Here is a 72,089-nt window from a genome sequence, read left to right as displayed (position 1 = left end):
CAACACTGATGGAATAAATGTTGAGGCAAGACATAGACTATTTATACATAGTACATCTCCTTTGTTGAAAATTGGAAACTTTTAGATTAATAGAGAACAAAGAATCATGATTTGTATTATTTCATTTATGCTGATTTCATTCATTCTTTTCACAAATAGCTTCTATGTGTTAACCACTAAACTAGGCACTGGGTATCCAGAGGTAAGCAAAAGAAGACAGTTCTTATTTTCCTGTAACTTAGGGTACTTAGAAGGACAAAGAGATCACTGAATTGATAAGTGCTGATAAAATGCAAAGTGCTGTGAAGGAAATGAAGATGCTGTTATGGCACCCTTGGCAGAACAAAAGGGTTTAGATAAAAGATGCGGGAATACCTTCCTAAGCAATGATGAATCCTAAAGAGAAAGAAGTAGCTAGCTACACTCAACCAGGGAAAAAAAATCCAGGCAGAGAGACCAGCAGGAGAGATTTAACTGAAAGAAAGAACTGAAAATATGTGTTGGTTCTAGAATATGTACACTGTGTGGCTGATAACTTCAGCACAATGCCTGGAATGTGCTAGATTCTCAACCCTTGTTGACTGACTGACTGACTGAATGAATGAATGAATGAATGAATTCTAAAAAGACTGATTAGTTAACAAAGCTGTTGGGCAGGAAAATGACATAGTCAGATTAATACTTTAGGAAAAGCAGTTCTGCAGCCATCACCATTTAAGATAATTTTGCAATAGCACAAGATTAGAAAGACTGAGAATATATCTAGGACAGTGTTTGTGAGAGACCAGGAGTGAAATGGTTGGGATGGTAATGACAAATAACTTGATATTCCTACCAATGAAAGGCTAGCTCGGCCATGGTGATAGTGGTAGATCATGGAGCTCCTATGTGTGTTACTTCAGGCCCTAAATTTTATCTTGTGGAAAACAGAAAGGTTTTGAAGAGTTTTTAAGCAGGGGTGTAACTGGTTGCAGTTGCATTTTAGATAGGGCATTCTGTGACAGTATGGAAGATAAATTTGAAAGCTCCTCAGATGAAAGGGGGGTTGAAGGTTATTGTAACATTCCTGTGAGAAATAATGAATAAATTAGATTAGTGGGAAGTAAGCAAATGTAGAAGGCTATTGTAATATTCCAGGTGAGAGAAACAATGAGTAAATGAAAGAAAGCCGTATATGAGACAGAAAGAGCATTGACTCAAACTACTTTGGAAGCAGAATACTTATTTTATTTTATTTTTGCGATGGTGTCTCACTCTGTTGCCCAGGCTGGAGTGCAGTGGTGTGATCTCGGCTCACTGCATCCTCTGCCTCCCAGGTTCAAGCAATTCTCCTGCCTCAGCCTCCTGAGTAGCTGGGATTACAGGCACCTGCCATCATGCCTGGCTAATTTTTTTATTTTTAGTAGAGACGGGGTTTCACCATGTGGGCCAGGTTGGTCTTCAACTCCTGACCTCAGGTGATCCACCTGCCTCAGCCTCCCAAAGTGCTGGGATTACAGGCATGAGCCACCGTGCCTGGCAGAATATTCATTTTAGTGCTTAATTGGGTGTGCAGGGAGGAAGGAGTAGGAGGAGTTCAGGGTGATTCACAAGTGTTTGACTGCAGTGATTGTGCAAGAAAACTAGGAGGAAGACCTGGTCAGGATAGGAAAAGGTCATGGGAGTGAGAGTGAGACGTAAAGTCTGAGGATCCTGTGGTACATCCAAGCGAAGATGCTCATTAAGCATTTGGATATTCAAGTTTATATCCCAGATGTGAGGGCAAAGCTACAAAGATAGGTGAATGGATAGAGAGATAGATACATAGATAGGTAAATACCTAGATATAGAGGATAGATACTTACATATAATGGATGATAGATAGAGTCATCTTAATATGAGAGTTGCTTAAACAGTGTGAATCACCCAGAAAGACCTGTTGAATGGAAGAGCAATGGGTAAGAACAGAACCTGGAGAAGAAATAGCTTGAGAGGGCAGGGTTAAAGGCCCATGTATGATAGTAAGAAGGAACGAGAAAAGAAATCAGAAGATGACCAGGGGAGACATTTTTTATGATAAACAAGAAAGTTAAGAACTTTTATTAAAAAAAAAAGATGAACAATACCATCAAATGCTACAAAGTGGTCAAGTAAGATGAGGGTTGAAGACAATCCAGACATATTTGCAAGAATAAGGACTGAACATTGTGGAGATTATGGCCAGAGTAGGATACTGGAATTGAAGATTTTGAATAGAAATTAGTTTACTTGGTGACCAAGTCTCAGGTGAAAATATGACAATATGTGTGACTGAGGCAGAGGGGCAGTCAAGATCCTTAGAGATGAGGAAATCAGGGGACTGTGCAGGTCAGGATTTCAGACAGGACATCCACGTGACCACTGAGGTCATCGATATGTTGGCAGGATACGAGGTACAAAAAAAGACGATTTTCCCCATCCTTTATGTTTGAGAAGTGAGTAGGAGACCAACTGAGGAATTTATACTAAAGACAATGAGGTTTTACACAGAGAAAAAGAAGTGATTGAGTTTTCTTAAATCAAGTATAGTCTAAAGATGCCTCCTTGCATATTTTAAGTTTGGCCTAAAGATTTCTCTGTACATCGTGGACTATAACCTAAATGGAGTTGTATACAGACTGTACTCTACTCCTGTGCCAATCACCAAGTTTTGGCCAAAGGTGCCCAACCATTCAAACCATGTCCAAATAAGGCAAATGCTGAGCTGTAACCAACCTGGCTGTTTCTGTACCTCACTTTCATTTTCTGTGCATCACTTTTCTTTTTCTGTCCATAAATCTTCCACCACCTGGCGGCACTGGAGTCTCTGACCCTACTGTGGCTCAGGAGGCTGCCTGATCTGTGACTCATTCTTTGCTCAGTTAAACTCTCTTAAATTTAATTTGGCTAAAGTTTTTCTATTTACAATTTTGATGCAAGAACTGGGATATAAGAGATTATTGACTCCACTTTATAATCTCAAAGTTCATGAGGCCCTCATGATATATGAGTTCAGGATTGTACTGAAAAGGAAAAATGAAAAATTGGTCATAAATAGGAGGCACAGAACAACATAGGTTGAGATCAGAGAGAAGTCAAATGGTTTACATTTCAGGACAGCAAGAATTAGTGAGGACAAAAAATTAAACCATGGTCCCCACCCTCATGGAATGTATACTATTGTGGATAGATGTATCAAAGACTCGATACATGTAAGGTAAGATGCATGCCACATAAGGGGTAGGAAGGAAGTGAACACAGGATGAGAAAGCAGGTTATAGGAGGGGTTGGTCTGCTTAGCGAGGAGAGGCTTCCTGAGAAGCAATAATTATGCTGGATTCTGAAGGAGCTGGTGGTCTGGGGAGAGGGCACGCAAAGGGGAGTGGGGGGACTGGGGTAAGAGGACAGTGTGTGCAAAAGGACAGTGTGGTAGGAGGACCAGGAGCATCCCATGTCGGGTGGGGTGCACAGCACAGTGAGCATGTGCCATGGAGAGAAAAGCTGGAGCTAATCATGTCAGGCCTTAGCAGCTTCCAGGAAGGGTGGTCTTTATTTAAGGGCATGTTTTGTCCCTGTGACAAGAATCCCCAAACTATCCCTCTAAGGCAGATGGGGAGACCCAAACACATCCTATTTGTTCTGACTGACAAATCAGTTGGTGAGCACGGAGAAAAAAATTTACCCTTTGCTCCAGTGAAGGCTGTTGTCATGCTCACAGTTGACATTTACTTCTTCAAAAGGATTATAACATCTTGGAGATCTTACACAGTTGGTTCTTGGTATCCACAGGTCCCACATTGGTGGATTCAGTCAACCACAAATCTAAAATATTTTTTAAAAGCAATAAATAATTAATAAAAAAAAGAAATAAAATACAATACAATATAACCACTATTTACATAGCATTTACATTGGATTAGGTATTACAAATAATCTAGAGATGATTTAAAGAATATGGAAGGATATGCATAGGTTATGTGAAAATACTACACCATTTTATTTAAGGGATGTGAGCATCCAAGGATTTTAGCATTTGCTGGAGTAGTCCAGGAACCATTCTCTGCTCTGTCAATATCAACTGTACTTGTGAACAAAGTAGGCAGGTTAAAGTGTCACGTGAGCCCATCCTCCCCCATGCTGCTTCCTGTCTCTCTCCCCTCCATAGGTAAAACAACCTCTTTTGCTAGGACAGTGGTGGAGGGAGAAATGAATTAGAAGATGACAGAGATGTAAGATGCCTTTTGATAGAACAGTTTCAAGAATATTGTGTGCATAAAAATCAAATTGCTGTAGGTAAACAAGGAAGTAAAAGTATTTAGCTAGATAGCTATTTCAAAAAATGTCAAGAGAATGAGAGGGAGAGAGATGAAAATGAACCCTGAAGAGAAATGAGGTTAAAGGAAACATACTTGTTCACATTGCCTTTTGCAACAACTCTTTGAAGAAAAAAGTTCAAACATTCACAAAAGTAGAAACAATAGTAAAATGAACCATGTAATTTACTCAGACTAAACAATGATCAACAATCACATTGCTACTTTTGCAACATTTTTCTTTTCTCCTGCTCTTTGTGAAACTCCCTTTGCAAAATTACGACAGGTAGAGAAATTTGACATGGCTGACTCCATCTTGCTTCTTGCTTCACAGGCTGGCTGTTGTCACTCCTTCCTGGATGTATGCCAAGCTAACTTTGGGGAAGTTTTAGTTTACAGTTTAAATGATAATAGGCCTTCCCAAAAACTAAACTACCTTTGTAAAACTAATGAAAGGTCACAAAGTTATGAGGATGAGAGGATCCTGAACTCTACTACAATGTAGGCACAGTTAAATAATCACCAGTCATAATTCTGGAGGTCCCAAACTTGTGTCTTCCCCAATAACTCCTTCAGATAGTATCACTACTGTAGAACCTAAGACTGGCTTTTTGAGATGTCTTCTCAGGTTTTTGCATTTCTGACAACCAAATGGCTCCATTGGGACTCACCAACTGGTCCTGTGGCCCAACCCAGGAACCAACTCAGCACAATTGAACAGCTTCAACTCCCTATGATTTCATCTCCTACCCAACCAATTCCTGGCTCCCTACCCACCAAACTATCTTTGAAAAATCTCTAACCTCTGAGCCTTTGGCAAGATTGATTTGAGTAATAATTCCATCTCCCACAAGGTATGGTCAGGCTCCTGTCCATTAAACTCCTTCTTTACTGCAATGCCATGGTCTTTGTGAATTGATCTCATTTGTGCAGCAGGCAGGAAGAACCCACCAGGAAATTACACCTTTTCCCTAAGTATTTTATGGCAAATCCCAGACATCATGAAATTTAATGTAGTCTTCCTATTCTTACCTATGCTTCACTAAAAATGTATTTTTTCTTTTATGAATATAAAGCTATTGTTATATACAACCAAATTACCAATAATTCCTTGTCACAACCGATACTCAATTCATATTCAAAATTCTTTCATTGTCTCAAAAAATATCCTTCACAATGAGCTTATTGGAATCAAGATTCAAACATGTTCTAAGTATTATATTGGATTGCTATGTCTTTTTTAAGTCTTCTGCCATCTAAAGTAGCCCCTCTTTGTTACTTTTTTTTTTCATGCTTTGGATTACCTGATAAAACCAGTCAGTTTTTCTACCTCCATATTTTTTATAAATAAAAGTTAGCTTTAAATCCACCCTTCATGGGTGGATTTCATTGGTTTGTTTTTAGTGATGAGGAGGGCTTAAATATGTCAGACAGAGTGAAATTAAAAAGTTGAAGATAGAAGGGGAGGCAAAATGATTTTTAGTGCAAAATGATGAAGAGGTGGAACATAAAAGTTAACTTTGGACTGAAATCAAAATTTTCTTTTTCGGAAACAAGAGACAGAGGTAAAAATGAATAAATACATTGGTAAATTTTGAAATGGTAACAGATGTGATAGTCAAAATATTGATTAATAAGCATAATAGTGATAGTCAAAAATCAGCTTGGAAATGAATTGAATTATACAAATCAAGTCTAATGCAGACTGGTCGTGGTTATGAAACAGCGTGCTGGCAACTTCACAGCATCCAGCTAGTTCCAGGAGATTTGGGAGGCCTGCCAGTTCCTACACACAAGTCCCTTGTAGACTAAAAGACGTAGAACATTCCTCTTGTGGGCCCCTCTCGCCTCTCCACACCAGAATGCCTGCCATGTTTGACATGGACATCAATCATATGAAACAGATTGTTGCAAACAAACCATGTATGTAAGGGTATTGGTTCACATCAGGTACATATCCGCTCTCAGTGATGAGAAGGAACATTGATATTTGTGCCTAATGGCCTTTATTTTCTCACTGAAGTATCCAGTAAAGTTACTGGATAAAAGGGAAAGTTAGGGTATGGTGAGAATTTTTACAGGTAGATATTTGGGGTAACTGTAGTAGTGAATGAGAAAGTACGTTAGCCAAGGATGAAGTAAAGAGTTTCTGTCAAAATCAAGGACTCAGAGGGAATAATTCAGTTCTGGGTCCTGAAGGTACTTGGTTGACCGGTTATAGAGACAAAGCAAGTGGAGTTATTAACATTGGTGAAAAGATATCCAGGAATCAACAAAAACAATATGACTTGCATATATACAAATCTTACTGGTGTTGTTTTTTTAAATTAGTAACTGAGGAGAAAAGACAAAGCAAAAATGGTTAAATATTAACAAGTGTTAGGGCCTGGCACAGTGGCTCACGCTTGTCATTCTAGCACTTTGGGAGGCAGAGGCAGGTGGATCGCTCCATCACTCCAGCTCAGGAGTTTCAGACCAGCTTGGGCAACATGGCAAAACCCTGTCTCTACAAAAAATACAAAAATTAGCCAGATGTGGTGGCACATGCTTGTAGTCCCAGCTTGTAGACTAAAAGACTACTCAGGAGGCTGAGGCGGGAGGATCACTTGAGCCCAGGAGGCAGAAGGTGCTCTGAGCTGAGATTCTATCACTGCATTCCAGGCTGAGTGACAGAGCGAGACCCTGTCTAAACAAAACAAAACAAAACAAAATGAAGAAAACCAATTGTTAGTAGAAGATGGTGAGAATATGGGTATTTATTATATTTTGGATACTTTTCTGTTTTCACTATTTATAAAACCTTTAAATAATTGACAGATGAAAGCTAGATTACTAGACATATAAAGTTGAACTAAAAATCAACTTTAATGAAAATTATTATGAATATATACTTCTGTTTTTTAAATCAGATATGCATAATAAAAATATAAATAATTAAAGAAAGAAGTTAGAGAAAAAGGAAAAAACAGTAGCCAAAGCACCATAATATCAGCACCCCGGTTTATGTATTTCTATTCTCAGTTCTCAAATGGATTTTCATTTGGGGAGGGGCACACAGCAGAGCACAAGTTTGTGTAAGTTTTTATTTTAAGAATATATAATTACAATGTCCATATTATTGTATAAATTTTGTAGCAATTTTTCCTACAGTTTTGTCACAATTTTTAACTATTTTTATAGAAATATTTAACCATTTTTAGTTAAATATTATACTTAACTATTACCCTAGTGAGGTTGCTTTTAGATTTGTACTCTTATAAATAATGATGAATGAATATATTTTTTGTTGTTTATTTTCTGAAAATACAGATTTTTTTGGATATTTATGAGTCAAAGGATATGAAAATTACTAAGGTCCTTCATAATAGGTTTAAAGTCTTGCTCCACAAAGCCCAATTGATTTCTAAGAGGATTTACATTTCTACCAGCAAGATATGAGACTGTCTATTTCACCATACCCAATTCAGCATTAGATAGCACTTACTAATATCTCATGGATAGCTAATTTTCTAGATGAAAATTTACATTTTAATAATTATGATGTCTAACATTTACAAAGTACTGCTCTAAAAGTACAGTTAAGTACTTTACAAACATTCATAAGATATGCCTTGCTACTGTCTGGATCTTACAGAGAATTAAAGTATCCAGTCAGCCAGCCAATGTCTATAAATGAAAGAAACTCCTGCTAAGTGCCAGACACTGTTCTGGGTGCTGGAAATACAAGGATCTTACACAGCACAGGTTAGAGAAACAACATAAGCAAAACATATAAATAAGTACAATAATTTCAAATAACAGTAGATGCTTTGCAGAAAATAAAATAGAATGATATATAAGAAAGTAATGGAAGTAGGGCATTGGGGGAACTATTTTTACTAGGATAGTAAAGGAAAATCTTAATAAAATGACATCATTTCAGTTGAGACCTCAAATGAGAGGGAATAGCTGTTTGAAAATCTCAGGGAAAATCATTCCAAGGAGAAGAAATAGCAAGCATAAAGCCCTTGAGGCTCTGGAATGCAGAGAAAGAGAGGAGGGCAAAATCTTTAAAGAGAAAGGCTGGTCAGATCATGTGAGGCCTTGGGGGCAAGGGAGAGAGTTTGGATTTCCTTATTGATTCAATGGGAAGCCACTGAAAGCTGTCATAAGGGGAATATATGATTTGACTTATGCCTGTTTGAGCTCTCAGCCTCCTGTGTAGAAAGTAAACTTCAGAGTATCCAGAGTAGAGGAAGAGAGACATGCTGAGATGTTATTGCAGTAGTTCACGGAAGATACAACAATCGTTTGGATAGGGTTGCATGAAGAATGTTAGACAGAGAGAGGAATCAGATGTGATTTGCAAGTGTTTGGCTTGAGCAACTGGAGGGAAGATGATGCAATTTACTGACTTGGAGAATGTTGAGAATGAAGATTACAGAGACAAGCTCAGTTGGTCTTTTTGGTGATATTAAAGTTTAAGATGCCCCTTAGACATCCCAGTGGCAAAATTGAATAGACAATTGGACACGAGGGGCTGTGGTTCAGTGGGGAGGAAGGATAAATATGTGATAGTCTTCAACATGAAGGTGGCATTTGAAATGGAAATCCTGGATTACTCAGGTAGACCGTATAGCTACAGGAGGAACAGCAAAGAGTAGGTGCATAGGGAGCTCCATCAGTAGGAGGTCTGGCAGAGAAAGAAAAGCCAGCAAAGGGAGGAGCAAACCAGAAGAAAAACTAGACATTGAAGCCACTGAAAAAACATTTAACACAGAAAAAGGAGCAGTGATGAGCTGTGTCAGTTGCATCATGATGTCAAGTAAGATTAGGACACAGAAGGGAGAGTTTGCTTCATTTAGATCTTTGTGATTTTTGTGTGTAGGTCTTTGTGATCTTAAATTAGTGCTATTTCAATGGTCTAGTGGAGACAAAATGCTGATTGAGGTGATCCAGGGAAAGAAGAGAATGGGGAAGTTGAGACAGCAAGTATGAACAACTTTTTCAAGAGATTTGCTGTGAATAATGACATGGATTTATAGGTGAATTGGTTGACGTAACTTGTCCAGGTGTGCACAGAGAGCAAGCCTTCGGATCTTTACTTGGAAGCACAAATGTTCTGACAAGCGCTTAACCAAATATACTGTTTTGATTTGTATCTAAAGAACACTTTCTAGAAGTATTTACATAACTGTTTTTTTGATTTTTAGAAAACAATATTACTGTAGTCATTGAGACAGTTGCCTGATGTTGAGATGCTGCCAATTCCTAGATAAGAAGTCTGGAAATACTAGATAGCTGGGAGGGGCCCAAAGAATGCCAGAGTGTGGCGCAGATTGTATCACTGAAAAGGTCAATATCTGTCACAGGAAGAATTATCTGTATATTGTACACTCTTGGCATCCAATTTCCAAAAGAGAAATAATTCCCACTTCCCAACTGCATGCAATACTTTATTGTAGAAAGAGTAGAGCTAAAAATGGTTTCATCATACTTGGTATGAAAGCTTATGTATGACACACCAAGAAAATGATTGCTCTTCAGCTTGTATTTAAGGTCTGCCCGTTATACGTGACACAGGAACTGAACATCACATGAAGTGGGACTGACTTGGAATAATAAAATATATTGGCATATATTGATGTAAGACTTAAAAGGAGACTTTAAAACTGCATGTGGCTTTACTGGTAACAAGAATTGAAAGGAGGAAGGGAAGGAGGGAGGTAGCTAAGGAAATTAACCAACAATTATTGATCAGTCATGTGCCCCAGCACTATGCTAAGTGCTTAAAAATGCATTATCCTTTTCAGTCCTCACAAAAGACCTTTTAAAGTTACTATCTACATTTTTCTAGATAGTGAAATTGAGGCTCAGGGATGTTAATTCCCTAAAACAACATAGGTGAATTAAAGAGCCAATGCACAGTCTAACTAAATTCTAGTTCCAGCAATTAAATATAATACCATCATACACTAGCAAAAACTTTGTCAATCATCTATGACACATTATGTTATTTCTTGTTCAAGTTTATTTTGAAAAAGAAAAGTAGTGGCTGGAATTCTTAGAATGCTACTCAACAATGTTCCATTCAACCTTAGATGTAATTGCTTGTCACATGCTGTTCGTGGGAACATGTCACATAAGGGAAGAAATCCTCGCACCCCTGGCTCAAAATGGGCTTGTAATTCATTCACAAAATCTTTCTGGAATACAGAAATAGAGACTGAGTACAGTTTTGCTAATAGAAGAGACACATTTAAGTGGTCTCTTGTATAGATTTTTTAAAAAATTAATTTAAAAATTTCTCCTGTGTACTCCCAGAATACTGGAAATCTCCAGTGCAGAGCCCAGCACCTAATGGGAAGTGGGGATGGGAGGAAGGGTCTCCGTAAATGTTCATGGAAATAAAGTGATCTCTGATTATGCATGTGTAGACACTTTGGATTATTTAAAGGAAATAATAAGTCAGGCCACCTTAAGAGACGGGAGGCTAAGAATTTACATAAACAGACCAGACAGAAACAAAGAGCTGTCAGAGAGACCCAGACAGCTCTGAGGACTAGCTTCTTCATCCTCCCCTCTGAGTTTTGGAGTTTTTGTCTTGAAGGCTCCCTGTGCTGTGTTGTTTTCCCTTCTTTGTTAGACAATCCTCTTTGTAGCCTTCAGGCTGTTTGTAAAGGAAGACTACCTGATAGGCTCACCTATTCATTGTCGTCTCTTCTGGGGGAAGAGATCTTGATTTCAAGCCACTTCTTGCTCCAAATTTGAGTTAGGTCTCTTCCACAATCCAATAAGTAAGTGGTCAATGGTGCTCAGAGAACAGCAGAGCACCGCTTTCCTGAAATTATCGAGAAACAACTTTAGCTGGAAGGGGGCCTGACAAGGTGATTATGACCAATTGTGGAGGCTAATGCAACTCCACCTTGGATACTAATCTGCCATGTTGGCTTCTGATCAACCCCTGTTCCTGGAGGGCCTCTAAGATTTCCAGTTTATCTATTGCTTCTCATGTAAGCAGAGGTATTTACTGTAAATCCTACTCTTAGGTCAAACAACCTTAACGTTATCATACTTCAGATGTCCTACACATCCCTTTGGAATTATCCTTTCCCTACGGTATATAAGCCCTGGGTTGGTGGAGTAATGGCATGAGGTTCCACCATTTTGTCGCACCACCTCCTGAGATACAGACCAGACACAGCTTCTGATTATAAGTTCCTATTAACCATTTCTTTCTAAGAAATTGATCTATCAGCTCCTTCTTTGGCTTCTCAGCTTCCTCGAATTTTAGGGTTGGTTTGCATAGACCTGCCCACCATGGAACACCACAGCATTAGTTTCTACGATCTCTAACCTAATGATCTGATTCAATTTGCATCAACAGAAAGGATTTTGCCTAATTCTCTGACCAAAGCCTTTTCAATATAAGTCTAACTCATTTTTTCCAGTCTTTGAAGAACAACGGGAAATTATATGAAGTGTTGTTTCAGAATTCTTTAAAAAAAAAATAATATTTGAACTCCAGATGTGCCAGAGTATTAGGTACTGAATAAAAAAGTTTGAAAGTGAATTTTTTCTCCTTGTAGCGTTCATGAGTTGACACAAAACCCAATTCATGCTTACTTTATACAAAAAGTACTTTTGTCACCTAACAAAACTGTGACAGCTTTATTTTACTAAAGATAAAAGAAATTTGATGCACTAATAGCAATAAGTCATGTTCTGATATGTATAGAAATAGCTTTGCAGCCAGACTCTGTGGTTCACACCTGTAACCCCGGCACTTTGGGAGACCGAGGCAAGTGACTTACCTGAGGTCAGGAGTTTGAGACCAGCTTGGCCAACATGTTGAAGCCCTGTCTTTACTAAAACTACAAAAACTAGCTGGGCGTGGTGGCAGGCACCTGTAATCCCAGCTACTTGGGAGGCAGAGATAGGAGAATTGCTTGAACCTGGGAGGTGGAGGTTGCAGTGAGCCAAGATTGTGCCATTGCACTCCAGCCTGGGCGACAAGAGCAAAACTCCTCTCAAAAAAAAAAAAAGGAAATAACTTTGCTCTCACTGTAAAAGAACAAGTCTTATAACTATAACTTTATATGGATAACAAACATACAGGTGAAACACAGGACATGAACAAGACACACATTGCTTCCTGAAAAATGAGGCTTATAACAACATACATTTGAAGAAATCAGGGACATCAGTGTAGCTTGATAAATGTTTATTATTTCTAACTTGGCACCTCCACAAATATTCTGTAAAAGTTTTCACCAATCGTGAAAGATTTACATATAATATAAACATATGGTGCATTAAAATGTGCTTTTTTTCTCCTTTTAAAATTTATATTGAATCTGTAACAGTAATTAAAACATGCCATATATATTTTATGAAATTTTTTAACAGAAAGCAACAATAAAATAAAGTGTAGGTTCCATTAAGACACATTTAGGAATTAGTGAAGAATAAAGTTTCCCTTTGTCATGTAACACAAATTTTTGTGTGAAAAGATATTTTGAATGGTTTTTAGGGTTGAATTGTGTCTCTCCCCCTCAAAATAATATAATGTTAGAGTCCTACTCACTGCTGATGGAATTAGTTAAGATAAGCTCATCTTAACTAATGGAATACAGTGGGCATTCCATGGTATAATCCAATATGACTGGTGTCTATGAAAAGAGGAAATTTGGACATAGATACACAGGGAGCATGCCCTGTGGAAATTGGTGGTATGCTGCCACAAATCAAGTAACTGCCAGAAACTAGGAGACAGGTCTGGAACGGAACTTTCTCTAGCACTTTCACAGGCCTGGCCAAAACCTTCATCTTGGTCCCAGGGTCCCGAGTTGCAAGACAATAAACTATTGTTTAAGCCACTCAGTTTATGGTACATGGTTACAGACACTCTAGCAAACTAATACATGGTCAACCACAGTTGGTAAGTGGATATAGGAATCCCTTCTTACTCAGCGCATCCATAATAAGGTTAAACTTATATGCTGAGAAGGAGCAGAGTTAGACAATACCCCAAGTGTCTATTAGAATGAATTAGGGTACATAAGAGCTGAAAATCTGCCTGCCTTTGAAAAAGATACAGGAACACTGACCTTATTGAGATTCGAGTCTGTAAAAATGCATAAACTGGGGTGACACGTGATTGAAACCAGATTGCACCATGAAAGGGAAAGCACCAACAGGGAAGATGGTGCCTGGACCCCAAGCTGTCCTCGGTGTGAAGGCCAAATGGGGCCTATGCTATGGGAGCACTCTAGAGACAATGACGTGTATGTGTGTGCGTGTGTGTGTGAAAGAATTGTGCTTGCCAACATTTAGGAACACAGACAGTTCTAAGCCAATATATTATAATATACAGAGAGACAGGAAGGGATTCTACTCACCTGTTTTTCTTTTTTTTTTTTTTTTAATTCCTTGTGTCTTAAATTTTTTTTTTTTTTTCTGTAGGTTTTTGGGAAACAGTTGGTATTTAGTTACATGAGTACGTTCTTTAGTGGTGATTTGTGAGATTTTTGTGCACCCATCACCAGAATAGTATACAGTGAACCCGATTTGTTGTCTTTTATTCCTCATGCCCTTCCCACCCTTTGCCCCTGAGTCCCTAAAGTCTATAGTGTCATTTTTATGCCTTTGCATTCTTATAGCTTAGCTCCCACTTATGAGTGAAAACCATATGTTTGGTTTTCTATTCCTGAGATACTTCACTCAGAATAATAATCTCCTTTCCCGTCCAGGTTGCTGCAAATGCCATTAATTCATTCCTTTATACGGATGAGTAGTATTTTATCATTATATATATATAAAGAAAGAAACTGAGGTGTTTATATACACATATATAAACATACACACACTTCAGTTTCTTTATCCACTTTATCCACTCATTGACTGATGGGCATGTGGGTTGGTTACACATTTTGGCAATTGTGAATTGTGCTCATCCCTTTTTCAAGAGCATCACAACTTGTGTGAGTTGAAGGAGGTATGCACTAAGGTCATGAGACTATAAGGCTCAGCTAGAAGCCCTGGCAGTGGTGACAGTGCTAGCAGAGATGTGAGTGGATCCCCAGTCCCATACAATGGCAGATCTCCCTTTCTGTCACTGGTAGCAGGAGTGATGGCAGGAGAGAGAATCAGAGACCTCTCAGGGGACCATCACCTGTGGAACTTGCCCACAAGGAAAGTCTGTGACTTTCTACTTCATTAGCAGGCAATAATAGTGAATTATGTCCAATGAATGTTTTTTGAATAGATGTGTATACCTCTCAGATCTGAAGAAATCTCTGGAGAGAAAGAATCTTTTGCAGATCAGACTTCCTTGTGAGTCTATCAGGTAGGAGCGGAGCATCAAAAATGCAAAACTCAATGTAAATGTTTTCTGATTTGTATGCAAATTTAGATATAGCAATCTCACTAGTGTACATGTAAAGTCAATTTCTTGTCTTCTATACAAATATAAAATTAACGATTTCAAGAACAATGGCAGAAAACATACATTATGTATGTTTTTGTAATTACTTAGAGAATTTACTTTTTGTAGTTACTTAGAGAATTTACCTGAGAGGTAGGTAAATGAAAACTAAGCAAGACATTGAATTGCTTGCTACTGGCACAGTGGAAAAAGCTATGAAAATGCTTGGGAGTATCCCAAGAAAAGTGGTTTTTGAACTCTACAAGATCAGCTGAAAAAACAAATGGTGGAGCCTATCAGCCCCTGACAGCACTGTCTACCAAGGAAGGCATCAGATACTTGGGTCTTCACAAACTCATTCTAAAGACTTTCATTCCACAGTGACCACTACCTGCTAAATGACTTCCATTCTGGGGTGGGTGTTCCTTGAGCTATACCCAGAAGAATCAGGTATTCCACTAGGCTTGCAGCATGACCAAAGTTTGTTCTAAAGTAAAAAAAATACTCAACGTGGTTGTTGGAGGCAGCCATATATTCACTTATTTGGTTATACATTTCCAGAAGCCTGGAAAAACCCCAGTTGCCATGTCATGAAGTGAATTTCTACATGGTTGATTCAATGAACTTTTAATACCCTCAGATAGCATTTGCTGGTGTTAAGAGTTTTACCTAAATTATCTTTTTAAATCCTCAAAAGAATCCTTAAGATATAGGTACCTTTATTATTTCCATTGAATGGATGAGGAAACTGGAGCTCAGGAAAGTGACAGCTAAGCCAGTGTTTAATCGTCAGCGATTAAATCACTGGCTGACCTCACATCTTACTGTACCTGAGTCAGCCAGAAAGAGGCTGATGTGATCCTTAAGTAAGACTGTTGTTTGATTGGAAAATATATCTTATTTTGAGTATATATATAAGAGTAACCATTTATTGAGCACTTACTATGAGCCAGACTACACTGGTGCTCTTTGTGCATAATTCCATTTACTTCTCACACTGTCTCTCTGAAATGTATCACTCTCCTCATTTTATACATGAAGGAGCAGGTCTGAGTCACTGAGTCATTAAGTAACACATTCAAGGTCACACAGTTAAAATACAGGCCTCTCAGTCGGACTCTAAAGACTGCATTTCCCACTCTAGCTTCCTTCTTTTACTCATAAAATTCTCATTTAATCAGTTTCCGATATTTTACCTATTATCCCTGATTAATAATAATGCTGCATATGAAATATTTTTCCTCAAATATGATATTTGTCTTTTCATATTACATTAGACTAAGATAAGCTGAGAAATTTCTCTCAGTTCATTTCACCACAGTGATCAGTAAGTAAAACAAGTTAAAATGCCAATCTGAAATAGATTAATCATCGCCCTTTCAAAAAACAGAAATTTAAAGCAAAAGTGAGAGAAAGGGGAGAGGGAATCCTGGCAATATGGAGTTTGTATCCAATACCACCTTGCCCAGGAGCAGTGGAATAGTTCTACAGGTTCCATTGGGGGAAAGCAAGTGTGGCTTACTTGATTAATACAAATGTTTAAAATATAATCTGTAGTGTATTTGGGAAGGCAATGCAATAGGAAGCAATTGGAGTTTATTTTCTGATTGCATAAAAGCTTTCTAGACTTTGAAATAAGTGGAGAACCTACTGGATATTTATCTGTCTACAATTCACTCATTCCTATACTGAGCAATATTTCACAGAATGATCAGGAAAGGCATGCATTCTTGGAGCATTATTAAAGAGGTCAGCATAGAGAGTATTCCATACCTAGGAAAAAGAGAGGAAAGATGACACACGAAGTCACTCATAGCTGTTTACACGCAGGAGCCTGATTTGAGTTAGACTCATAACTGACGGCCCTTCGTTTTTAGTCACCTTTGGAGACTTACTAATCATAGTTGGGATTTTTTGAGTGCTTTCAAAGCATGATAGCTTGTCTCTTAACTGGATTAGCTCCCAAGAATCTTATGTGTTAGCTAGTATTATAATCCTCATTTTACAGATGAGAAAAAAAGACATTAAATAACTGGTCCCAGTTCATACAGCTAAGAGACAAAAAGCCAGGCATTACACCTAGACAATCTAATTCCAGAACCCACCGTGGTCAGCCACAACATTTGTCACCCTTAAATCCAGGTCATCTCGATGCCACATCTTATTTAAGGTCTTATACATCTTTTTAAGTTAGCTTTGTATATATCAGTTTGTTTTGTGCAGAATGTGACTGCTTTCAACTGGCAGGGAACAAATGAATAATGAAACAGTTGATAATAAGTACATTCCTTTATATGGCTTTATATGACTCTCTCCAGTCTCCCCGTGCACATTTGACTTTTTCAAAATTTGTGATAAAATACATTCAATATACAATTTACCATTTTAACCATTTTCAAATTACAGTTTGGTGGTATTAAGTACATTCACATTGTTGTACAACCATCACCAACATCCATCTCCAACTTCTCATTACTCTTCAATTTAAAACACATTTATCTATTCATTCAGCAGTGCTATTGAAGTCCAGTTGAACCTGTGCTCTGAGCCAGGTGCTGAGCGAAGTATGGCCCAATTCACTTTCTCAGATTCCCCTTACAGGGCTGGCTGGCCCCACCTGATGAGCCTTATTCCTTATAGTTTGGCCACCAAAACCAGTAGTTAATTGAAAGGGTGGGAATGAGGAGAAGGTTTGATACAGTTAAAGAACAGGCCCTAGGCCATTAAGTGTCATCCTTCATGTGGTGCTGTAGAGAGGATGTGAACAATAAAGCTTGGGCTTGCATCTGCTTTTTGCCTCATATGCTGTGGGATTTGGTCATATTTCCTATCCTCTTTGAGCCCCCAAGTCTCCATTTGTAAAATGGGAATAATGTCAGCCTGGTGCAGTGGCTCATGCCTATAATCCCAGCACTTTGGAAGGCCAAGGCAGGCAGATCAGCTGAAGTCAAGAGTTCGAGATCAGCCTGGCCAACATGGTGAAACCCTGTCTCTACTACAAATACAAAAAAATTAGTTGGGCGTGGTGGTGTGTGCCTGTAATCTCAACTACTTGGGAGGCTGAGGCAGGAGAATTGCTTGAACCCAACAGGCTGAGGTTGCAGTGAACTGAGATTGTGCCATTGCACTCCTGCCTGGGCAACAAGAGCAAAACTCTATCTCAAAAAAAAAAAAAAAAAAAAAAAAAAAAGGAATAATGTTTATTTTGTTGAGAATACGACAGATAATATGAAAATGATTGCTGACAAGAAAAATAAATATTTGTAATTCTCCTGCCACTTTTATGGAGAGACTTTGAAACTGGAGGAAATTACCTTTGCTAGCCTTTAGCATGCTTAAGTGTGGTACAGTAAACAGTACAGTAACAAGAGACAGCTATGTGTATGTGCACGTGTGTGTGTGCATTCACATGTGCATGAGTTTCTCGGTGTACGTGTGAGAATGTGTATGTGTGTATTGTGAATGGAGAGGCAGGGAAGGTGGAACTAAATTGCTCTGTGTTAGAAATAGAGAAGAAAATGAGCCCCGAGGGAGGCTCCAGGCACAGGAAACTGCAGCCAGGGGAGATTCTGAGTCCTTGAAGGGTAGGGAAAGAGGATGGTGAATGGGGATTTGGGCCATGAAATGCTGCACACTGTGTGATATAAAACCTCATTCCTTTTTTATGACAACTGTAGTCCACATTGTTCTGCAATACTTACATTTTCTATTTTTGAGGCTATATGGCTGATGTAGGTGCATGTGGGTGATGTAGGCTATAAGGTGATGTAAGAAGAGACGAATCAGTAAATCCTGTGTCAATATTGGCTCCTAAAGGAATCAGGTGGCTCATCAAGGTAGCCATGTATAAAATATCTTATGTATCACAAACACACATATTGCCAGCCTTTATCTCACTCTGTCACCAGGCTGGAGTGCAGTGGTGCCATCTCGGCTCACTGCAGCCTCCAATTCCCTGGTTCAAGCAATTCTCCTGCCTCAGCCTCCTGAGGCTGGGATTACAGGCACGCGCCACCACGCCCAGCTAGTTTTTTTGTATTTGTAGTAGAGATGGGGTTTCGCCATGTTGATCAGGCTGGTCTCAAACTCCTGACTTTAGGTGATGTGCCTGCCTGAGCCTCCCAAAGTGCTGGGATTACAGGCATGAGGCACCGTGCCCGCCCCCATGCACATTTCTATAGGCTGAAAGGCATCACTGTGCCTGCCAGAACTTTCCAAGCATGCAGACTTGAATTCTTCAGAAAGTAGAAACACAAGTGGACTGAAAAGAGGAAATAAATGACAGTCCAGTGACTGAGCAGTAGACAGACCCTTTCTGGGAGGGCAGATTGCCCTCTGCCAAATGTATCACAATCGTTCTTCTAAGAGAAGGTAAAAATACTTCTCTAAAAACATCAGGGACAATCTTTCTTCCACAGACCAAAGGTATGTGGAAGAAACCTTCAATGTCTGGGTCCTGGTTTAGAGTGTGCAGAGTGCCCAGGACTGTGCTGGACTCACTCTCTCCACTTGCACCTGCAGGCCCCTGTTAGCTGAGGGCTCCTTCTGTTCCTAAATCTCTTTCTGGGTATCTCTACTTGAAAAACAGATCCTTGCTGGTGGGGGCCATGCTGTTCTACAGAATGTAACTCCATCAGGGGTGCTGTGTCCAGCCGCAAGTCAATGGTTGAGATTCTCCCGTAAGTCCCACAGAGGGACCATCTCTGTTTCCTACACAAGGAAACTGCACTGTTCTATTTGTGGAACATGAACCTTTCGGTATCAGAGCCTTCAGAGTTCCTTTTTGTTTCGTTCCATAAAACAAATTGTTAAAGATACCAGATGAAAAGTAATGATGCACTTTTTGGATTAAGATGACGGATAGGAGGCAGGACTAGCTTGCAGCTCTTGCTCAGAAGGACAGAGCAGTGTGTAGAGACTCACATCATGAACTTTTGCTCCAAGAACTACCGTGGGAACATACCGGGAAAGCTGAGGGAATCCACAGACCCCTTGAAGGAACTGGATCACTGCAGCAGGCTCCCTGAGATGCTGAAATACTGTGAGTCTGCTTTCTTTCTCAACAGGGAGGTCTGTGGTCTGGGGCAGGTTTCAGCCCTGGTCACTAGTTGCTTGGAAATAGACTCGGTGCTGCTGGGGGTGCATGGTGGGGATGAGACTAACCTTTAGGACTGTGGTCTGTGTGGGAGTGGGGTGAGGTCTGTGACTGACAGCTTTCCCCCACTTCCCTGGTGAACTGCATGACTCAGCAGCGGCAGCCATAATCCCTCTGGGAATGTAACTCCATTGGCCTGGGAACCACATCCCCATCCCCCATAGCAGCCACAGCAAGTCCCACCCAAGAAAAGTCTAAGCTCAGACATGCCTATGCCTGCTCCAACCTGGTGGTCTTTCTCTCCCCACCGTGTTAACTGAAGACAAAGGTCATAATCTCTTGGGAGCTCTATGGCCCTGCATATTGCCTAAGAAGCCTAAATACTTAACCACATGTCCCCAGGGCAAGTTTGCATCATTCCTATAGGATTGCAGCTGATGTACTCTTGAAAGTGCCACCTCTTAGCTGGAGGCCAACCAACACAAAACCAGTGCACTAAACAAAAATACAGCCAGGGACCCTGGCAGAGTCCGCTGCACTCTCCTGCTACCTCCACTGGAACTGGTGCTGGTATCCATGGCTGCAAGACCTGAAGACAGATCACATCACAAGACTCTGCAGACACTCCCCAGTGCCAGCCCAGAACAGGTTGCTCTGCTGGGTAGCTAGACCCAGAAGAGCAAAAACAATCACTGCAGTTCAGCTGTCAAGAAGCCCCATTCCTAGGGGAACAGGGAGAACACCACATCAAGGAAGCACCCCGTGGGACAAAAGAATCTGAACAGCAGGCCTTGAATCCCAGATCTTCCCTCTGATATAGTCTACCCAAATGAGAAGGAACCAGAAAAACAATTCTGATAATAGAACAAAAGAACAAAATAAGGACTTTTAACACCCCCAAAATATCATAGCAGATGACCAGCAATGGATCCAAATTGAGACAAAATCTCCAAATTGCCAGAAAGATAATTCAGAAGGTTTATTATTAAGTTAATCAAGAAGGCATCAGAGAAAGGTGAAGTCCAACTTAAAGAAATCAAAAACATGATACAGGATATGAAAGGAAAATTCTTCAGTGAAATAGATAGTATAATTAAAAAACAATCACAACTTCTGGAAATCAAGGACACACTTAGAGAAATGCAACATGCACTGAAAAGTCTCAGCAATAGAATCGAACAAGCAGAAGAAAGAACTTCAGAGCTTGAAGAGAAGGCTTTCCAATAAACCCAGTCCATCAAAGACAAAGAAAAAATACTTTAATGAACAAAGCCTCCAAGAAGTTTGAGACTATGTTAAACATCCAAACCTAAGAATAATTGGTGTTCCCCAGGAAGAAGAGAAAGTTAAAAGTTTGGAAAACATATTTGAGGGAAAAATTAAGGAAAACTTTCCCAGCCTTGCTAGAGATCTAGACATCCAAATACAAGAAACTCAAAGAACACCTGGGAAATGTATCACAAAAAGATAATCACTTAGACTCATAACCATCAGGTTACCTAAAGTCAAGACAAAGGAACGAATCTTAAGAGCTGTGAGGTAAAAGCATCAGGTAACCTATAAAGGAAAACCTTTCAGATTAACAGCAGATCCCTCAGCAGAAACCCTACAAACTAGAAGAGATTGGGTGCTACCTTTAGCCTCCTTAAACAAAACAATTATCAGTCAAGAATTTTGTATCCAGCAAAACTAATCTTCATAAATGAAGGAAAGATAGTCTTTTCCAGACAAACAAATGCTGAGAGAATTTGCCACTACCAAGCCAGCACTACAAGAACTACTAAAAGAAGCTCTAAGCTGTGAAACACATCCTTAAAAATACACAAAAGTAGAATCTCCTTAAAGCATAAATCACACAAGACTTATATATCAATAACACAATAAGAAAAAAAACCAATGAGGGCAAGAAATAGCTTGATGAATAGAATAGTACCTCATAACTCAATACTAACATTGAGTGTAAATTTTCTAAATGCTCCACTTAAAAGATAGGGAATGGCAGAATGGATGAGAATTCACCAACCAAGTTTCTCCTGTCTTCAGGAGACTCACCTAATACATAAGAAGTCATATAAACTTAAGGTACAGTGGTGGAAAAAGATATTCCATGTAAATGAATACCAAAAGCTAGCAGAAGTAGCTATTCTTATACCAGATAAAACAAGCTTTAAAGCAACAGCAGATAAAAAAGACAAAGAGGGGCATCATTTGATGATAAAAGGACCAGTCCAACAGGAAAATATCACAATTCCAAATATATATGCACCTAACACTGGAGCTCCAAAATTTATAAAGTAATTACTACTAGATCTAAGGAATGAGTTAAACAGCAACACAATAATAGCGGGGGACTCCACTGACAGTGCTAGATAGGTCATCAAGATAGAAAGTCAACAAAGAAACAATGGACTTAAACTATGTCCTATACAGAATGGACTTAACAGATACTTAAAGAACATTCTACCCAACAACTGCAGAATATACATTATATCCATCAGCACAGGGAACACTCCTCAAGATAGACCATATGATAGGCCACAGAACAAGTCTCAGTAAATTTAAGAAAATTGAAATTCTATCAAGTACTCTCTCAGACCACAGTGGAATAACAATGGAAATCAGCTCCAAAAAGAACCATCAAAACCACACAAATACACGGAAATTAAATAACCTGCTCCTGAATAATCATTCAGTCAACAGTGAAATCAAGAAACTAAAAAATTCTTTGAACTGAATGATAATAGTGACACAGCCTATCAAAATCTCTGGGATGCAGCCAAAGCAGTGCTAAGAGGAAAGTTCATAGCACTAAATACCCACATCAAAAAGTCCGAAAGAGCACAAATAGACAATCTAAGGTCACACTTCATGGAACTGGAGAAACAATCCAAATCCAAACCCAGCAGAGAAAAGAAATAACCAAGATCAGAGCAGAACAAAATGAAATTGAAACAAACAAAAAAAAAAAAATAAAAAAAAAATGCAAAAGATAAATGAAACAGAAAACCGGTTCTGTGAAAAGATAAATAAAATTGATAGATCATTAGTGAGATTAACTAAGAAAAGAAGAGAGTAGATCCAAATAAGCTCAATTACAAACAAAATGGCAGATATTACAACTGATACAAAAGATTATTATTCAAGGCTACTATGAACAACTTTACATGCATAAACTAGAAAACCTAGAGGAGATGGATAAATTCCTGGAAATATACAACCCTCCTAGGTTAACCCAGGAAGAAATGCAAACTCTGATCTGACCAATAACAAGCAGCAAGATTGGAATGGTAATAAAAAAATTGCCAACAAAAAAAAATCCAGGACCAGATAGATTTACAGCTGTATTCTACCAGACATTCAAAGAAGAATTGGTACCAATCTTATTGACACTATTCCAAAAGATATAGAAAGAGGGAATCCTTAAATCATTCTGTGAAGCCAGTATCATCCTAATACCAAAACCAGGAAAGGACATAACAAAAAAAGGAAACTACAGACCAATATTACTGATGAACGTAGATGCAAAACTCCTCCACAGAATACTAATGAACCAAATCTAACAGCATATCAAAAAGATAATCCACCATAATCTGGGTTTCATACCAGAGATGCAGGGATGGCTTAACATACATAAGTCAATAAATTTGATACACCACATAAACAGAATTTAAAACAAAAATCATATGATTATCTCAATAGACACAGAAAAAGTATTTGACAAAATCCAGCATTGCTTTATTATTAAAACCCTCAGCAAAATCAGCATAGAAGGGACATACCTTTAGGTAATAAAAGCCGTCTATGATACACCCACAGCCAATATTACACTGGATGAGGAAACATTGAAAGCTTTCCCCCTGAGAACTGGAACAAGACAAGGATGCCCACTTTCATCACTTCTATTAAACTTAGTACTGGAAGTCCTCACCAGAACAATCAGACTAGAGAAAGGAATAAAGGGCATTCTAACTGGTAAAGGGGAAGTCAAACTGTCATTGTTTGCTGATGATATGATCGTATACCTAAAAAACCCTAAAGACACCTCCAAAAAGCTCCTAGAACTGACAAAGGGATTCAGAATGCAAGATTAATGAACACAAATCAGTAGCTCTGCTATACACTAACAGCGACCAAGCTGAGAATCAGATTGTGATCTCAACCCCTTTCACAATAGCTGCAAAACAAACAAATAAAAAAGCAAAAACAAAACTTAGGAATGTACCTAACCAAGGACATGAAAGACCTCTACAAGGAAAACTACAAAACACTGCTGAAAGAAATCATAGATGACACAAACAAATGGAAATACATCCCATGCTCACGGAAGGGTAGAATCAATAGTGTGAAAATGACCATACTGCCAAAAGCAATCTACAAATTCAATGCAATTCCCATCAAAATACCACCATCACTCTTCACAAATCTAGAAAAACAAAAGGACCTACAATGCATATGGAACCAAAAAAGAGCCCACATAGCCAAAGCAAGACTAAGCAAAAAGAATAAATCTGGAGACATCACATTACCTGACTTCAAACTATGCTATAAGGCCATAGTCACCAAAATAGCTTGGTACTAATATAAAAATAGGCCCATAGACCAATGGAACTGACTAGAGAACATAGAAATAAAGCCAAATACTTACAGCCAACTGATCTTTGACAAAGTGAACAAAAACATAAAGTTGGGAAAGGACATCCTATTCAACAAATGGTGCAGGGATACTTGGCAAGCCACACGTAAACGAATGAAATGGGAACCTCATCTCTCACCCTATACAAAAATGAACTCAAGATGGATCAAATACTTAATCTAATACTTGAAATCATAAAGATTGTAGAAGATAACATGAAAAACCCTGGTAGACATTGGCTTAGGTAAAGACTTCATGACCAAGAACCCAAAAGCAAATGCAACAAAAACAAAGGTAAATAGGTAGGACTCAATTAAACTAAAAAGCTTCTGCACAGCAAAAGAAATAATCAGCAGAGTTAACAGACAACCCACACAGTGGGAGAAAACCTTCACAATCTATACATCTGACAAAGGACTAATATCCAGAATCTACAAAGAGCTCAAACAAATCAGCAAGAAAAAAATAAATAATCCCATCAAAAAGTGGGCTAAGGACATGAATAGACAATTCTCAAAAGAGGAATTACAAATGACTAGTAAGCATATGGAAAAATGCTCAACATCGCTAATTATCAGGGAATACAAATCAAAACCACAATGTAATACCACCTCACTCCTGCGAGAATGGCCATAATCAAAAGATAAAAAAATAATAGATGTTGGCATGGATGCAGTGGTGAGGGATAAAATACTGAATATTGGGTACAGTGTACACTGCTCAGGTGATAGATGCACCAAAATCTCAGAAATCATCACTAAAGAATTTATTCATGTAACCAAACACCACCTGTTCCCCAAAAATCTATTGAAATAAAAAATAAAAAATTTAAAAAATAAAAGTAATGATGCTACCTTTTGTTAAACATGGAAGCACTATAGATTACTTACAGTAGAGGTGGATGTCAGGGGCATATAGATTACTTATATTAGAGGCAGAGGTCGGGGCGGAGAGGAGATGGAGACAGGAGAGAAACACAAGTTGAACTTCTAGATTTTACCAAGTGGACTAAAGAAATCTCACTGAGTCTTTGGCAGCAGCATATTGCTAAGTGTAACGTGGGTCCTAATTTTGAAATATTTTCTGATGGCCCTTCTCCTATTGTAAAACCAATTTTTCTTTCTGTGCATTTTGTATGCTATTATGACTCTGGGGAAGGCACCAGGTGAATGCTACTTTCAGAAAGGAACAGGGTACAAGAGAATCTGCCGCCATACAGGGAAGGACAAACCAACCTTTTCTGACCCTGTGTGAAGACGGGGAGAGAAGAATTAAGCAAAGATGTCAGATACTAATGTCCTTCTTTGTCCTTATTCTTTAAGGGTCCAATTTGGGTGATAAGGAAAAGCAAGGAAACTGGCTCTTCATCAGAAGATAGGTTGCCTCTGTGTGATTCTTTCTGTATGACAGAGGCTTCCCTTTTACTGTTTCTTTCTGGAAACAAGATTCACCTGGACCCTTCCCCAGGGTCATAAATGAAGAGCTTTAGACTTTGCAACTAGAGGCAATGGTGGGGATAAGCCTTCTGCTATTAGTACTTCCAAAAACCAGATGGAACAGACCAAACGTCAGCAGACACAGATGGAGCCAGGGCCAGCCTAGGCCACCCCACAACAGAGGCCAGCAAGGATCTAGGGGGCATTATACAGATCCTGGGCCCTCTCCTCTGTCACCCAGACACCATCTGTGTGGGCTGGTATGAGTGGAGAATAAAAACCCGAAAAAAGACTGCTGAAACCTGAACAAACTGAGATGTCCTTTACTGACAAGTTTTAATTGCCAGCCGCCCTGCCGACACTGAGTGGGGATTGGAGACGAGGGTGGTCCCAAGGAAGATGAGATGAGCTGTAGCAAATAAAGCACAACAATCCAGCCTGGGTAACATGGTGAGACCCTGGCTCTACTAAAAACACAAAAAAATAGCCAGGTGTAGTGGTGCACACCTGTGGTCCCAGCTACTGGGGAGGCTGAGGCAGGAGGATCACTTGAGCCCTGGAGGAAGAGGTTGCAGTGAGCTGAGATCGTACCATCATGCTGTTGTAGTCCAGCCTGGGCCACAGAGTGAGATCCTATCTCAAAGAGAAAAAAAAAAGCAACAATCCTGGGTGTCACTTTCAATATATACCCAGGATCAGAGAGGTTGAGAAGAGCTGGGATTCAAAACAAATAATCAAACTCAGTACAATTCTTTAGGAAAACAGGTGAGAAAGTAAGTTGTTTTGGTTACTTGATCTACAAAGTTACCAAAACAATTCAGTGGGGAAAGGATAGTCTTTTCTACAAATGGTGCTAGGAAAGTTGGATCCTCAGACCAAAAAACTGAACTTAAATCCTTACCTCATACCATATAAAAAAGTTAACTCAAATTGGCTCTTAGACCTATGATTTGGTAGAAAACATAGAATAAAATCTTTGTAAGCTTGAGTTAGGTGAAGATCTAAGGTGATTTTAGGAAATTTTCTATCTAAAGCAACGAGTTTTTATTCCCTGACGTGTAGAACCTGATATGTGTTCTATTTCGTTTTCCAGAATAACTCATTAGTCAAAGACTCCATGGTCAAGCACAGAGCTAAATCCAGAAAGGTATAATAGTAAGAGATTTTTCTTTCATTTATTCACTCTTTCCTGTCTGTTATAGTTGTATAATTCATCTTTTTTGTTTGTTTGTGTGTTTCTTTAGAGACAGGGTCTCACTCTGTCACCAAGACTGGAGTACAGCGGTGCAATCATAGCTTACTACAGACTTGAACGCCTGGGCTCATGTGATCCTTGTGCACGAGACTCCCAAGTAGTTAGGACTACAGGTATGCAACACCACGGTCGAATAATTTTTACATTTTTTATAGAGACAAGGCCTCACTATGTTGCCTAGGCTGGTCTCAAACTGCCAGCCTAAAGCAATCATCCTGCCTCAGCCTCCCAAAGTACTGGGATTACCAGAGTGAGCCACCATGCTCAGCTTAATTTCTCTTTTTAAAATTCAAATTATTATATCACTTCTGGGTATCAATTGAATTCCCTTTTTTAATAAAATGAACTTTTATTTATTTTATTCCCAAGGGGCTTATATTGATTCAGTGTGCAGACTCTTCCCCCTTCTCTACCTTGCTACTTTTAGTGTAATCATTTCTCTTGCAGAATTAATCTTCATAGGATTGTCATGAAGATCACATGAATGCTCAGAAAGCACTTAAAACGGTACTTGGCGTAATAAGTAAATGACCTCCAGAGTTTTCCTTTTATGGAGACTTCTTCAATTATCAGTAAGCCAATTATGATGGCTCATTATTAATAAGGAATTATGAATTGTAAAAGTAGACATTTGTTCCTCCATTACTGTATTACCCACTACTCAGTCCACAATAAAATAACCCAGAATAGAATTCTGAATTTTATTAGAGAATATATCTAAAATACAATATTTATTAAGTTATGATATATTGTCTGAATTGAAATATACTCTGTATCACAACTCTAATTATAACAATTTTTACAGATAATACTTCATTTACATCTCAGTAATTCAAAAGTCACTAAATTACAACATAAATCATATTTAAGATAGCTTTACTAAATAATTTTTAAAGTTTTTCTTTAATATAACATCTTAGAATCATGAACATTTATTTTTTCTGGTTTACATTACATAGAATCATGACTATTCTACCTGATTTGCCTTAACTAGATCAATTTATCATGTGCTATGGATTTGCACTCAATCATTCTACTTTCCCATGTTTTAAAAGCAGCATTTTAGTGAACAATTGAGTGTTCATCACCATACATGCTGTGAACAAAGTCAAAGTACTTTATTCTTATTTCTTATCCTATATTCTGTGTTACAGAAAAACTACTACCATAAACAAAGCACCAACCAGCCACAGCAGTTGTGTCAAGCATGACAATTGATCTAGTCTTCACATTTTATTAGTAAGCCTATCAAGTAAGAGATGAAGCGTCTCGAAAACCAGACACAAAGCAATCAGGGTCCAAATCACCAAGGCAGATCTGTGCTTAGCTAAAGGGAAACACCGGAAGATTCATTATTTGGATACAGGCTATGGGACCATCTTATTTGAAAGAAGCTTTGATTTGCCTGTTCTTGAGTGGCTGAGCCGGGCGCCAGTTGTCCACCATCAGTTCTTCAGGTTCACCCTCCCCATTGAAGTTAAGTTTACGGAATTTCAATATCTAAAAGACACAATAAAACATTGATAATTAACGTTTCACAGTAGTATTCAGTTATATGCTTGTGTTGTATCTTTAAATACATTCCCCTGCCAGGCACAGTGGCTCATGCCTGTAATCCCAGCACTTTGGAAGGCTGAGGCAGATGGATCACTTGAGGTCAGCAATTTGAGACCAGCCTGGCCAGCATGGCAAAACCCTGTCTCTACTAAAAAAAAAAAAAAAAAAAAAAAAAAAGAAAAAATTAGCCAGGCGTGGTGGCACACCTATAATCTCAGCTACTCGGGAGGCTAAAGCACGAGAATCATTTAAACCCTGGAGGCAGAGATTGCAATGAGCTGAGACTGCGCCACTGCACTCCAGCCTAGGCAACAGAGCGAGGCTCTGTCTCAAAAAGCAGAAACAAAAACAAACAAAAATTACATTCCCCAACATTCACAGTGCTGTGCATCAAAGGTCAAAATTCAATTTGATTCCTAATAAATACATAATCACATATAGATTATGTATGCATGCTTTAATATAACAAACCCATTTATACAAAATACACAAATTCATTGGGGCCATTTTTAAAGGAAATTTTCAGTGACCTTTTAATTTTAAAATTTAATCTCAAAAGTCTATAAACTCATACCTTTAGATGCAAAATAATAACAATTTTGGTTTCAAATTAAAGTTTGTTTTCTGCCCCAGGGAAGACAAACTATTACATCTGTACAATTAGGTCAAGTGGTCAGGACCTGTAAGCTCTATGGGCTGAGTGACGAGCTGGCATCTCCAAATACACAAAAACACAAAAATGAATTTGCCCAGACTGATTTGCCTTAACTAGCTCAATTTATCTCATGCTATGGAGTTGCACTCAACCTTTCTACTTCCCTGTTTTAAAAACAGCATTTTAGTGAACAATTGTGAATGCTAATCACCCTACATAGCCCTATTGGTATTTTGCCAATATATGCATTTAACATTAGAACCCCTTGTCACTGGCTGATTTTTATTCCCTTGTAAGCTTCTTTCAGTTTACTGGCCACCACTGAGATACAGGAAGCCATTAAACAGTCTCCCACTGCTTCAAGGTTCTTAAAAAGTGCTACTTTCCTCCCTCTAACCAAGACTTGATCCAAATGAAAAAGGGTGGTTTGGGCAGTAATACAGCAGCCCAGGAATCAACAGCCTTTAACCTGATTTCTTTTGTCCGGTAATAGTCTCTCAATCACTCCCATAAAGCCACCTTCCATGCACATAGCATGTACAGCTATGGTTACTAAATGCTAGGGAGCATTCTAAGGATATATAGGGTTGACTCATTGCAACAGAATTCCAGCAATCTGAAAGAGAGTCTGTTCATAAAGTGTAATCAGGTCAAACTTTTGATCAAACCAATATAACCGATTTCTGTTCCTCACTGCACCAATTAAATTACACTCATCACATTAGTTAACTTGACTCATTATTTTAGCATCACAGAGACAGAGCCTGAATATAGAAAATAAAGGTAGCAGAATTAGCAGACCCGTTTATACTGCTTACCTAAAATCCACACCCCCCACCCCCATACTTCCTCATTAACAGACATCTGCCTTCTCCCTGTAAGCCTCAGTAGGGTAATGAAGTTGTAGTGTAAGGAAAGATTATAATGCCACTCTGTTTTGTAGATGCAGTGTTTACGTTATAATTTAAAACATGGAATTTTTTTTCTTCTTTCACTGAGAGCAATCCAACTTTAAAGCAATAGTCTGACATTTAGAGCCATTATAGCAAATGGATTTATGGTGTATACACACCCACAGGCCGAAATGATCACGTTCCCTGGTTAGGGACTAAGTAAGAAACGCAATTCTAGCCAGTGAGAAGTGAAAGGTTTGCTAGGGGCCTTCAGGGAAAAGCTTCTCTGCTCCTAGGGAGCCAATGGAAGAGGTATTCATTTCCTCCTCAAGAAGTGGTTGTATCCAGATGTGATGCTCAAAATGCTATTGCAACTACCTTGAGGATGAAGTCCTCACCTGAAGATGGGCAAGGCCAAGTCAAGGGAATCAGACAGAGGAGGACCTGGAGCCCTAGCTTCCTGAGCTGAGCATGAGCCTCCCTCCAGACTCCATGTTATAGGACAAGAAAAATAGCCCTATTGGTATTTTGCCAATATATGCAATTAACATTATTTGTTTAATACCACTTTCAACTTTAAAGAGCAAACTCAGGGCACAGGGATTAATGCAGTAGGTCCAACTGCCCTTATCTATATGTGTATTTTGGCCTATGGGTGTGTATATGCCGTAAATCTATTTGTTATAATGGCTCTAAATGTCAGACTATTGCTTTAAAGTTGGATTGCTCTCAGTGAAAGAAGAAAAAAAATTCCATGTTTTAAATTACAACGTAAACACTGCATCTACATAGCAAAGTGGCATTATAATCTTTCCTTACACTATAACTTCAAGAAGCTTGCTCAAATATCTTATTACTACAAGGTCAATCTTCAAGTGACATACTACAAGACAAGCATGCTACTTTTTAGGCCCATGTTGATATGCTACAAGTAATTTTCCAGTCAGATATATATTTCCTTTAAAGAAAGATGTGAAGCATCTTCAGCATTCATAAGTCCATATTCTAAAGGAGGACACAGGAATAGAATCCTTCCTCCCAGACCTGATTCTGTCCCAAGGTAGCTGAGGGGAAAACACTTCAGTTTTCCTGTTTCTCAGACTGTTGTTGATCAATGTGATTCAAGCCAGTGAAATAAGAAAGTTGGACAACATAATCTCTATTGCACATTGCAGCTCTAAACCTCTATTATTCAGCATTTTTGTAGGTTTAAATCACACTATCACTACTCACATAGTTACCATTTTCAAGATTGTTGGCTCCTAAAGCTCTCCTTAAATTATTCAGGATCCAACCTCTTGTGAATCCTAAGGAATGTTCACTTTCTACATTTCAACTGTGTGCTAAGAGACAAGTCTAGGAAAAATTCATTTGTATCCACTTTTGTGGCCACTCATCAGTGACTTAGAAGCTGCATTAATCACTTGAACATCACACAATACATTGTATTGGAAATGTAAGAATACCTGCTCTAAGCCTCTAAAGCAACCTGGAGTAAGTTTTAACAGATACGTGTTCTCCAAGGGATGACTCTCACCTGTCAGGATTCAGAAGTGCATTCTGATATAAATAAAACTGCAGAAAGCTCTTATGTGAGTGAGTAGTAAGCTGGGAATTCACTGATATCTATGTAACCTTGAATATGAACTCTCACTTTTCTCAGCCTCAGTTTCCTCAAAACTGGCAAAAAAAAAAAAAAAAGCATTTATTAGGTGACAGACACCTTTCTCATTGAATCTTTACAATGACTATTCAATTTTACAGGCTAAACAAACTGTGTAAGTTTATAGCTAATAACAACAAAGATTTACTGAATGCTGTTTATTTGCTGAGCACCGTCAAAGGCACTATTTCCATAGCAAGAAGTAGCAGAAGGATTAAATCTCAGGTCTCTCTCACTCTGGAGGCCAAGGTCTTCTGCCTTGACTAAATGCTCCACCTGTAAACAGACCTGTCATTAGAAAACCAACCTGCTCGCTGCTGACGCTGATGGGTTCCTTGAGCACAATCCAAGTCACACATTCCTGAAGAGGAGGGGTGGTCAGTGAGCCTGGGTAGGTCCAATAATCCAAGGATTCAGGAAGGAGACCACGAGGATCGAAGTTAGTGAAGTCAGCACTCTTGCCCTAGAACAAAGCAAATATGCAGGTTCAAACCGTCACATTGACAGAGTAGGAGGAAGGTGGGAAAGCAGGAGACACAAATAGGTTTACTCCTCTCTGATGGTCAAAAACACTTTTTAAAAGAGAGGTCCCATATTCACTGGCAAACAAAATAAAAAGAAATTAGCAGAAGACATTCAACTTGAAAATATGTGGCAGGTCTTAGCAAAACAAAACAAAACAAAAAACTATTTTCACATGTCCATTTTTCATCTTGGCCTTTTATCTAAAATGATCCCTTACATTCTCCATTAAGTCATTAACTGATCACACCCAGTATTTAAAGTGAGACTGCTGCCACTAAAATAAGGTGACTTCAGATTGCAATAACAGAAACAGGGTATCCCTGACGAGGAGGTGATTTTCTCGCTCTAGGGCAGAATCAAATAACTACATTCTGTTTTGGACACTACACTTTTCAAGCAAACAGGAATGATTTACTGGAAGAGTGACAAGGTGGTGGCAAAGAGAGAAAATGATGTCATATGAGAATAGTTAAAGGGAACTAAAGATAATTAGCTTGAGGTAGGTGAAAAAACAGAGTCGAGAGAGAGTAGGGTTATGTGGAAGAGAGATCAGGTTTATTCTATGAATTCAAGGGGCTCAAGCCAGGGGTGTAGAGTGAGCATTTCAGAGGATAGATGCTGTTTCAATGTGAGGATCAGCTTTATAAAGCCAGGGCTGCCCCTGGTGATAAGTTCCCCATTACGGGAAGTGACTGTAGTGTTTAAACAGATGCTCAACGACCTCAATACAACTATGCTGTAGAGAGGATTTAAATGCAGGATGAATGAATGCAAAGAGGTTATAGAATAGAAATCTCCATGAAACAGGGCCTTGTTTATCTTGTTCACCATTGTGTCTACTTGTTTGCAAAGCCACTGGCACATAGTACATACTCAACAAATATCTGCTGTGTGAATGAGTGAATAATTTGACTAGAGGACCTTTGAACCGCCTTGCAGTCATAAGATTCTCTGACTCTTACATATGGATGTTCAAATGATGGGGGAGCAAGATTAAATAAACACAAGTCTTAGAATTATGCTAGCATTAGGATCAACTTTGTTGAAAGAAACATTAAATATTTAAGGAATATTCTACCTTTATTAACCGCTCATCCAAATACCACGTCATTGAGACTGTGCAATTTGATCAAAAGAAATTTCTAAAACCAATGGAGTATTGAAAATCAGTACCCTAAGAAGGTGGCAGAAAATTCAAATTTACCTTTGTTTTAATGGAGTCCAGCACATCAACAACTTTCTGAAGGCCCGGTTTAGCACTGCCAACCTAAAGAAAAACATAAAGGGCAAGATACTATCACCCAGTTGGTACTGTACCAGTTTTTATTTTTATTTGGGTAGCTCTATTAGAAAACATCCAAATAGCCCAAATCCTCCACTTTATACATGATACCCATCAGTACTGGCTTGATGACACTGACACCATAGACTTGCCTACTTTCACCGAATCTTCAGCCTGCCTCGGCTTCCACTCAGATAGTACTCCTGAAACCACTGGCTCAATTGTCCCCAGTGACCTCTAACTTTCAGAATACTCTTCAAGGACTTGCCTTGATTTCCTTGTAGGACTTTACACCATGGTCATCTCTTCTTTTTAAAAATTATTTTCTTCTTTGGCTTTCCCTATGCCTTCCAACATCCCAAATCTCTCTTAACTCTTGCCTTGTGTTTTAGAGTCAGAGTCTTACTCTGTCACCCAGCCTGTAGTGCAGTGGCATGATGATAGCTCACTGTAACCTCAAACCCCTAGGCTCAAGTGATTTTCCTGCCCTGGCCTCCCAAGTAGCTGGGACTGCAGGTATACACTACCATGCCCAGCTAATTTTGGGTTGTGCTTGTTTGTTTGTTTGTTTTATGCCCAGTTAATTTTTAAAAAATTTTATAGAGATGGAATGGCGCTATGTTGCCCAGGCTGGTCTTGAGCTCCCAGCCTCAAACTATCCTCCTGCCTTGGTGTCCCAAGGTGCTGGGATTACAGGTGTAAGCCACCACGCCTGACCCCTTTTAAGTTGTTTAATTTGCATCCGTCCCCTTGTAAAGGCCTTACATTTTGCAGTTTCTCAGGATTGCTCCCTGTGCAGCTTTCTCATCTCCCTCTTCGTGCTGCACTTGGATGATTTCATAGACACCTGTAGCTTTCACCTCAACATATGAATCAGAGCTCATAAATCTCCAGTCCAGACCTTTCTCCATTCCCCTTAACCGCTGTTTAGAGGGCAGCTCAACCAGTTATGTCCCACTGTTGCCTGAAATTCACTGTCCTTCCCCTCTTCAGAACCTGATCTTACTTTATCATGATATAGTACTGTTTAGCCTCAGGTTAAATGAAAAGAAAACAAACACCTAGCAGTCACCCAAGTTGATCTCTTTATGTTCTTCACATTTACATCCAAACAGTACCGGATAAACACCTCTCCTATTGTCTTTCTGTCCTCCATCTCCACTGCAACTAGCAGATATGAAAGGAGGAGATAAACTTGAAAACATTTCAGGGACAAAGGCATTTCCTAAGCTCTTTGTAGAATGTCCTGTATGTGACAAATGTTCTGTCTGGTCATTCTTTATTAAAAATAGGAAAAAAAGAAACAATTGGGCCATCAACTAACCTTCAAAAAAATACCTAGAACGGCCAGTCCATCGGGTTGCTGCACAGCTTTCCCAAAATCCCCATATTTTGTGTTCCAGTGAACCAAGTGAAGCTAAGGCGAAGAGACAAAGCCAAGTGAGTGGTTTACACAATCAAAGCTGACAGATTTTGTCCAATGGTCTTTTTCTCACAGTAAAGGTTACTTAGGAAATTGAAAATACGGATAATTTTAAATCAAAACTTTCCTTTCATTTTAATTCTAATTATCCACAGAGTACTTGGTATAATAGCAAGTGTTTTCATCAATAACTCTAAGACAAAGAAATGTACAGTTTTGACAGAAGGCACACATTTGATATCCAAATTTATGTTAAAACAGGATCCTTTAATTTGAGTCTGTTTACTTTTTGCAAATGGTGGAGTTGGAGACAGTAGAGAAAGTTCTGCAGCATTAAGTATGATGTCACAATTAAAGGTTATAAAAAGCAAATATGAAGGTCTTTTGTAAAAGAAGTGGTTCACTGGGTGTGAGTTGAATTTACAAATTAAGCTTTTGAAATTAATGCTATCAACTTATAAACATTTTTCCCTGGAAAGAAAAAAAAAAGTATATCTTACCTCTGCAGTATATTTCTTTTTATCCACACTATGCTCAGAACCTTGCCCATCACGTGAACCCCAGTGAAAGTGAAACTGAATCAGTCTGTAAGTGCCATCCAGGGGTCCTCCCTTGAGCACTATAATTAAAAACATATATACATATAACATATATGTATGTATCTGCATACACATACATACATATGTATACACACATACACTCATACACACACACGCACATGAAACACACGTCTAAATATTACCATCTTTAGTTCTGTTTTACAGTACTAAATGTTTGCTTTTCATCACATTTCACTCTGAAAATTCAATCCAGAGTCAAGTTTAGTCTACGGTGCTGAACAAAATCACTTCGTCTGTTTTTATTCCTCATGTGTTGTCTGGAGAAAGGATGCTTTTCACATCTTTCTTTCTGAGCATACTGATTCCTTTTTCTGGATTTGTTTTAGAGTCATAGATTCAGGTCCAGAGAGAGAAAATTTTAAGTGAAACTAATAATTCCTCTGTGAATAATTTAGGAAGTGCCCATGCAGCTACTGGCCAAATAATTGGTCTGCTACATACACTTGCAAACGTGGGACTGTCTGTTCTACCAAGGCCCGATGGCTGCCATACAGCCTGCTTTGCTAAATTCTGATACCAGTTCTTACACACCCGAATTTGTGAAATAAATATTCCATTGATCTTAACATTGCAAAATCCAATTATCCTTATATAGGCTTCCCAAATTCTTTAGAATTTGGACTGTCACTGCTGCTGGCTAGCTTTGTCCCCTTAATTTTTTATTATTTATTTATTTATTTTTAAATTATTATTATTATTATGGTGGCTCACACCTGTAATCCCAGAACTTTGGGAGGCCGAGGTGGGCTGATCACGAGGTCAAGAGATCGAGACCATCCTGGCTATTATTATTTTTTTAACAAAATCTTGCTCTGTTGCCCAGGCTGGAGTGCAGTGGTGCGATCTCAGCTCACTGCAACCTCCGCCTCAAGCAGAATTCAAGTGATTCTCGTGCCTCAGCCTCCCGAGTAGCTGGGATTACAGGCGTGCACTACCATGTCCAGCTAATTTTTATATTTTTAGTAGAGGCAGAGTCTTGCCTTGTTGCCCAGGCTGGTCTGGAACTCCTGAGCTTGAGTGATCCATCCACCTTGGCCTCCTAAAGTGCCAGGATTACAGGCATGAACCACCGTGCCCAGCCAAAAATTTTTATTAAACCTCTTTGGCCTTAATTTACTCATCTGTAAAGTGGATACACTAAATCATTTACTATTCTACTAATAATTTATGGATCGTCTTCTATATGCAGTGTAATGTGCTCTATTATCTCTAAGAACTTAAAATTCTAACTTGATAACTATTCCATGATTCTACTATTTTGGCGTTAACATAACCTCACTAAGCAAAATCAGTACTAAAACTCACATACTTGGGCTACAAACTATCTGTACATAATTAATAAGTTGCGTCTTGACAGAGGATTAAAATAGTGTGAAATCACTCTTTCTCCCATGCACCAAGAAACTCTGTACCTAACTTTATATGTATTAATGGGATTTAACCATTATATTCAAAAGCTTTTAAAAGTAGTTTAGTTCTACAATTTAAATTTTATTTTTCTAGTAGTGGGAATTAAACATCCGTTGCTATAAGTGTATTTTATTAGCTTTACTTTATAATTCCATAAAATAATGAGTCCAAATTTACTTTGGCATTGCAGAACAAAGGGATAACTTCTGTATAACAAGATTTGTTCATGAGCTTCACCTAAATATGCTTACATGGCAGCAACACCCATTCATCTATTCAAAGTGAAACACTGCTTTGAAGATATTTAAGCAGTGAGGTCTTTCTGTGGTTCCTGATACAACCTCTGGCTGCCAGATCTGTTTTACAGTAGGCCAGGATAAAAAAGTAAGAATGGAAACAGAAAGAATTATAAATGGTGTTATGTTTCAGATCTGCTAAGAAATATGAATTTGGATGTATTCTGACAAAGTCACATCTCTTGGAACACAAAAACAACTTATTATGACAATATGTTTCCTGATAATTCTATAAGGAAATATTAGCCTCTAATTCTAGACTTTTTTTTAAGAGAATGAAAGAATTCCTTTTTTTTATAATAATATACCCTTAAAAATTAAATATATGTTCATGAAATAAATTAATACTGAAAAAATCCTTTATAATAACTCTTTAAAGCTAGCAACCAACTGGCTGATAATAAGAAGCAAATGTCATTTGTCACATCATTAATTCTACCAAGTGGTAAAACTAACTAAATAAAACCATACTAAGTATCTGAGATAACCAGTTTTCTAAATGTATCTTCTTTCTCCCCAGTGAAGAATCATAGCAGGATCTTACATTTTAAGGAGAATAAAGTTTATTGCTATTTCTTATTCTTATTCTTTCTCTTACAAATCTTAAAATTTCATCTTAATTTGTTTCTAAGAACATTCAGAATTAGGCAAGAGTGTGTGCAAACTTTTATTAAACAATGCTTGCTAACAGCTAACACTAAAAAAAAAAAAAAAAGAAAAAGTACTCTGGGCTCAATGATTAAACACATTCAGTGCTAATCTACTCTCACCAGGTACCTGTTTTAGCCCCTGTTAAAATAAAACTCTTTGCTATGAAGATTAGAAACCCACTGTAACTAGAAAAAGTTATTAAATCTTTAACGTTTACTTGCTACAGAAGGCAGCAATTCTGGCAAACTCTTAGCATGGAGTTTAGTCAATGAAGTCCCTCAAAAACATTGTTATAATAAATTGTCATAAACTCAAACTTTTTATTTGAGAAAAATAAAAGATAATATTTTGGTTTAAGTTAGGGACTTTATGGTATATTCTGGATCTACTTATTTATTTAAATGACTACATGCCATTTTCTAAACTGTTACAGTTTAAAATGAAATCTATTTTCTAATATAAAAATAATTTTTAAAAATAGCAGAAATTGCTAACTGTATATTTTTTCTCTGTAAAATCCAGCCATGGCAGTGGCGCTTTAAAGAGTCAATGGTTTATTGTGCCCCCAGAAATGTGTTTTGTGAGGGATGGAGAATAAATACAGTTTTCTACTCTAACGTTTTTTCAAGACCTCCCAAATTTAATTTAAATTCAAATCTCAACATCAAGAGCTCCAACCAATTTTAATTTTCATGATCTGTCATCAATTATATATACTCTGTATATAACACAAAACAAGCACTAAGTGTAATGTTATAGAATAATCTGTCTTCCTATACATATTATTTGAGGAAATTATATAAATTACTTTTTGAGAAAAATAAGAGATCTAGCAATATTGAAATGAATCACATTGCTTATACAAATTAAAAGCTGAACATTTAATATTTTTAAATTTTTTCTCCCTAATCACTTAAACTAAATTAAGATGCACTGGAGTAACAGACTAAAGACCTTAATGAATGTCAACAGTTTCTTTTAAGTCCAAAATATAAATAAACTAGTCCCAATAATCTTTAGTTTAAAAATAAAATTTAAATGATTTCCTACTAATGAAGCAAATGACTAATTCTACAGAAAACATGTCATTTTGGGGACTATCTTTTCTATAAATAACCTGAAAATGTTAAAATCATGCATTACTGTTTTGCCTGTTGGCAGCAGCCAATAATCCTAGGGCTACATGCCAATATAGACAAATCTGGGGATAAAAAACATACACGTGTTCCATTTGTTTTAAAGCAATAAGATGTGTAGCTGTCACTTTCGCTAGAGTAAACACAGTCGAAATTCAACAGAAGTTGTGGTTTAAGCTATGTGGCAATTATATAGGAGTAAGAAAGAAGCTGTTTTGATGTGAATATAGTAACTACAGTGTTTAGAATATGTTGGATCATTTTCTAGGTATTTAGGGTTTTGCTGACACCATGACTGTGTACATGACAAGCCCTTTCGTTTGTTGCTATGCTTTCTTTTAACTTAGGACTGCTGTGGAAGAAAACTTTTAGAGCTTCAAAAGCAAGTCTCTGAAAGTCAAGCAGGATCCATGTATGAAGATCCATTATGTCATACAGACAATAGGTCACTTAGAAAGAGCACAGGTAAACTCATCCAGCTTCCTTTACTCTTTTCTTGAAATAACAAACAGATTTTAAAAATTCCAATTTCTAAGAAACAGAAATGATGTAAGACTTGGATAAGAGTTGGCCCAATAATTCTGGCATTGGCTTTCAAAATTTGTCCCTAACTTTGCAATAAAGCAGGAGAGTATTAAACTCCTTAATAAAAGTTAATAAGTTAGCAGGAGTTAATAATTTGACTACTATTCTTTTCTCCTAGATAAGGCCATTAATAAAACATCTCAAGCAGGGTGAGTTATTATTTAATAAGTTTTTTAAAAAACCGAAAGGGATTAGCAATTTTTCATTAACTTAAGGTGAATTTAAGGTGGCTTATTTTCAAAGGAATTTAGAAGATTGATGAGAGCTCTAACGCAAGCTTCTAGTTAAATCCTATTAACTCCACATTTTAAAAAATTCTCTCAAGCTTAAATCAGCAGTAAAGTCAACCCACTCAGTTCCTGATACCCAAGTACTTAAGTTTGGATATAAGAGAACATTTAAAGCATATTGGAAAACCTCAATTTATGAGAAGTTCTAGAAGGCTGAAATCTCATTAAGACAAAGAAGACAGGTAAATGAACTACATTGAAATGCAGGAAATAAGAGGTATAGGAAATCTAACAATGTTACCACCACAAAAATAATTCCTAACACAAAAATATGTTAAACTGTTGATTTTTTAAAACTAAATGAGTAAAATAAAAAACTTTTTGACTTAACTGCACAGAAAAAAATGCCAGTTTTTAAAACGTGGTATGTACAAACTAAATGTCAAATATGGTTATCCTTCAAATATTTTTATTCTAATTCTATTTTTAAGTGATTGCTATTTAGTCCCTCCAGCAAACTAGCAAGGAGATGACTTAGCAAGTTATTTAAACTCTTCGGCTTCAGTTTCTTCATGTTTATTTTAGGTGAGTTTAACTAGAGTATCTCTACTCTTTGTTTTGGCTTTGAGAGCCTAGGATTGTTTTATTAAAAAAAAAAAAAAGTTTAAAGGGAGTTTTTCCACATGTTTTTTATTTGTGTGTGGTTTTGTTTGTTTGTTTGTTTTGAGATGGAGTCTCATGCTGTCACCAGGATAGAGTGCAGTGGTGTGGTCTGGGCTCACTGCAACCTCCGCCTCCCAGGATCCAAATTCTCCTGCCTCAGCCTCCTGAGTAGCTGCGGTTACAGACGCATGCCACAGCACCCAGTTCATTTTTTCGTATATTTAGTAGAGACGGGGTTTCACCCTGTTGGCCAGGCTGGTCTTGAATTCCTGACCTCAAGTGATCTGCCTGCCTCAGCCTTCCAAAGTGCTGGGACTACAGGTGTGAGCCACCATGCCTGGCCCCGACATGGTATAATTTTTAAAAATTTATTCTGTAGATGTCTTTTCCCTTAATATTGACATTTTAATATATTCTGCATCCTTGTTTAACCAAAGTAACTGAAAATGTGAAAAAGAGAGGCAAAATTACAAAGGAATCTTTCATATGCAAATGAGGGCAAGTCCTTCCTGACCTTGCTTTTAGTATGCCTTCTTGCCTTTCTGGAGCACATGCTGTGCTCTCTTAAGTCCCCTGGTATTTCCTATCTCCCTTTGCCTGGACTCTTGTCCAAGACATCAAAATCCTTCAAGCCTCCACATAAGCCTTATTTACTCTGGAAAGTCTTTCCTGTCTTACACAGTTAGACTGTTAAGCCTCCTTCACGTTTCCATAGTTCCTCGGAATACTTCCTTTCTGCACTTATCAAAGTGGCAGTCAGGGTCTACTATTTCTATGTCTTTCTACTTTAGATATTTCCAGCATGGGCTCCGGGAAACAGGAGAGGGACCAGGCCTCCACCCTGCTTTCATGATGCTTAGCTTCCCATGCATTTAAGTGGTGTTAGTAATGATTTTTTTTTTTTTTTTTTTTTTTTTTTGTAGAAGAACTAGGTGGATAATACATGTGTCTCTAAAGACATGGGTGGGAGCTCCTACCTAAACGCCATGGTTTTCATCTGTTTCACAATCTAAACATGGCCAACTTCTTTAAAAATGTATGCATTGCTCTCCACAAGAAATAGCTGCTAAAAATGTAGCGAGATCTAATTAGTTACTGCTTATGGAGAAATCCGTCAAAGTTTAACAGATTCATGGTAAAATATATAACTATATAATAACTTCATACATAAAATAAGTACATATTCAGTATGATAAACAGAATGCTTCGGAAAATATAAAATAAATTTTTAAAATACCATCCAATGATGGGAACTAATCTTAAAGCTGTTAAAGAAAAAGTTTATTCAGAAATCTTATCTCAGGTGCAACATATACAGCAATTGTCTAACAGAGGTGGTCGAAGGGTTCAAATTGTGACAACAACAGAGGCCATTTATTGAGGAACTTCTATGCGCCAGGCACTAGGCTAGGTGCTTTACATATACTGTCCCATTTCATCCTTCCACTGTGGCAGACACTATTGTTACTCCAACTTTACAGTTAAAAACAACTAAAACCTAGACAGTATTACTCCCAAAGTCTCTGAGCTAGTTGTCAGCAGAGCTAGAACGCAACTCCAGGTCTCTCTGACCCCAGTCTATGCTGATAACCACCAGACCATATGTTCAAATCCACTTTCCAATAATATGTATTACTAGAATAATTTATTTCACTATCCATTTTCTAAGGACTGTGAGGAACCTCATCTGCTTTCATTTGTTGGAGATTTGTTTCTTCAGTGTTCCAAAAAAGACTCAAAAGTATCCAATTTCTATGTAGCATCCAATGAGATACAAAATTTGGTAGACATTACATCCATTGAAAACAATGACATCATTGTGGCTCTTTCAAAAAGTATAGCTACAGACTAAAGTAGCTCACTTCTTTTAGTTTGTAAATGACTAGACATGAAATGTTATAGTATCCTTTCTGTATGTGTAATACCTTGAGACCTTTGGCCTTGTCATGTTTTAAATATACAGTATTCTTTACAAGAAAAAAATTGTTTAATTTAATTATATAACACTGTTCCTTTGGAGTGAGAGGAATGCTTGGGAAAGCAATGTAGCAGAATCACTGAACTGTCTTCAATGTACAACCTTTACTTGATTCTAATAAATCATCATACTGTGTCAGAATGTGTGAGTATGATTGTGAGTGTGTGTGTGCATGTATGTATGTGTGTACTGGGGAGGGGTGCACACAGGCAGGCACAGGTAGGTTGAAAACATTTCTCAGATGATCTCCACATTATCCCCCATCTAATTGTCTTCCAGATTCACCATTTCAGAAAGCCAGGTGTTTACAAATTTTTTGAAAGTTGAAAGGAGGGAAGAATTCTTTTTTCAAAACCAAGCTGACTATATAGGATAGCTTCTGACAAAGAATAGTCAACCCAAATGGTTATAATTACATGTTATACAATATATTAGTACCATAGGTCACTACTCCAAAACTTTCTCATTTTGCTCCACCACTGCCCTCACTCCCATCACCAAACAAAATGTGTTTGCAGCACCATTTCATTCAATGACCTTCAGAGGAAAGCACTCAGGAAAATAGGGCACTGGCAATTAAAGTAACTGCTGAGCAAAGAAGGCAGCTACTATGTCTGAATGGGATTGTTCTCTTGTTTCAAAAGAGAGAGAGATTAAAAAAAAAAAAAGCAGCACTTTTTTTTTTTTTTTTTCTACAGTGAGCGTCCTGTAAACAGTTCTATTACAAATAAACATGGTAATTGGTTTTGTCAGTAATGGGCCAGGTATGTCCACCAACTCTACAACATCTTCGTTTGTGGAATGAATTTCTGAGTAGATATCAAAATATGCTGCCATCTTTATCACACTAGCCCAGTCTTAAGAAATACCCATAACATTTTCCAAGAAATTCAGCATTTTACATTGGCATGTTTTTTGTTACTCTTCTCACTGCTACCTTGAAGATAAGGCTCACTAAGATATACTTTTTAATGGATACGCATCAGCTCTGGAAGACAAATATTTTACAATCTTAAAAGTTCAATTAGTGTAAATCTCATCATGATTGATCTTTATTGCTGGGGGACTTTGCGCCTTTTGTGACTTTTCACAGGCATATCGCAGTTATTCAATGCCCTACATAGAAGTCAGGGATTTCACAGAGGAGAAACGGCCTCGGGACACTTCAAACTAATTAGCCTACTTCTCAGAATCTGAGACCTAATGAAAATGATCAGGGTAGCATCCTTGAGTCCTGAGACAAACTGTGCTATTAAGAGGGTTCCTACTGCTGTTCCTGGCTCCTTCCATTAAGCTCGGAAAACAGCTACTGTCTAAAATACACAAGTTATTTTCTAAACACTGACCTGCTTTGTCCTGGGAGTCATCGAACTCCACGTTGAAAGAATGACCATTGTTGAGGATCCTCAGAGAAGTTGCTTGATCATAGGAAACAGACAGGGGCTTCAGGGAAGGGTCATACTTGGCTGTATGAGTGTCGATGTCAACAGGGGACTGGCGCTCTCCCTTGGCATTGGGGAAGTCCTTATGCCAGTGCTCAGGTCCTGGGGGAAAGAACACGTGTGAATCCCCCATTGTAGGGAAAGGTACACCCAGACCCCTAGAGAAGAACAATCATTCCGGAGCCTATCTGCTCAGTTCCAATTTTAGAAGCACCACTTAACAGTGGGGTAAATTTTGGCAAAACACGTAATCTGTGCCTCAGTTTCCCCGTTTGTAATATGGAATAATTAGAAATTTACCTCATAGATGTCGCTGTAAGAATTAGAATCGATATACGTAAAGCTCTTAGATCACTGAGTGCTATATAAATATTAGCTATCTCAAAGTCATTTTACTGTAATTCAGCAAGTGAAGTTGGGCAGACACTAATGTCAGGGCTTGTGGTTGGGATTTTGGGATATGCAAGCTCACTTAAGACATTCAAGGAGATCCGGATCCTTTCCTCACTGCCCAGGCCCCGGGTCCACCCCTCCTTTAACCGTCAGGGTCCCCACTACCTAAGAAGCCCCACACCCTCCAAAGATGCGCTAGGTGCGCCGAGGCATGCTTCTCTGCTCCGCTGGCTCCGAAGAACCAGGTCTGAGGCCAAGATAAAACCTGATTCCTGGTGTCCGACCCCCTAACATTAGAAGTCGAGAGACGAAGGGAAAACTCGGAAATCAGCGCCATGGATTCAAACCAGCACTGGAAAATGCCCCGGGACAGTTCGTGCTGAGCGCCTTAGCCACAGGTAGTGCTGAAACTGCAGGGGTGTTTGGGGGGGTGGACTGAGGTGAGGGGAAGGGGGAAGGGGAGTCTCTTAATTTCTCTGCGATAAACAACTAGAATTTTCCGTTACAACCCTTCCCCGCCTCCACCTAGGTCCGGTTAAAATGATCCCCAGGTCGGGACCCTGGAGGGACTGTCCTCGGGTCCCCCGGCCAGGGCTGTGCCTCTCCTCCCTCGGGCCCTGCGCGCCTCGGGCGGACGCGGTGATTCCTCGACAGTGGCCTCGCAGCTGGGGCAAGGGGGGCATCCCTGGCGCCGGGGAGCCGCGAGCGGAGTGAGCTCCTGGGGCGCACCTGAGCATCCAGCGCTCCCCGTGGCAGCGGTAAACAGCATGTGCGGGTGCTGTGGGCCCCGGGCCGGCATCCAGGCTCGGGGATCCGGGATCTGGGGGCCGCCGCGCCGGCCACCGCCGGCACTCACCGTTGTGCTTGCCGTATCCCCAGTGATGGGACATGATCGCGCCGGCGGTCGGGGCTGGACAGGAATCGGCACAGGTCTAGCAGCAGCGGCTCAGGCGCCTGCACTGTTTGTCCGCGGGTCGTGCCGGCACCGGCTTTTATAGGCTCCCGCCAACTTCGTGCTCGGGAGCGGCCCGGGGGAGGGGGCCTGGGTGGACCTAGGCGACAAGGGGAGGAGGTGACGGGCGGAGGTGATCTCCCCGGGCTCGGGGCGGGCCGGGTGGGCTAGGCTCCGGGGGCGGGGAAAACGCCCTCTCGGCGGGCGCTCAGCGGGGCTCCGGGGCTCCTCTCCCGCCGCCCGGCTCCCCTCGGCCCGCGTCCGGGCCCTGGTGTCCTGGGCCGGCAGCGAAGCTCGGATCTCTGGGCTCGCGGCGGCTGCGGTGGCTCCTGGGCTCCTCCGTCCGACCCGGGCCGCAGAGCGTCTACGCGCACCCCATCCCCCTCCAGGGCGCGGAGTCTGGCGGCGGCAGGGACTGCTCGAGACCCGGACCCCCGGCACCTTTCATCCCCTGTGCCCATTGTGATCTGTCTCCTGGCCCTGGAGCCCTCCCACCCCACCCGCGCCGGGGTCTCCAGCGCGAAGGGCTCCGTTTCTGGTGTCCCCGGCCTGGGGCTGGCAAGCTGGGTTAGGAGCTATGACCTTGGGGCAAATAGGGATACGATCCTAGAGGCGCAGGGGAGCGCGCAGCACTGAGCGCTGAGAGCCACGCGCCCTCTGCTGCACCACCGTGGAATAAAACGAGACAGCGGCGCCACAGTCCCCTGCCCGCAGCCCACGCTCGGGCGAGCCTGGAGGATTGCATTTCCTCGTAGGCTGGCAGAACCTCAGATGAAGTGTTCATCTTCTCCTTCTACTTTCCTTCTCTTTAAAAAATTAACGTGGGTGAGGAGACGTCCTAAGTTGAGTACATATTGAGTTGAAATAAACAAAACTCCCAATAAATCACTTTTCTCAGAAGAATCTAGTATGAGAAAGATAATTTCTTCCAAAGATATGAGAAGTTCCCCGGCTGGCCAAGAAAACTTGGCATCTGGCATACCTAGGAATCATTGAAAATAGTTTAATAGCAAGGACATTTTGAGGCCAGCCAGCATTATGACTTTCGTAGGTCCTATGGCGTTTCGCCTTGGGGGGTTCCTTTTTCGTAAACACGCATTTATACCTACACTGACATAAAGATAAATATCTTAATATTATATATTTAAACATTTTTCTTGACCAAAACCTATTTTTTTCTTTTTTGTTCTTATTTTAAAAGGAAACATTTTCCTGAGCATCTGAAAGTATTGTGGACCTGAGGCACTGTGCTTACAGGGTCTAATGGGTAAGTGAGGCTGTTTTGAGATATAGACAGAATTCATTTCCTACAAGGGACTTCGCCACAAAAGAAATCCGGGGGTTTGTGAGAAGAAGTTCGGTTCTGTGGTCTCTTCAATCTCTGAGGGCAATAGTATTAGAGTTACAGCTGGGGAAGCAGGACGCAGTTTAATGTGATTGTGTCAGCCTTGGCATCACATTACTTACATTTGAAAATATATAGATAAATAAAAGGATAAGTTATTAGTGTACATTTTTGCAATATTTATCTCAAAATCACTCTTTACTATTTATTTCAGTCAATTTCACCCAAACAAATATGATTCATATTTAGACTTACTTGTTCTTGTTCTAAGATTCTAGAAAATTGTGTGCTTCTGCTTATGTGGCTTTTGGGTTGATGTCACAGGGAATTCTTAGGCACGAAAGCAGCAATGAACTTTTTAAATTTTTAGCACCATTACAAAATGGAGTTTATTTGTGCCTCTGTAGGTGCATGGTATCTGTTGGGGCGCAGTGAGGTAATTTTGATTCTTTACATAATTTTTAAATATTAACTTAGTTGCTGTGAGACTCTTCACTTGGCCCTGGGGACATGGCGTTGATAGGTGCCAAGAATTGAGTACAAAGTTTATGAATGTAGAGTGGGTTCCCGGGATTCTGTAGAGGGAGCCAGGCTATTTGATCAGCAGAAATGCTTGTCTTTCATTTTCTGTGAGGCTGGATTATGACTTTCCTAATAGGGATGAAGTAAGAACATGTTTGATTCTTAAATATGTGTAAAACTTCTAACACCACCAAACTGCAGTTCACCAAATGGATTATTGTTGTGGGAATTTTCCCTTATCTCTCACTTCTGGACAGTGAATTAATTCTCAGTGGGAGCAGGCCCTCCCCACAGAGCTGCTGTTAGGGAGAGTGTCACATGTTCACCACAGGGTGGAGAGTAGTTCGCCTCTGGTTACTCAGAAGCAATCTAAATTTTTTAGTAGTGTTTTTGGTAGTACAGTGGTTGGCTTAGCATTGTTTTATTTTCCTAGTCAATTTTTTTTTTAATGGAGTTAACTTTATGCGTTCACGTCGTCGGTCAGTCCCAATCTAACTTTATTTTACTGAAGGCATTCTTAGCAGGCTGTCATGATTCACTGGCTGCAAAAGACTACTCTAATACTGGATTTGTTAAAATAAAAAAAAGTACTTATCTTATTATGTACCTATGTTTCCATGAGAGGAAAGGATTGGTTCATTTCAGAATAATCCTAAGTAAAGGAACTGACAGTAACTGGAGAAAAGTACTTTTCTTTGCCCCAGGGAAAAAAAAAAAAATCAGTCAGTATATCAGGAAAATGTAATATAAAAAAATCTTAAAGTCTGTGTTCCAATTATTGGAGTAAAAAAAGCTTCTAACATATTAATCTTAGTAAAAATGTAAAAGAAAAAGTATTTGCTTTTTCTCAAAAAATGTAAAGATATTGTTAAGATATTTTACAAAGTGGGATATACATTATTTATTAAATATTTAATTAAAAAGCTAAGAAAAAGCTGATATTCTCATACTTGTTACAATTATAGTGTTAAAGTAAATATCTGGGACTGGACTCAGTGGCTCATGCCTGTAATCCCAGCACTTTGGTAGGCCAAGGCAGGCGGATCGCCTGAGCTCAGGAGCTCAAGACCAGACTGGGCAACGTGGCAAAACTCCATCTTTAGAAAAAATAAAAAGTTAGCTAGGCATGGTGGTGTGCCCCTGTAGTCCCAGCTACTTAGGAGACTGAGGTGGGCGGATCGTAGCCCTGAAAGTCAAGGCTGCAGTGAGCCATGATCATGTCACTGGACTACAGACTGGAAAACAGAATGAGATCCTGTCTCAAACAAAATAAAAATAAATAAATATCTATGGAGGCTAAGAGCCACTTGTTTCTTGGGGCTCCCATAGATCTTTGCATGCACATCCTTCTATTCTAATATTGGCAATTCTGCATTGTAATCAGACACTATTGTAATCATTGGGTTATAATCCAATGCCCCAATAAACTGTTGACTGCTCATTTGTAAAGCAGGAATAACGACACCCACCTCATTGTTGTGAGAATTCAGTCAGTGAGCATAGGTAAATCACCTGTCAGGTGTAGGCACTTAGTAAATGATGGCTATTTAGTTCCTCCTAGACAGTGCTAAACAGTTAGAATATAACGTAAGGAATGCAAAATTAAACACCTGGGCCAGGTTCAAGGGAAACGTTTAAGAGGAATGAGTCTCCAGCAGCAGGAGGTTTTTTTTTTTTAGTTTTTTGTTTTTGTTTTTGTTTTTTTTTGTGTGTGTGGGGTTTTTTTTGTGTGTGTGTGTGGGAGGACAGAGGAGTGTTTGGGTCATGGAGATGTCCATTCTACCACACTTATATTTTTCTTCTTAAACTGTGCCCCCTGAAGTTGGGCACTGTGTCACATTATTTATCTCTGTATCTTAGGCACCTAGCACCCTTTACCTAGCCTGAATCCCAGGATACATATAGTAGCTACTCACATAGTACTCCTTGAAATTATAAACGTTGAAAAATATAAATGGAGATAACGGCAGTTTCACTTTGCAGAAGTTAGTAAATAATTTTGTTACAGATTAAAATTAGCAAATAACTTTGTGCTAAAATTAGGTTGGTTTTGAATCTGGATTAATTTACTGGCTTTGTGACTTTGGGCAAACTGCTTGATTGTGCTAAGATTCAATTTCCTCATCTATAAAACTAGGGTAACAATAATACCTACCTCACAGAGTTGTGGTGAGGACTAAGATGATTCAATATGTGTGAGGGATTTAACCTAGTGCCAATAGTTAGAGCTTGATCAATGTTAGTTATCATTACTACCATTACTTGTTTCTCAGCTCCGATTTTGTGCTTAATATTTTCTATGTGCTAGGTGGGCTACACAAGATGACTCATGTCTTCATTCATTCACTCAGCAAATCATTCTGAGTGCTACTATGTGTCAGGCATCAGCACAGAGGCTATAGCCATAAACCAGATCAACATAACTCCTGCCCTCACAGAGTTGACACGGAGATGGATGGGGCTACTATACAATAAATGACTCAAAAAAAAAAAAAAAAAAAAAAAGTAAATTTCCAATACTGAGAATTTGTATGCGGAAAGTAAAACAGGAATGAGGTAAAGAATAACAAGTGAGGAAATCCTACTTTAGATGCAGTGATTATAGAAAGCCTATTGAAGGAAGTGCATTTGAGGAACCACTGAAAAAAGATCTGGGGAAGGGCATTTCAGGCAGAGGAAACAGCAAGTATAAAGGCCCTGAGAAAGGAAGTTTCTAGAACAGAAAAGCTTGTGACTGGAGCATGGCGATTGAGGAAGAAAAGACAAGTAGTGATGTCAGAGACAGTCAGGGGCTACAGCCTGCAGAGCCTTGCAGACAAACGATAGCAATAAAGGATTTTATACTGGTTGCACAGGGAAGCCATTGGGAAGTGGCTTATGCACAGGTGTATTATGTGCTGGGAGGGTGTAATACAAACTGCAACAATATCACATTGTAGAATTAAAAGAAGTTTGGAGGTTAACTGGTCCCACTCTTTATTTTATAGATAAGGAGACTTGTAGAAGTCCCCAGATACAACATGCTGTTCCCTAGCTCCTTGCTTTTATTCATCTGACAACTTCCTTTACAGAAAGATCCAAACTCCTTGTTCTACCTATAAAACTATTTAATCCTGTCTCTAGCTTCCCTCTTGGGCTCTGAGTCTCTCAGTATCCTTCTTTGGTAAGATAGGAGGCAGCATCACACATGGTCAAGAGTCTAGGTTTTATAGTTTGGATTTGGCTTCTAGGACTTCTTCACTACATGATCTTATATTAATTGTTTGGCCTCCTCAAAGCTCAGTTTCCATATGTGAAATGTAATGAGTACCCAGGGCTGCTGATCGTGTCAAATGGACTAGTTTGTGCGAATTGGTCATGTGAATGAACATGATGCCTGGTATGTTGTTAGCATACCAATTAGGGTTATTGTTATTGTAGTCAAGAGTCATAGAATTGTGAAATGGGAATCGACTTTGTAATAAGACAGACCTGTGTTCATACTCTGACTCGAACACTTAACTTGCTGCATCACCTTGAGCAAACTAAGCAATCCCTCTGAACTTCATGTGCTTTGTTTGTGGATGGGGGACTGGGCGGAGTGGGGTGAGGGGAATTCTACCTCTACAACATGATGAGAATGAATGTCTGGAAGATGCTAGATACAATCCTGGCACATTTTCTTTGTTGAATAAATGGTATGATTGTCATTACATGTAATATGTTCCATTGTCAAATAACAGGTTGACTTCCCTAGTTCTCTAGCTTGGATGAAAATTCACATGTATTTAGTTAACATTATTTGAGTTCCTGATCTATAAAAACAACTAACACTTATTGAAAACTGATTACGCACCAACACAGTTCTGAATGCTTCACATAGTCCTGCTTTACAGCTGGTGACATTGAGGCATAGAGGTAAGTCAGATTACCCCATGTAACTCAGCTAGGAAGTGATGAGGTCAGGTATGAAACCAGACAGTTTGAACTATTAGCCATCTGCTATGTGGTCTCCCCAAGGGCCAGCAAAGTGCCTTCAAAGAGTTTATAAAGGCACCTGCCTTGTCATGTTGTAATAGCAATGCATTAAGATTATGTAAGCAGTATTCCTCTATAAAATAGAATGTTCTATCAAAATGCTGGCCATTTTTAGGGTTTCCTGCTAAACTCCTTTTAACTATTTAGGGTAGCAGGGGATAACAATAACTTTACATATAATAAACAGTTGAATTCAACTTTCCTTAGTAAATAGCTTTTCAGACTTTTAAAAATGTAGTTTCTGATGTGTCTTTGTTTTTTCATAATAACTAGTAACACTTAACTTTTCTGTAAGTAATAAAACCTATTTAGTTTTGAAGAGTAGTGGATGAATTCCAAGCTCATTACCTAGTTTCACTTTCAACCAGAACTGGAAGAAGTATTAAGTGGGACAATTACACTAAAAATACGCAAAGTACACATTTCAAATATTTTATATTCCAGAACAGCTGTCACATGTGATACTATCATCAATCTAATAAAAATAAAAGTCCACCTCTTCTTAGAACATAGCTTCTCCGCTGGAGGCAGTTTTGCTCCCCGAGGGGAATGGTGACAATGTCTGGACACATTTTTGGTTTTCGCAGCTGGGGGAGACAGGGACTGTGTGCCATTGGCCTCTAGTGGATAGAGGTTGGGGATGTTGCTAAACATCCTACAATTCAGAGAATCACCTACTGACAACAGTGAATTTTTCTGTCTGAAACGTTAACAGTACCAAGATTTTGGAACCCTACCTTAAGAGTATACATAAGGTAATGCTTTTGTAAAAGGTCTGTGTTACAGTTGCATATGTGTCCAGCAACATGTGAGCCCTAGGACAGGGCTTTGCCCATAATACTCCCTTGCTTATCTTTTGTTTATTGGATTGTATAGAAAAGAACAAAATCCAGCTCTGTACCTTAAGATCATTGTCTCTTCACTTTGCTTCAATACACTTCCAATGATGGCTTTGCACCTAAATCATAGTGACTTGGTTAAGTTAATATTAGCTTCGCCACATGATTAAACTTCTCTTTTGCTTATAAATCACCATTTTGTATAGGGGAATTTCTGACTTCCCTTTAGTTATAAGAACAATTTAACATTTTCCATGCAAGGGGAATTGTAGGCATTACGAATAAGTTTTTTCCTCCTGTTCAAGGACGGGAGCCCTCATTCACCAGTGTCACTAACTGACAACTGTCTTAAGAGTATACAAGTGGAAAATCAGCACTATATAATCCTATAACATATGTGGATAGGCTATAGGAAACAAAGATAATTATATTTTATAACTCTGCAGTTTTCTGGTTTGTGTTTATCCAGATTGATTCTAAAGAAGACAGAAAATCTATATGCATGAAAAGATGTCTTGAAAAGTTTTGAACTACTCAAAATTAAGATTTGGGGAAATAGAAGTAGTATATAACCTAAGAAAACTGCTGCTGGCTGTGAACCCCCATGACATTTTCTTTGCAATTCTTTGCTTCTTGTTAAATTGTATGTGTTTTTACCATTTCACACAAACTTTTAAAGATTATTCCATGCAGTTAGCTCTATGCTTCTATTAGTGTCTCTCTCTCTCTCTCTTTCTCTCTCTCTTCCATCTGAGTACAATGTCTAGAAAATAATATACACTTGAAAGAATAAATGTCATTTAAATATTTTAATGAACAGAAGGAGTAGTCCAGTATATTTCCCTAGACCTATGTATTGTGAATGCTTTTTTCTTTCTTTTTTTATCTTTTGCCAGCTTTGACCAAGCCAAAAGAATTATAGCCAAATTCAAAAAGCTCCCCAACCCAAGATCAAAACTGATGAGTCAAAAATGTGTGCTATTCCTCCAAGAACTCATTGACATGACAGTCTCTGACCTTCCTAGGATGAGGTTATTAGCTCATGAACGTAGACTGGCATTCAGTGTTTTAGGAGTTTCGTTGTACCATCTCTCCATACATCCATCCATTTATCCTTCCATCCATCCATTCATTCCTTCAACCGTGCAGCAATTCACAGCAGTCTTAATGACTCTCTCTTTTTAAAGATTTGTTATAGAATTATCTCCTTCTACTTCCACTCTCAGGTAGTCTCCACTTGGTGAGACAGTGAATAAGACAGCGGGCCAGCATGGCTGGTGAGAAACGACAGGACAGAACAAAGTGGACCAGTTGGCAGGAGATTCCGTAGGCTGATTTTGTTAGCATTTGACTCTGCACCAGCTGCCCCCCACATGACCCTGTACACACTTCAGGGGTGCACATGATGACTGCCCCATGACAGGAAGAAAACATGATAAATTCTATTTATAGTTAATTTTTTAGCCTTTAAAATTTTCTACTTTGTTTATATTTTATAATATACAAAATAATAAAATACTGTGAATATACACTTCATTTTTTTTAAATGCAATCTTGTGGGAACATGTGGAAGAACTGTGTCCCAGGGTCCCTACATCATTCAAAAAGAGTCCGGAGTCCATTGCTGACCCAAAGACCCAGGTGACCCAGAGCCGTGTTTTGCAGGTCGCCTGTACCCTCATTCCTATCTGTTCCTTCTTTCCTATGGCACTGATATCACTGTTCAACATGTATTTCATGCCCAGTGTGTTGGGCACTGTGCTTGTGCCCGATAAGCCCTTTCATTCAGTATTCACAGCCATGTCTAGTATCATTTCTCTTGAGCAATGTTTGGAAGTCGCCTTTATCTTTCTGTTTTTTTCTTCTCCTTGATGCTTCTAAGTAGTTCCTTAACCTACTTTTATTTCTTCCGTATTTGACACATAAACACTTTTGAAAAGCATGAAATCTTTTCAAAAAGAGCCTTTCTTATGACCGGGCATGGTGGCTCACACCGGTAATCCCAGCACTCTGGGAGGCCAAGGTGGGCAGATCACTTGAGGTCAGGAGTTTGAGACCAGCCTGGCTAACCTGCTGAAACCCCATCTCTACTAAAAATACAAAAATTAGCCAGGCCTGGTGGCACGTGTCTATAATCCCAGCTAAAACCCCGCCATTGCACTCCAGTCTGGGTGACGGCAGAGTGAGACTGTGTTTCAAAAAAAAAAAAAAAAAGAAAGAGCCTTATTTTAGTCATCTGTGTATACTTTTAAAATTATATACCAAATAGTGAATACTTTTGCCCAGCTGAAAGCATTACCCTGTAGCTGTAAACTTTCTTCTTTATGCCTTGTGGTGATTTCATAACTTCTCTGCAACTCTCTGCTCCTCTTGGGGCCTCATCAATGTTTCATATCAATTAAGCTCCCAAGAATAAGAGACTCAGTACACCTCACAATCCCTTAGTTAGAGAAAACAAATGAAAAGGAATGAATTAGACCTTCTCAGATAAAATGTCATTAAAATACTCTTTTAATTAAGAAATATTTATAATAGGCTGTCTGAAATTTACATGTCAAGCTACAAGTTAAGCCGCAAAGTACTTACTATTCCACCCTGCCACTCCCCAGCCCACCACCATCATAACTGATGATGACTTCTAGTAATTTACTGTCTGAGGTAAAGCTTTTTTTAAAAAAATTCTCAGCTATACTATAAAGCTCGAGGTAGTAATTATCAGTACCTGAACATACATGGGGCCTATGTTGTTTGTGGAGGAAATTTACCTGAATTTACCATCTATTTGGCAGGTGTGGTGTGGTATGTGTCCGTTGGGAATGCTTATTGGATTTTCAAAAGCATCATACTTTGCTAATCATGACTGTGAAACAAGGATTTGTGTTGGGAAGAGGTATCTTTATTATGTATGTGAACTTGCCATAAGCATCTCTACGCAAAACTGAATGAAATGGAGAACTAAAGTCACTAATGAGAAAATTAAGGCAAACTTAGAGAAAAGAGAGAGTGGGGAAGTTCAAGTACCAGCATGAATCATGCCAATTAGTGTCATCAGAGTCTAATGCCACAGACTCATTGCTAATCTACCTCTTCAACTTGCACATTAGAAGCATGAGTGCTAAAAGAGATAAATATGCGGGCAGAGACTCTGCTGTAATATCTCCTAAAACATGTCGCTTTTATGCTAAGTGAAATTAGTTATTAAGATTAAAATTTGCAAATGATAAGCTTTGGATATATGTAAAACTGCTTCTCTTCTTCCATGCACACTTTTTTTATAGAGAAGCCTGGGTTGCAGCAACAGACATCTGTATATTCTGCATTGAGAAAGTACAAGAACTTTCCCTAATTGAGGAAGTATAAGAACTCATTGAGATGCCAGTCTCTGGCCTTCCTAAGATGAGGCAACAGCTCCCAGTAGCTCATGGACCTAGACTGGCGTTCAGTATTTTAGGAATTTCATGGCACCATCTATCTGTTCATCCATCCATCCCTCTATCAGTTTATCCATCCATCTATTCATTCCTTCAACCATGCAACAAATATCTTTGGGCTCCATTCTAGGTTCCAGATACTGTGTTAAGTGCTGGGGCTTCAACAGTGTAATGAAACAGATGAAGTATTTACCTTCATAAAACCTCCCTGCTGCCACTACTTATCACACACACACACACACACACACACACACACACACACCAGCTCTTATATTACAAACATAATTTTAAAGTGTTGTTGTTACTCCTAAATTAGTTCCGAGTGTGAGAATCTGAGCTCTTATATATTCACTGATGTGCAGCCTTCTCAGTTCTTAATTCTTCCCAGCACTTGGCCTTGCCCTTACATCTGCTGTGCTTGGCTTGTACAATTTTCCCACCCTTAATAGGCCCCCTTCTTTGGGGTCCTGATCCATCCACGTGCCCCTTGTGATGCCTTAGATCTTGCTGTAAACTGATCTCACAGGAGCAGAAGTGTGAATTCTGTGAGCGCAGTATTTTCAAACACTTCCATTTGTATTATAGTTCCATGGGAGCCAGGTTCCTTTTAGGGTAAGAATTCCCTTGAACAAATGCGTTTGGAACCATCCAAATTTCAAGTGCGCTGAATACATATTATAGAAATGTATGGACATGTTGGAACAGAGAATATGTACACTTAATGCCCAAAATATTTCCCTGGAATTCCACTCTCCTCTACCTGAGGAAGATTCAAATTCAAGGGAGGATTTGATTCCTGTTTACTGCACAGAGTCAATTCTAACCTGGCTAAAATTAGCTTTTAAATCACTGGGTTTTATGCTGCTGCTGCGCACGTGGTCCCCTGTGATTACACCATTAGATTCCCTCTTACTCCTGCTGATTACCTGTGATTACTTACACGGTCAAGTTGTCAAGTGGCAGCACCTACTAAACACCTTCACGCCTAAAGTATTTCTTTAACCCTCTACTTAATTCCTTGATGCTGGATTGTATGCCTAGACTGTTTTATCTCCTTTTTTTGTAGTCAAATCACCCCCAAAGTACAAGCTCTTCTCTCAAGTGTGACTTCTGCATCTCATTTAGGATTCTGACTTTATGGCATGCTCAGACAAATCCAAAATCAATTTCATGGCAGGAGACTTTCTGTATTTACTATTAAGATAGATTTCCACTTCGCGCTGCACTCCAAGGGATTCTATCTTGCCAACATTTGAAAATCAATATTGAACAAAAGGAACGCTATGGTTCTTCCAACTCTCCTCTTTGGTTTATTTTTTGGATATTTTGCTAACTCTGTATGTTTCTCAGGAGAGGGGTAGAACTCCTAGAGCAGAAGTTTCCTCAGGAAAAGTTATTTGGTCCTCCTTTGAATCGCTGCTTCTAGTGATGTGCTGGTTTCCAATGTCACCACATCTTGTTTTGCCTGATATATATATGGGACAGAAGTTGTTGTTTTAAAATAGCATTTTCACCAATAATAACCAGAGGTGAGCCGTTATAGAAACTCTTTTAATATTACCTGTGATGAGGTGTGGATTCATGACGTTACTAATAGATACCTAAAGAAAGAAACGTGAGTTTAGGTATTGAATAAAGCATCCAATTTTTTCTTGGTTGATGTAAAATTAATTAATAAAAGATCATCGTTAACTCCTATTGTGAGTTACATCAGAAGGACTATTCTGAGTGATTTACAAGGAATTCTTAAAATCTCTCTGGAGGCAGGTTTACAGATCTCTGGAGAGATCTCTTAAAATCTCTCTGGAGGCAGGTTTACATTCCTGTTTACAGATGAGGAAACAGGCATAGAGAAATTAACTTGCCTGATGCCACACAAGTGTTGTGTGACTTGAATCTAGTCCTTCTGAATACTGAAGAGGGCTTTAAAATGTTAATTTCCCATTATTTAAGTTTCAGTGCAATAACTACTATTCTTTTATTCCGCAGGCCTTATTTTTGGCTATAAAGACACTTAAAAATATGTAAGAATCCTTCACTCTCTTTTCTTTCGCATAGATATTAATGACTAACAGTAAACATTTGAAAAACAGAAATAGGCTGTCAAAAACAATTTTTAAATCTTATTGCTCTACAATTAGTGTGAATAAAGTACAGCACGGCTTTTAACGTCATAGTCATTTTTGTAATTATTTTGCTGCCATCTAGTGACTCACATGAAATTTTTGTAATATTTTGCTGCCATCTAATGACCTAAGTGAAAATAACATTCAAACATGATTTTATTTTCCCATCTGCATTTTAAGACTTTAAGAACTACTTTAGGGGTAGGTTTTAAAAGAATCATTAAATTTCTATATCTCAAATATGAAATTTAAAAAATCTGAAATTCACAGATATTCATTTTTCTTACCTCTTCTCACTTATTATTCCTCTGCTAAAATAATATATTTTACTCGTAACTGGAGCTCATATTTAATATCAGATAAGAAGGCATTAGAAAAGAACCTAGAATCTAATTAATTTTCTTTATGTCAGTTTAGACCATATGTATTTCTCTTAGGCCAATTTTATTTATGCCAATTCTCATTTTAATAACTGTCATATTAATATTTCCACATGTATCCAAGCTTCTTAATAGCTGATCAATTTCAACTATATTTAATTGTATAATTGATTATGGTTAAACATTGAGAGTTTCAGTTTTGCATGTTCTGTGTAGAATGCTTCTCACTCGTCTACATAAATATTCACTGATTGTACTCTTTAAAGAATTTTGGATCAATACTCCTGAAATTATTTGCCTTTTCATAAATATATCCTGTCTGCTCATTTAAAAGGCAGGGATTATATTAACAATATATTTGCACACTTAGTCTTGGCCGGGTGTGGGGGCTTAAGCCCTGAAATCCTAGCACTTTGGGAGGCGCAAGTGAGCAGATCACCTGATGTCAGGAGTTTGAGACCAACTTGAATAACATGATGAAACCCCATCTCTACTAAAAATACAAAAATTAGCATGGCATCCTGGTGCATGCCTGTAATCCCAGCTACTTGGGAGGCTGAAGAACAAGAATCACTTGAACTCAGGAGGTGGAGGTGCCAGTGAGCTAAGATCATGCCACTGCATTCCAACCTGGGCAATAGAGTGAGACTTCATCTAAATAAAAAGTTATATATATATGTAAATATAGATATATTTGCATACTTCTAACAATACCCTATATTAGGTAAATTCTTGTTGATTCTGCCCTATCTATAGGCTTTTAATGACATGATAATCTGAATATTATGAAACACGAATTCAAATTAGTTTCTGCCCTATTTTGAAATGTTAAAATACTTGCAATGATTATACCCTGAAGAACAAAAGTTGGCAGATGCTGAAATCTTCTTACCACAGCAGTTCCTGGCCATGCCCCTTTATAAGGCTATGTGTATCTGAAATGCAATTGTTTGGGGGCCTGTTTATGATCAGGAAAATGATCCCCCTGCTGAATAAGGACACAGTATGTCTTTAATATTCTAATGGACATCTATAATATCACAGCACTTTGAGTTCAGCACTTTGAGAAGCTGGGAGGAAATTTTAAGATGGGCGATAATTGTGAGCATTGACAATGACTCAGACTGGAGGGAGGGGGAGAAGTATGTTCTACTAGAAAGTTCCCACCTGAAGCTAATGAGATCATTTTCCAAGGGGATCTAAACTAAGATAAACAAAAAACAATATTCCTATTAACCATGTAATGTGTTGTTCAAGAAGGTAAGTATTTTACCTGGATTCATCTATATTCATGATATCACTTTTTCAACAAATATTGAGTAATTATTATGTGCCAGACACGGTATTAGACAGCAAGGTGAATGTCAGCATGCAAGACTCATATTTGTGCCTTCATAGAGCATATGGTCTATGAAGATAGCCTCTTTTGATGGGGCGTTTTCCCTCAAAACAGTTCTAACCTTGTTCAGCTTGTGTACTGGAATAAGGACCATTTGTAGCTGGCATTAAGTCATATGTTCCTCCCCCACATAGAGTCAATACTGGATACATCTTTTACAGTGCATAAGCATTACTAAGTAAGTACCTTGAGAGAATCAGCTTGTGTATTATCACTAATGATCAAAGCTCCACACCTCCTAATTTCAACGGATTTAATTAACACTTCCAGTTCACACTGACCAACCTGGTTTGACTTCACCTAGGTGGTAATCTATTAAATATCTTTAGCCTCATAGGACTCTGTCACATGATTTGACTTCTGGCATCTCAGGACTCTCCTGACCCAATATTATTTCATTCCTTAGGGCAATGAACTTATTCCTGTCACTTGTTAAAGTAAGTTAACATATTGGCCAGTGAGGTGATGAAAGATGTATCAAAACCACTAACTGCAAAATTAGACTTTATGTCTAAAGATTTTATATTACATGGTTTAAAGATCTAAATATATGGATTTTTGCAGTGTTAGGCCAGCATCATCCTAAAGGCACAATTTTTAAAAATATAGATGTAAAAGCTATAGTCTGACTTGATTTCATGCCCCTAACACCCATTGTACTAGTCTGAACCCCAGAATCCTAAACCAATTTTGAGGCCTCTGGAAAGTATTTCCCACTATCAGATATATGGCCACACATTCGTCTTCTGGTCTGCAGTTTCCTCAGAAGGCCCTTACTAATTGCTTTTTTTTTTTCCCCCCCCCTGATGCTCCTTGAGGAATGTAGCATCCAAACTAAGAACTTCAGTCCTTAGTGCCATCCTTCAGCTATAAAAACAAACTTACAAAGTTTGTTGCTCTTAAACTCCATTTTTGTCATTTATGCTGCCTTTCCATTTAAAAAAAACACAACACTCAATGTTTTCCATTCATGTCTTTATTGGTTCTGGTGATCAGTACAACTGCTTTAACTTCAAGTGCCATCATTCACTGTTTTGTGTTCTAATGATCATTCATTCCAGCCTCCAGTGAGAAAGACAACAGAGGCACTTTTTATTTTAATAATCATGCAAAGGAAAATGTAGTGAAATTAAAAATAAATGGCCCTCCTTCAGGTAAAGAAAAATACTAGGATAAATTCAACTACATTTATGAAGAAGAAATTCAAATGCTGAATCAAAAATTTGAAAACTCCTGATTGTATTGTTTTCTTTTCACTGATAATCAAAACCAAGTAATCTTAGTAGCTAAAAGTTCAATAAATGACTGACTTCTTGCTGGTGTTAAGAGTTAAAACATATTATTAAGCTCAGTTCTTGCTGTCCATAGTCATTTTAATTTCTGGCTTATGTTTAATTGTTACATGATCTTCATACACCTCTACTACATGTAGAATTACTGATATTTCTTTAAGATGGACAACTAATAATATAAAAATAAAAACAAAGAAGTTCTGTGAAATTTTAGGTAACAGAAACGCTGGTGCCCAATAGCTAGCCATTTTTAAAATATCTTTACTCTTCCATCTCTGTTTCTTCTTCTTTGAAACTTTACTAAAAATGCTACTTTTATAGGAAAGATGATTATTACAGAGATCAAATGTGAAATCTATGCTTTCATATTAGATCTTGTCAAAAGTAACTTTGGTTTCTTGGTGACCACATCTCTCACATTCATTGCTCAGTGTGGAGAAATGAAATAGACTTGGAGTAAGGAGCACCAGAAGGAGGCAAGGAACCAAGCTCTCCAATGGCAGGTTTCCTTTCCTGAAGAGGGCAAGATCCAGCAGCCTCATTTGAAGGAAGCTCTCACCACCCTGTTCTTGATAGGCTGTGGAGGGCGCCAGTTGCCCACAAGGGGCACTGGGGGCTCGTTCTCAGCGCTGGAGAGGAGGCTCCGCAGCTTGGCCATCTGCAAAGGGCAGGAGTAGACTGTTAACAAGACATTCGGATCAACTGGACACACTATGCAACGAAGAGGTGTAAATACTGGTGTTTTTTTTGGGGGGGGAGTGGGGGGAGTCTCACTCTGTAGCCAGGTTGGAGTGCAGTGGTGCGATCTTGACTCACTGCAACCTCCACCTCCCAGACTCAAGCGATTCTCCTGCCTCAGCCTTCTGAGTAGCTGGGATTACAGGTATCCACCACCATACCTGGCTAATTTTTTGTATTTTTAGTAGAGATGGGGTTTCACCATGTTGGCCAGGCTGGTCTCGAACTCCTGACCTCAGGTGATTCACCTGCCTCGGACTCCCAAAGTGCTGGGATTACAGGAGTAAGCCATTGTGCCCAGCCAATACTGGTGTTTTAAAAACGACAAGCAAACCACACAACCTGTCCCCAGTGTCCAGTCCAGAGCTATTTAGCTAGTCACTGCATAGTGACACACATTTTTCGTTTATTTGTAAAAGCCCTTTTCTTCATTCTATACAAGATCACTATGCCCTCTGGTCACAGCGTTTTCCTCTTGAATTCTGAAACATTCATTTTTTATCTGAGGGGTCAGTATGAACTATATACTTTATTGGAGAGGATGACCACATCCATATATCAGTGTAAATAAAATGTAATAGACCTTTGTTGTATAAGTTTATGGAGTCAATTATTTTAAGAGCAAAAAGAAATCCAACTCGTGCTCCATTTTCAATTTTAAATTGTCTTTTCTTTCTTAAAGGGTAAGAAAATAAATTCTCATTAATAACACTATGATTCTACATTAAAATATTTTTACATTTCTTCTTTAAAAAATTTCATTCTTTCCAAATAGTTATATCACTGAACACGGTTGTTAAATCTGATCTTTTAATAAAAATGTCTTTATAAACTGACATAAATATGCAACCTGTTGCCTTATGCAAGAGACACACACTGGGAAACTGATTTTACTATTACAGAACATGCATGCTCTAGGTTGTAAGTCCCTGTGTTGTTTACTTGCTTCAATGTGTTTTTCTCCATGTTCTTGCCCACTTATTTTCTCCTACGTAGCTTTTCCTTGAAAGTGTCTTTAATGAATGTTACTAGGACACTCTTTAGATTGAACAGTAAGAAGGGAACCTTGAGAAGAGATGCCAAAAAGTACTGGGAACAGTTTGGAGGTGGAATTAGAATCCTGCACTTGGCTGTGTGATCATGGACAAATTACTGAACCTTTGAACCTTGAATTATGTATCTGTAAAACTGCAGAAATAATATATAGCATACAAAATTGTTAAATCCTTTCCAGTAGCACCCTTCTCTTCTCCAGGTCTGTGTTTAAAATCCCATCTTCTTACCAGTGCTCAGTATTTGGCAACATCCAAATTAACAAAGATTCATATTAATCTAAACCCTTTAAAGTGTTTATAGAGCATAAACTCAGTCATGGTCAGTATCGAAATGACTTTTAAATGAGTTGCATTTATCCTGGTACCCTTTGGGGGCCAAGTTTTAGAAAGTTGAACAGGCTGTTGTAACTAACCAGGGCAGACTGTGAAATCTCTAGCCATAGAGCTATCCAGTGAGTATCCAGTTAGTAGCTATGTATTTTTGATTTGGTATCTGTATCTTACATAGGCAGACAGCAACATAACCCCATGTGTTCACAAGGCTGCTCACCTGGTCAGAGCTCACAGTCATGGGCTCCTTCAGCAGCAGCCACACAATACACTCCTCGCAGGGTGGCGTGGTGAATGACCCCTGGTAGGTCCAGTAGTCCCGGCATGCCGGGAACAGGCAGGATGGGTCAAACTTTGTGAAGGGTGCCTCCTTGCCCTGGGTAAGAGCAGGTTGCAGGTGCAGTGAGTGCATGCATGCACATGCTCAACCACCCCAAGCCCTCACCACTTTATTTATGAGAATGGATTTCAAATGCAATAGAGAAAATAGAACTTTTGAACAAAGTATAGGCCTGTCAGAAATAAAGATCAAAGCGGGGAAGCTGGTTTGCACATTATTACTTGATCTGACGCAATCATTGTCACACTGTGTTCCTTATTGTTTTAACTGTGAGTAGAATTTGTAACTCTATTACTCCTCAAGAAAAAGGAGAAACTGATATCTCAAGCGTAATTGAATTATTTCATGTAAGTTAATGTTTTGGTGTTGATGATACCAAAAAATATCAGGCTTGCATTTTTATTGAATGTTCTACCTGGAATACTTACTTTCTCCGTTAGTAAAACTGAATAGTATTTGATTAGAATGGTCACAAAAAAAATTAAAATTTTTCTGTTACTTACATGAGTCTATTGATAAGATTTTAAATTTATAAGTGCTTCCCAGAAAGGTCATCACCGAGACTCGACAGACCAGTACTGGCTGACATTTAGTATCTCCATGATGGTACGCATGCACATATGCAGTGTGTGTGTGTGTGTGCGCGCGCGCGCGCGTGTGTGTGTTGGGCGAGGATGTGGTGACCACTCAACTTCTCTGATTCTCACTTATTCCTATTGAGAAAGAGATTATCTGACAGGATGACTATCACCATTAAAAAACTGATATATGTGAAATTGCTCTAAAAACTGTATGCCACACAAATATAATAGCATTTATTTTTATATTTATGCTTAGCATATCCATCAAACTTAGTAACAGATTTTAGGTGAAAAAAACTACTTGAAAACGTGTAAAGAAAATTTGCATAATCTGCTTTATGTTTTAGGAGGGAAAATGATTTTTGTTTACCTTTGTCTTAATCTTGTCCAATGCATCAAGGAAAATCTGGAACTCGCCTTTCTCACGTCCTATCTGTAAGAAAACGGAAATCCAAGTATAATTCTTTTATCTCTCCATAATTTAGGATTGTCTTCAAAGCTGATTTTGATCCATCCATCTGCAACTAGTGTTTATAAATCTGCCAGAATATCTCGTACTAAGCAAAAACATAAGTTTATTTTTCCTCAAGATTTTAGAGTATATATTTTCTGATCTAAATTTGGACTCCAGGCCTCTGAAGTACAGGACCACAAAATTACACGTTGATCTAGTTCTGTGTCTTTGACCTTCTCTGCAAAGTCATTCCACTTTTCTAAAAAACAGATTTAGAACCAAAATGGACCCTATGTTTCCCAAACTAAACTCATTGTCTTTCTTCTCAGACCTACTCCACCTCCTGCTGTGCTGTGTTCAAGCACCAGAAATGACCCAGTGAATTAAGAACCTAAAACAAATTAGGTCATTCAAAGAGAAAGAAGCCAGATTTTCACCTCTGGCTTGAAATCTAGATTATGTTACCACTAACCTCATGTGTTAATGACACTAAGTCCTCTTTAAAGCAAGGCTGGCTCAACAACACACACATTCCATGTGCTATCTTAGCCTGGGATCATGGGAGTGGTGACCACCTCAAGCCGAGGGGATGTCCAGCCAGGGACTTGGCATCATATGGTTCCCAACACTGACTTTTCTGGTTTCCAGTGCAATTGAAGTGGAGCAGTGAGAAAGGAAAATGAATATATGCCACCTTTGCCCTTACCACCAGTATAATAAGCGTACTTTAAGGCTCTGTCCCCACCACCTACACACACACACACACACACACACACACACACACACACACACACAGACATCCCACATCTGGGGAAAATTTAGAAGTGCTAGGGGTACTGGAGTGTGGTAAAATATACACTTTTAGAGAAAAGCAAGACATTTTGAGCTGATCTTAGCAGAAATATCTTGATTAGTTGTATTAATAATAAAATGTATATAGAGGGAAGAAGGTAAAAATGAGGGAATGAAACTCAAACTATGCTAACCATTGGTAGGGAAATACATTTTGAAAGAAAATATGTGGTCAATTTTTACTTTACCTTCAGAAAAATGCCAATCACAGCGATCCCATCACGCTGCTTCAGGGCTTCTTTAAAAGTGTTATACTTGGGGTTCCAGTGAACCAAATGAAGCTGAAACCATAGAAGACAGATTAGAAGGTAAATTCCTGGAATATGGAAGTAAGTATAACATTATCCACAGTAAATCCAATCATTGCACAGGCTAAGGTTGCTGAGCACTCTCATAAAAGCTGAGAAAATTTGAAAGAGTAGCATGTAGTATTTTGGTAACACTTCTGTTGGCTCAAATAAAAGGCATATAAAATTATTCATCTCCTTTTATCAACCAGAGCTCCAAAACCTGGTGGCAACCTGATCTTAATTTAGAACATGGGTACCAGTTAGGTTAATCAAACTTTCTATGCTGAGTTACAGAGAATGGCAAGAGAATACAATCATTTGCAGCAGTTAAAAAATGTTTTATTCAAGACCAAAAGTATGAAATAATCCCATATGCAAAGGTCAAACTGAAAGTCTTGCCTGCATCTGTAAGAAATATACTCAACTTTCCCCATTTGGTTGGGGAAGATGTCTAGAAGGCATTCTCAATATTTAATTTATCTTGCCATGGCTCTCTGGATTGGCTATACAGAAACAGAAAGATCACAGTGAAGTACTTTGGGTTTTCTAGCATCGAATTTAACCAAGAACTAAGCTGCCTAATGATTCTGCTTAAAAACATGTTCATAGTGTATTTCTGGGCTTCTGTCACAGCCCCTATGTTAACCAGAGCCTATCTTTGGAAAAGAGAAAGGCAGGAAAAATGAATTGGTCCTCACCTCCAAGGCAACTGCCACCACTTATTGGCTTGGCTTTATAAAGAAAACATGTCAGAGGCCTGTCTTAAGCCCTTGTAATTTGATGCATTGATCTGAGTTACGATTCATTCTTTTCTTTAATGAGTTAACTGAGACAGAAAGTAGTATATGCTCAGATTAAATTGTATGTGTGTACACATATCTCTATGTGTGTGTAAATATGTGTGCGTGTGTATATATAGATATTCACACACACATATATATATGCACACGGTTCATTAAGAGATTGGAACATAAGCATTATTCAGAATTTCTAAATGCTATTTTTAGAGTACTATATTCTTATAAAACAGGCAGCATAGGGCACTGGATAAGACGATGAACTCTGAAGCCAGTCTGTATCAGGTAGAGCACTAGCATTCACCAGCCGTGTGACTTTATTATGTGTCTTTTCTATGCTTCTGTTTTCTCATCTGTAACCTGTCTCTTAAGGTAGCTAAGAGGATCTAATGAGTTAATACATGTAAGCATTTAATAAGTATTAGCTATCCTTTTTCCAGTTTCATTGAGGACCCTAGGTTTTCTTATTAAGTAGCTATCCAATTTCTAACTTTTTGAGTTTTTTTTGAGACAGGGTGTTACTCTGTTGCTCAGGCTGGAGCGAAGTGGCATAATCATGGCTTACTGCAGCCTCAACCTCCCAGGCTCAAGTGATCTTCCCACCTCAGCCTCCTGAGTAGCTGGGACCACAGGTGCATGCCATCATGCCAGGCTAATTTTTGTATTTTTTGTAGAGACAGGGTTTCACCATATTGCCCAGGCTGCTCTCAAACTCCTGGGCTCAAGCAATCCACCTGCCTCAGCCTCCCAAAGTGTTGAGATTACAGGTGTGAACCACTGCACTTGCCCCAGTTTCTTAATGTAACCTTGGAAATCTTCATGTTTGCTGCCAACTCACCTATACCCCTTTACCTGTCTAGCCTAGAATGTCCAGCAGCTTCAGTTTAGCTAAAACTAGCACAGCTATTTTCATAACTATAGACTTGAAACAAAAGCAGTGGATGATGCTTTGTTGCTGTGGTTCTTATTTTTAATTTTGCAATTTTCACTGTATGAGACCCAGAATGGATTATGGCAGTTTCTCCTACCTCTGCTGCATACTTGACTCCATCCACGGTGTGCTCAGAGCCATGATCATCCGAAGAGCCCCAGTGAAGATGAAACTGGCGAAGTCGGTAGGGTCCAGGGAGAGGACCCCCTCTCAGCACTGTGATTCAGATAAGCTTGGTCAACAGTGAATTCATGCTTCTTTTACAGAGCTTAATGGACAGAATGCAGTCAGTGTGCTGGGTAGATGGTGCCACTCCCAGGACACCAGACTCCTTATAAAATGAAGTCTTGGGATATGTCAAGATAAATGATTGTTCTTTTCTGTTTTTCTTATTTTGTTGGCTTGTTTCATTATTATTGAAACATCATTTTAACACTTAGGAAAGTAAAATTAAAACAACAGATGGACAATGAGGAGGCATACACCCAGAGAACAGGTCAGTAGTGTGGTGCAGTGGGAAGAATTGGACAGTTGAGAACCAGGTGGATGTAGGTTTCCAATGCTGGCTTCACCCCTTGCTAGTTCTGTGATCTCAGACAAGTTGCTAAACTTCTCTGAACCCACTTTCACATTTCTAAGAAGGTGATAATAATACCAAACTTTCAGAGTTGCTGTGAAGATCAACTGAGATTAAGCACCTTAAAGCGCTCATCATTGTGCCTGCATGATGATCACTGAGCAAATGTGAATTCCTTCTCCACGTGTTGCTTCCAACTACACTTTTCTTTAAGACAGCGAGCAAGAACTTTCATCTATGTCTAATTTAGACTGTGTCCGTTCAAATGAGATGAAATGGAAAATTCAGAAATTTCCCAGAAAACCAATCAATTTGGATGACTAAACTAGATAATTCTCGGCAGCATTAATTTGGGCTTGTTGATAAACATCTCAACCCATTGCAGAGTGATTTAGAGGTTCAGATATCTTCCAAAGTATATTGAAAACTATGCAGAAACCGTAAGATCAAGATTTGGCAATATAAGCTAGATCAAAATAGAATTCAGAGCACAGCTATTTTAGAAGAGGTTGGCCACACTAAGTGGCCCAGGGAAAGCCATAAATGTAGACCTCAAACAATGAGGCTAGGCCTATAAGAGTTTTTTCACGTAGAAATGGAGTGGTTCAATTCATTCCATTTTTCCTGTCCAGCCACTCAGAACAGTTATTATAGGGACATGTGAGTCCAATTTATTAGAATAAACTGTATGAAATTGACAATATTCAACTATTTTTGCTCACAAAAATGGCATTTTCATATGGTTCAACCTAATAGACATGTTTAATTTTGTTATGGTGCTTTCAAAATGGTACTTGATATATAAGGAGAAGGGGAAAAAAGAAAACAACAGCAATACAAAATCACTGTTTAAGAAAATTTAAATTTCTATAACTTGGAACCTCCTAGTAGGTAGGAATTATGAATATCATTCTTCATTACAGCATCATTAAGAATGTTCATTTAAGTATATCAATAAATGTAACTTTATTAGAAATGTGGCTATAAGGAATTATTTTGCTGTATATCAAGCACCAAAATATTAAAGGAAGATTATTTCTTACCTCATTTATTGTGAAATAAAGTATTTCTGACTAGCATTCTTTTATTTTACTGATTTGCTTACTAGTATAAGTGAAATAAAGAGATTTGTTTTTTCTAAACATGTATTTTTCAGTTGCTATCTCACACACAAATACTACTCAAGAAGAAATTGTCAGATATTTCAAAAATACTCACCAAAATGATTAATCAGATGAACCCCACTGAAGGCTTGAAGGTAAGTCATTTTCACACCTTCAATGGCCCCATTCTCTCCCCTAGATTGGTCACCTCCCAGGCACCAGGGGAAGAAAGTCCCTATTTAGGGTTTCTATTATATTTCTGGCTTTGTAGAATGGAATCTACGCAATCGAGAGTGGAAGCCTGGCTCTCCAGACCATGGACAAGAAGCATAAAAAACCCTCAGGTACAGGCCATCAGAGTCTGAAGAACACTCATTTGAGCTTATTGTCATCTCTGTCCTATCATGTTCCATTTCAGGAATGCATTGCCAACTTTTAGCTTGGACATGGGGCCGTTTTCACAGAGACCAAGTTTGGAGGGTGAGACATTTCTCTTCAATGCATAAATATAATTATTCATAACTAAAGCAAAGTCAAATGTCATCTCCATTTTCAGAGGTAAAGGGCTCCCTCTCCCCACTAATTCTGGTACTGTGTCATAACCCACATTTTGTCAATATGGACATTGAAAACATCCATGGGATTCTACCTCACTGTCATACTTACTTGACCTATCATAAGTATCATCAAATACAACTCGGCAGGTCTTCCCGTTATTCAGGATGGTCTTGGCAGAGCCACCATCATAAGACACTGACCATGGCTGCAGAGAAGGGTCATGCTTGATGTCTTTAGTATGCAGCTCAATGGGCGACTGGTTTTCCCCCTTGGCATTTGGGAAAAGTTCATGCCAGTGGTCAGGACCTAGGAAATAAAGTCGAGGGGATGTATTTATTTGGTGGCACAACCTAAGGCCTCTTTCTAATTGACTAAACCAGCAAAATGCAGAGAGGCTAGACAGTGATTTCAAAAAGGTCTTAGGTTTCAGACTGGGCAATAAGAGACTTACCGTTCATTTCAGGCCTGTTGGTAGTTTTGTGAATAGCACACATGGAGACTATTTAACTCGGTGTGTTCACTCTGCTTGCTCAAAGGCTTATTTTTGAGATAAACTTTATCACACTTTTTAAAACCAATGCCACCTTCCATCATACAGTTGGAATAAAATAATATTGACCACCTACATTTGAGCATTATGCTGCAGTTTTCAGAGCACACCCATATTCCTTTTCCTTGGATTAGGGAGAGCCTTAGGCAGAGCAGAGATTCTCACACCAGCACCAAGCTCAGGTTAGGTGCTTGTCCAGTGTAACAGAATAAGGGCCAGTCACACCTGACCTCGGGCTGTCTGACTTCTCAGAGGCAACGGGATCTTAGGCAAGTGATCCAACTTCTCTGCACTTCAGTTTCCTCCAAAAGAAATAAAAACTCCATACTAGGGAGAACTAAATGAGATGAAGGGAAAAAAGAAGGAGCAGCATTTGGCAGTTGAAAAACCTCAGTAAATGTTAGGTCTTATCCTACTCCTACATTTTCCACTGCACTCTCTAAAGTTGCCCATTTCTGTGCAATGGCAGGGCTCTCCAGGACCGGCATCTCCTCCTGGCCGGGGGTCGCCGCTGCTGCCTGCACTCACCGTTGTGACTGGCATAGCCCCACTCCTTGGCCATGGTCGCCTTCCTCCGCGCTGGACTGCTCCTGCCTTCTCTTCCCCTGCGTGGTGCAGAGTCTCCGCGAGCCCGCGCTTTTATGTAGCTTCCCCAACCGCACACTGCATGGCCTTATTAGGTCAGCGAGGGTGGGGCAGGGGGCTAAACTAGATTGGGGTGGTATTTGGGAGGCCGGTGGGGGAAGCCAATGAATTCCAAGAGCGGTACAGCTGTCGAGGTGAGGGGGGCGGAGATGGGCGAAGGGGCACCTACGCCCCTCCCTGCGCTCTCCCGGGAGTCGTGGCTTCTGGCCCCTCCATCTCCTCCTGTTGTCTCGCAAAACTGCAGGGCTTTCTAACTGGCGCCGACGTGCAGAAATGCAGGCGGCCCTCACCTCGTCCTCTCTCCCTCTTCCATGCATTCTTGGGGATGAGGTGGGGGCAGGGACAGGGTGTCGTAGCTGTGCTTGGCCACGAACTAAAATCTACATCCCGGCGGCTCTTGCAGCCCCACTTACAAGTTGCTTCAAGCGCAGGCTGGCGGTCTGGCTGCGACTCTGGACACTTCTGCGAGTTTATTTCTTTCTAGCGATCCGGTTACGGAGGCTGGAAAGAACTCGTTTGTTTGCCTGCCCCCTAAGTTTGACTCCCTTTGCAGGCAACATGTAAAATCCTAGGAGCAAAGGATGGGAAGAAAGAGTCCAGAGCGGGGTGGGATGGTGAAGAGGTCCTCAAGTCCGTTATCCTTAAAGAGATGGCCCTTTCTGGAATCGCACCAGGCAGCATTTCCCAACCTAGCGGATCCTTTTGGATTGCAGTAAGCCAAGGGCTGGATCTCAGAGAGCGCCGGGCATCCAGGAGATGTCTGGATCCTAGGTTCACGGGGAGCTGGAGACTGGGACTGATTTAGCCACACTCCCTGCGCTGTACCTCTGTTCATGAAAAATCAAGAATATTCTGAAGTATTGGAAGGCCACTAACATAAAATGAGTCATATTTCTTAAAACCTGTGAACTTGCTCTCCAAGATATAATGAGAGATTGCAAGAAAAGAAAGAGGGAAAGATTTACAGAATGGCTTTTAATTTTTTTCTCCCCCTCCTAAGTTGTTTTCTGATACACTGAACCATGCAAAGGAGAATAAAAGCAGCATATCTAGTGTGTACATGACAAAAGTACATTTTTAAATATCTGGTTACGGTTCATATCAAAGAAGTCAGTAGTAGATATTTACAATTTTAAGAGTATATTGTAAAATTTCTCCTGTTTTAATTCAGTTATAATTTTTTAAGACAGTGAGGAAAGATAAAGCTACTTTCAGTGCTATCTTGAACAACATTTTAATATACATTTCCTTAATTAACTTTTATTCATAATAGTATTTAGTATTTGGGGATTACAAAACTCGAAAAGGAAATCGCTCGTCATGGCAAAGATAGCTCATCCCTAAGGCATGTGGAATGACTGACCACACTCATAACCTGGACGCCAGGGGAGTCACTCCCCAGGGTATTTTTGTGACAAGGGATTATTTGATCCACACAATAGCAGTGTG

General features: G+C 39.1%; 2 protein-coding genes across 2 annotated transcripts; both read right to left on the bottom strand.

The window, feature by feature from the left end:
- Nucleotides 1-27,821: 27,821 nt before the first annotated feature.
- Nucleotides 27,822-45,938, bottom strand: CA2 (carbonic anhydrase 2). Its single transcript, XM_010381756.2, has 7 exons — nucleotides 45,393-45,938; nucleotides 44,048-44,245; nucleotides 35,633-35,751; nucleotides 35,034-35,126; nucleotides 33,632-33,694; nucleotides 32,210-32,365; nucleotides 27,822-28,634 (listed from the first exon to the last, which is right to left on the bottom strand). The coding sequence occupies exons 1-7, from the start codon at nucleotides 45,424-45,426 to the stop codon at nucleotides 28,515-28,517; spliced, it is 783 nt and encodes a 260-aa protein (XP_010380058.2). The 5' UTR covers nucleotides 45,427-45,938; the 3' UTR covers nucleotides 27,822-28,514.
- Nucleotides 45,939-60,505: 14,567 nt separating this feature from the next.
- On the bottom strand, nucleotides 60,506-71,241 carry CA3 (carbonic anhydrase 3). The gene is made up of 7 exons (XM_010381754.2): nucleotides 70,524-71,241; nucleotides 69,554-69,751; nucleotides 67,305-67,423; nucleotides 65,378-65,470; nucleotides 64,254-64,316; nucleotides 63,183-63,338; nucleotides 60,506-61,497 (listed from the first exon to the last, which is right to left on the bottom strand). The coding sequence occupies exons 1-7, from the start codon at nucleotides 70,555-70,557 to the stop codon at nucleotides 61,378-61,380; spliced, it is 783 nt and encodes a 260-aa protein (XP_010380056.1). The 5' UTR covers nucleotides 70,558-71,241; the 3' UTR covers nucleotides 60,506-61,377.
- Nucleotides 71,242-72,089: the final 848 nt, after the last annotated feature.

The sequence above is a fragment of the Rhinopithecus roxellana genome, chromosome 9 (assembly GCF_007565055.1).
Source record: "Rhinopithecus roxellana isolate Shanxi Qingling chromosome 9, ASM756505v1, whole genome shotgun sequence".
Classification (NCBI taxonomy): domain Eukaryota; kingdom Metazoa; phylum Chordata; class Mammalia; order Primates; family Cercopithecidae; genus Rhinopithecus; species Rhinopithecus roxellana.
Note: the sequence above shows the minus strand (reverse complement) of the source record. Positions and strands in the feature narration are given on the sequence as shown.

Coding starts and splice junctions, on each gene's coding strand:
- CA2 (XM_010381756.2), bottom strand. CDS start 45,426: ATGTCCCATCACTGGGGATACGGCAAGCACAACG. Junction 44,246..45,392: donor GGGATACGGCAAGCACAACG/GTGAGTGCCGGC, acceptor TCTTTCCCCCAG/GACCTGAGCACTGGCATAAG. Junction 35,127..35,632: donor AAAAGAAATATACTGCAGAG/GTAAGATATACT, acceptor TCTTCGCCTTAG/CTTCACTTGGTTCACTGGAA.
- CA3 (XM_010381754.2), bottom strand. CDS start 70,557: ATGGCCAAGGAGTGGGGCTATGCCAGTCACAACG. Junction 65,471..67,304: donor GAGTCAAGTATGCAGCAGAG/GTAGGAGAAACT, acceptor CTATGGTTTCAG/CTTCATTTGGTTCACTGGAA. Junction 63,339..64,253: donor TGGACAAGATTAAGACAAAG/GTAAACAAAAAT, acceptor GCTCTTACCCAG/GGCAAGGAGGCACCCTTCAC.